Source organism: Chiloscyllium plagiosum, unplaced genomic scaffold (assembly GCF_037043375.1).
Source record: "Chiloscyllium plagiosum isolate Xiang-an unplaced genomic scaffold, Cpla_swu_hap1 HiC_scaffold_25, whole genome shotgun sequence".
In the NCBI taxonomy this organism is placed as follows: domain Eukaryota; kingdom Metazoa; phylum Chordata; class Chondrichthyes; order Orectolobiformes; family Hemiscylliidae; genus Chiloscyllium; species Chiloscyllium plagiosum.
The window spans coordinates 47,215,977-47,288,065 of NW_028270163.1; the positions used below are offsets into that span (position 1 = coordinate 47,215,977).

At 41.8% G+C, this 72,089-nt stretch overlaps 1 protein-coding gene and 1 non-coding gene across 2 annotated transcripts; both read right to left on the reverse strand.

Annotated features, from left to right (window-relative positions):
* Window positions 1-24,263: 24,263 nt before the first annotated feature.
* LOC122562376 (U6 spliceosomal RNA) lies at window positions 24,264-24,370 on the reverse strand. The gene has a single exon (XR_006315293.2). It is a non-coding gene; the product is annotated as a U6 spliceosomal RNA (small nuclear RNA).
* Window positions 24,371-42,532: 18,162 nt separating this feature from the next.
* On the reverse strand, window positions 42,533-70,108 carry gpr142 (G protein-coupled receptor 142). Its single transcript, XM_043714944.2, has 3 exons — window positions 70,005-70,108; window positions 56,745-56,909; window positions 42,533-44,282 (listed from the first exon to the last, which is right to left on the reverse strand). The coding sequence occupies exons 2-3, from the start codon at window positions 56,899-56,901 to the stop codon at window positions 43,498-43,500; spliced, it is 942 nt and encodes a 313-aa protein (XP_043570879.1). The 5' UTR covers window positions 56,902-56,909; window positions 70,005-70,108; the 3' UTR covers window positions 42,533-43,497.
* Window positions 70,109-72,089: the final 1,981 nt, after the last annotated feature.

A 72,089-nucleotide genomic window follows, 5' to 3' on the forward strand; every position in this document is an offset into this window, starting at 1 on the left:
CAGGAAACCCTTAGTGACTGATACAGCCATTATTACCGAAGGTACACTCTGTGTAAACCAACTGAATGCAACACCCAAAATTTTTTTTAAAAATCAACAATGTTGTGAAACTTGAAAGGGTTCAGAAAAGATTTACAAGGATGTTGCCAGGATTGGAGGATTTGAGCTATAGGGAGAGGCTGAACAGGCTGGGGCTGTTTTCCCTGGAGTGTCGGAGGCTGAGGGGTGACCTTATAGAGGTTTACAAAATTATGAGGGGCATGGATAAGATAAATAGACAAAGTATTTTCCCTGGGGTGGGGGAGTCCAGAATTAGAGGGCATAGGTTTTGGGTGAGAGGGGGAAGATATGCAAGAGACCTTTTCATGCAGAGGGTGGCACATGTATGGAATGAGCTGCCAGAGAATGTGGTGGAGCCTAGTACAATTGCAACATTTAAAAGGCATTTGGATGGTATATGAATAGGAAGGGTTTGGAGGGACATGGGCCAGGTGCTGGCAAGTGGGACTAGATTGGGGTTGGGATACCTGGTTGGCATGGACGGGTTGGACCGAAGGGTTTGTTTCCATGCTATACATCTCTATGATTCTATGACTCATGACTTGCTGCGTTGGAGTCCAATAACCCTAAACTCAACCTGGAATGAGAGATTTTGATCCCAGGCAAATTCCCAGTTTGTTATGGACCAGAGAGAACCCCTTCAATATATATTTAGAAGATATCCTAGACCCTAACAGGGTCAACAGGGGTGGTACCAGGGGACTGGAGAGTGGCGAATGTTGTGCCCATGTTCAAAAAAGGGAATAGGGATAACCCCGGGAATTACAGGCCAGTTAGTCTTACTTCGGTGGTAGGCAAAGTAATGGAAAGGGTACTGAGGGATAGGATTTATGAGTATCTGGAAAGACACTGCTTGATTAGGGACAGCCAGCACGGATTTGTGAAGGGTAGGTCTTGCCTTACAAGTCTTATTGAATTCTTTGAGGAGGTGACCAAGCATGTGGATGAGGGTAGAGCAGTGGATGTAGTATACATGGATTTTAGTAAGGCATTTGATAAGGTTCCCCATGGTAGGCTTATACGGAAAGTCAGGAGGCATGGGATAGAGGGAAATTTGGCCAGTTGGATAGAAAACTGGCTAACCGGTCGAAGTCAGAGAGTGGTGGTAGATGGTAAATATTCAACCTGGAGCCCAGTTACAAGTGGAGTTCCGCAGGGATCGGTTCTGGGTCCTCTGCTGTTTGTAATTTTTATTAATGACTTGGAAGAGGGTGTCGAAGGGTGGGTCAGTAAATTTGCAGATGATACGAAGATTGGTGGAGTTGTGGATAGTGATGAGGGCTGTTGTCGGCTGCAAAGGTACTTAGATATGATGCAGAGCTGGGCTGAGGCGTGGCAGATGGAGTTCAACCCTGCCAAGTGTGAGGTTGTCCATTTTGGAAAGACAAATAAGAATGCGGAATACAGGGTTAACGGTAGCATTCTTAGTAAGGTGGAGAAGCAGAAGGATCTTGGGGTCTATGTTCATAGATCTTTGAAAGTTGCCACTCAGGTGGATAGAGCTTGTAAGAAGGCCTATGGTGTATTAGCGTTCATTAGCAGAGGGATTGAATTCAAGAGTCGTGAAGTGGTGTTACAGCTGTACAGGACTTTGGTTAGGCCACATTTGGAGTACTGTGTGCAGTTCTGGTCGCCTCACTTTAGGAAAGATGTGGAAGCTTTGGAGAGGGTGCAGAGAAGATTTACCAGGATGTTGCCTGGAATGGAGAATAGATCGTACGAGGATAGGTTGAGCGTGCTAGGCCTTTTCTCATTGGAACGGAGAAGGATGAGGGGTGACTTGATAGAGGTGTATAAGATGATCAGGGGAATAGATAGAGTAGACAATCAGAAACATTTTCCCCGGGTACAACAGAGTGTTACAAGGGGACATAAATTTAGGGTGAAGGGTGGAAGGTATAGGGGAGATGTCAGGGGTAGGTTCTTTACCCAGAGAGTGGCGGGGGCATGGAATGCGCTGTCTGTGGGAGTGGCAGATTCAGAATCATTGGCGAACTTTAAGTGGCAATTGGATAGGTACATGGATGGGTGCTTAAGCTAGGACAAATGTTCGGCACAACATCGTGGGCCGAAGGGCCTGTTCTGTGCTGTATTGTTCTATGTTCTATGTTCTAACTTTTGGTTATTTTAAAGGCAAATGCCAGGTGTTGCATTCTGGATGGAATTTGATTGGTCGAACGACAGTCTTGAAATAAAACACACTCTATTCATACATTATAGTTAAAAGACAACAAATGAAAGACGAGGTCAGAATAACAACTCTATTAGAAAGCTGAACAGAACAGATTATTCAGGTCCCTCACAGCGCCAGGGAGTGCCAGGCGACTGTCTGTGTGGAGTTTGCACATTCTCCCTGTATCTGTGTGTTTTTCCTCTGGTTTCCTCCCTCGGTCCAAAGATGTTCAGGGTAGGTGAATTGGCCATGTTAAACTTCCCATCGTGTTCAGGGATGTCTAGGCTAGATACATTAGTCATGGGAAATGTAGAGTTATAGGTTGGGGGAATGTGTCTGAGTGGGATACTCTTCGGAAGGTTGGTTGGGCCAAATGGTCTGTTTCCATGCTGTAGGGACTCTGTGTTATGCTGTGGTATTTCTGTACAGGGCAAGCTCAATTAACGGAATGACACAGGCAGGGAGTATTTTGTTTGAATAATCAAATGTTTGGGTAACACAGTTTACCCAAGCATTGGGACCTTGAAATCTTGTTTGGATAATCTGAAATTCAGATAATCCATGTTTGTATAATCGAAGTTGTACCATATATTCATTTCCAGCAGAATCATCAGCAGAGACTTCAATAAACAACAGTATTAAACACCATTCAATTAGCATCTCTCGCCACCCAGTGGCAGTTTCTGGAAATGAGGAAAAAGCTCTGAAAGAGCTGGCTCTATGCCAATTCTAAACAATTACCCTTTCAGTTCCTTCCAAAATTCTAACATCCTCTATCAAAATGCCTCTTAAACTTCTAAATTCCAGGATACACAGACCTTGTTTCTGTAACTTCTCATTATCTAAGTTTTGGAGGTCTTGTCTGTACTGCAGTCCTTTCACTGCCAATATATCTTTTCTAAGATGTGGTGTTCAGGATTATACATAATGGTTCAGTGCTTTGAATAGCTGTAGAAAGTAAACATCCTCACATTCATATTCCAGACCTCAATTTATAAAGGCCAGCATTCCATTAACCTTTCTGACCATTTTAATTATTTGTGTATAAGGACCCATAAATCTTTTTAATTCTCTATTGGTCAGAGCATTTCACCACCGATAAAGTATTTAGATTTATATTGTTTGGTCTAAAGTGTATGAACAGACACTTACCTGCAGGAAAATACATCAGGCACAGTTCAGCTATTCACCTCATCGATCAGCTTCTTGAATATTATTCTTCAGGTTACACCATCTGTTATATCACTGATCTTTATATCATCAGGAAACTTGGATATAGGTTACTGAGCTAAATTCTTTTTTACAAAATCTGCCTGCTGTTCCACTGCAGTTTTAGCAGAAACTAGTTTTGACCAGTTTGCTGTTGTCAGGCACTGTCTCAATCTGTTATGGTTAACTTTACCAAAATCTAGAATTTATAGCATTAATTTAAATTATTCATATAGGACTGGTAATCATATTGTAAAGGTCCTGCTGATCATATGATTTGTGACCTTAAACCTAATCCTAACATTAAACCTAATCCTAATTTAATAAAAATAATTCTTGGATATTTTAGTACTTTCTCTAAACAAGAACATTTTAATGGAACTTTTTAAACAATTGCAATTATCTTTATTGTCCAGCAGGTGACCCCACAGCATACATTTACCTATTGTAGCATCAAAGGCTATTGTAAATTACATTTACAACCAAGCTCCTGATGAGGTTCTCTAATTTGTTCAGGTTCTGCACAGGATACCCCAAACCGTCCAGCTCCTGAATGAGGTGGGATATACTGGCTCTCCTTGGTTATTAACCTACCTGCTGGAGGACTGGAAAAATTTTTGGCTGTAAGAGCTGCTTCTTTTTTTGAGATATTTTAAGTGCTGGAGGTGATTTCCTCGAATTCCAAGAGCAGCAATTCCTGTTTTATATGCTGTTGCATTGTTTTGGAACTTTGGAAAAAAAAGTCAAAACAACAGTAGTTTTAAAAGGGAGAAGAGCAGACAAAGGAAGCACATGGTGAGGACAGTGCAGGAGAGAGAGAGAGAGAGAGAGAACCTGCACAGTTACTGCCTTTGCTGTTTTCGAATTCATGTGTCGCTGGACAACGGAGTGCATCTGGGAAAATTAACTCTATGACTCTATGTTGGGATAGTTACAATAACGTTAATTTAAAAAGGATCCTTTCCTTTGTAAATACCTTCCCCCAGACCTAAATGAACAAAGGAGCCAATTTAACCAGACTTCCTTGAATTAACAGAAAGGGTGAATGAATTAGTTAAGAAATGAAATTTTTTAAAAAACACAACGCCTTTACACACAAATTAGAAATAAGATGTACCTCCAAAAAGAGCAAAGTAATGGAATTATCAGTTACTGAATTGTTCATGAAAAACAGATAAGGTGATGTTGCAGTCCTGATTAATTAGCAACAGTAGTGATGATATTAGCAGTTGAGTAGTTGATTTTGAGATTCTTGGTTTTGCAGGTTGATGAACAATCTGTTGCTCTGAGTTCTTTTGATAGTAATTGAATTCTACCATTCAGAGTGAGAGAGAATCTTTTGTTTTAGAGGTGTTTAAAAATGTGTCCTTAAAGCAGTGGCCCTCATAGCACTCTGACCTCCCACACTTGAATGTCCAGCCAACAACACACACAGACTAGTGACACAGTCGGTTTTTAAGCCTTTTCTTTCATACACTCCCAGAGGGTAAAGCAGCAGATTCTGAGGCAAATGGCTGTCTGCTGAGAGAGGGGATGACCAGCTCCCTTGGTATCACTTCGGATTTAGCCCCTCCCTGTTTGAGGTTTTCCTGTCACTTCATAGAGACTAACTTTCCTTGGAATTCACATAGGACTTTACTGAATACTCACTGAATTTTCATCCACAGTTTTTATTTCTCTACTGTAGTCCTTTTGTTTTTAAAAGAAGCACATTTAGGAATTGAATGTAACTAAATGCCTGTGAATTCTCCACGGTTCTGATCCAACATCATAACAATGCATTGGCTTTTTTTGATTAATCAGCAATCATACTTAGGTTGTTAGTGTAGTGATAACACTTGCAATCTTTGAACTTTAAACATTGCCAATCATTTTCCTACAATCCTTGTTACACAGGAACACACAAAATCAAAAAAAAAAGTATTTTTGATTTTCATGAAATGATGTCATTGGTAAATCCCTAAAATTAAACAAAGAGTGGTGGAAATCTGAAACACACAAAAACAGAAATTGCTGAAGAAACTCAGCAGGTCTGGCTGCATCTGTGGAGAGGAAGCAGAGTCAGCATTTTCAGTGCAGTTCTAAAGGGTTGTTGAACTTGAAATAAGGGCGGCACGGTGGCACAGCAGTTAGCACTGCTGCCTCACAGCGTCAGAGACCCGGGTTCAATTCCCGCCTCAGGCGACTGACTGTGTGGAGTTTGCATGTTCTCCCCGTGTCTGCGTTGGTTTCCTCCGGGTGCTCCGGTTTCCTCCCATAGTCACAAAGATGTGCAGGTTAGGTGAATTGGCCATGCTAAATTGCCCGTAGTGTTAGGTAAGGGGTAAATGTAGGGGTATGGGTGGGTTGCGCTTCGGCGGGTAGGTGTGGACTTGTTGGGCCGAAGGACCTGTTTCCACACTGTAATGTAATGTAATCTAATTAACACTGTTTTCTCTCCTGAAATGCTGCCAGGCATGCTGAATTTCTCCAGCAATCTCTGTTTTTGTGTGTTTTGGAAAATCCCTAAGCATTTTACAGCCAATTAAGTAATTTTGAAGCGTAGCTACTGTTATATCAATGGCAATGTGATAATTACTAGATAAGCTATTTCAGTGATGTTGATTGGGAATGAATATTGGGTGGATACCAAGGTGAACTCCCTTTTCCCTGATAAGAATGCTACGGGATCCAGAGGCACTCATTTACATATCTTGATTAAAAGATGGATTCCATTCAGATTGCACAGCATTGCCTCAGTGCCGTAGTAAAGAACCAGCCCAGATTTTGTGGTCATGTCTTTTCAAAGGGATTCAACCATATGACACAAAATTCTTGTTTAACACCTCTTGAATATTGCTGAGAAAATAACACCAATGTATAATTTGTAGATCCCAAAGAGGATATCCCTTTGCGTGTTTGCAACAGGCAAGACACTAACTATATCAAACCAGCAAAACACAGCGTGCAATATTAGATGTGAGTCTGCAATTTTAACAGCATTTGTTAAATAAACCCGAGTACGTTAAAAATTATGCTGACAGCTAATTTAAGATTGTCAGACTGGCTCGCAGTGTGACCCACTTATATGTATACTTCAGGGTCAATTTAGCTCTGTTGACTAATGCAAAGTGATGATGTCAGCAGCTTGGGTTCAATTCTCACACTGGCTGAGGTGAGCATGGTGCATTCTCCTTCTCAATCTCTCCCCTTGCATGATTGATTTTTCCTCATCAATCATTTCATAATCATCATCTTTTGATTCCATATGTTTATTGAATTCAAATTCCACTATGACAGGATTTAAATTGTGGTGCTCAGAATATCACCTGGGTCTCTGGATTAATAGTCTAACAATAATGCCACTAGGCCATTACCTCCCCTCATGAAGCTGAATGAATGCTTTATGGATTAGATCCTTCATCAAAATACTTTGGTAAATTCTAATGAAATTTTAATGTCAAGTATATTTATCTCACTTGAAGGTACTAATGGAGCACCTCTACTTTTCCACAATGTTCTAATTTTCTTTATCACACTCTAGCATGTAACAGCTGTAGAAAACAGTGTGTTGCCACCAGAACAGGATATAATATATAGCAGCTACCTTTCACTCACCCTTTATTCACAGCTTTGATTTCCATTCAAATTGGTTCAAGTTTCTGTTACTTACAGGAAAAATGCACCAGGCCATACGTACAGATGGGATTTTGTGATAAGTCCTTTGTGTTAGCAGAACGAGTGGAAGATCTTCAATGTGACAAAAGTTTTATCTGAGCACTCAGTTATGTTATTCATTCAGATAAAATAGGAATATTTCGCCAAGGGATTTTATTCTGAAAAACTAAAAGCATTACATTAAGTGTGTCGAAAAGAAGATGTAAGAGAAATGGTTGTCAACCAAAATTGCAAGAGTTGAGAATCTGGGATAATCTAGCATTTTTAGTTCATTCAAAGAATGTGAGCCTCATTGATTGTGCCACCATTTGTTGCCCATCCTAGTGGCCCTTGAGAAGATGGTGGTCAGCTGCCTTCTTGAATCACTGCGGTTTATTCCTTGGAACAACAAAGGCTATTTCCTGCACTTCTGTTCCCCACCTTCTCATTAAATCCTGAGTAACCTCCTTCATCTGAAAATTGTTTGTGAAAAGCGATACAGTACCATTCATTACAGTTACCCAGTGGATAGCTGTGTCCCCACTATCCTTTAACATATGGGATGAACCAAATAAATGGGGTGAATCCTGGCACAAAATGGACTCTCTGATGAACCTGTTTGCTCCACCTAGTGACGGTAGAAAACTCGGTTGTGATTGGTACTATTGGAACGCCTCCATTTACAATCATTTAAACCTCTGTGGTGACGAATAAATAGGACTTCATTGAACTGACAGGAATTTTCTAATATCAGAGACCCTTTCGTCATTTGGAAATACTACTTTATAGATAACAAACACCTCACCACAAACTATGTGTTTTATTTCCATAAATGACCAGACATGATAAATAGTAGCACAGGATTTGATTATTTCTGAAAAAAAAGCACATATTTTGTTGAAGCTTTTTATTTTCCATTCATTGGGACATTTCTAAGAATGCCATTGTAAAGGAGAACTATATTTTCTTACTCTATGAGTAAAGAGTGTTGATTGGTTGGTTGGTAAGTGGCCTCCAATTGGTAGAGGCTTTGTCTTGGTGAATGCACCAGTTGGGTGATGACTGACAGTGGAGAAAGTGAGGTCTGCAGATGCTGGAGATCAAAGTTGAAACTTTATTGCTGGAACAGCACAGCAGGTCAGGCAGCATCCAGGGAACAGGAGATTCGACGTTTCGGGCACAGGCCCTTCTTCAGGAATGAGCAGAGAGTGTTCAGCAGGAGAAGATAAAAGGTAGGGAGGAGGGACTTGGAGGAGGGGCGTTGGAAATGTGATAGGTGGAAAGAGGTCAAGGTGAGGGTGATAGGTCGGAGTAGGATGGAGGCGGAGAGGTCAAGAAGAAGACTGCAGGTCAGGAAGGCGGTGCCGGGCTGGAGGGATCCGGCTGAGACAAGGTGGGGGGAGGGGGGATGAAGAATCTGGTGAAGTCCAAGTTCATCCCCTGCGGTTGGAGGGTTCCCAGTCGGAAGATAAGATGCTCCTCCTCCGACCGTCGGGTTGTTGTGGTTTGGCGGTGGATGAGTCCAATGACCTGCATATCCTCGGTGGAGTGGGAGGGGGAGTTGAAATGCTGTGCTGCAGGTTGGTTGGGTTGGTTCGTCCGGGTGGCCCAGAGGTGCTCTCTGAATCGCTCCGCAAGTAGGCGGCCTGTCTCCCCAATATAGAGGAGGCCATACCGGCTGCAGCGGATGCAGTAGATGATGTGGGTGGAGGTGCAGGTGAATCTGTGGCGGATATGGAAGTTTCCTTTGGGGCCTTGGAGAGAAGTGAGGGGGGAGGTGTGGGCGCAAGTGTTGCACCTCCTGCGGTTGCAAGGGAAGGTGCCGGGAGTGGAGGTTGGGTCGGTGGGGGGTGTGGATCTGACAAGGGAGTCGCGGAGGGAGTGGTCTCTACGGAAAGCTGATAGGGGAGGGGAGGGAAATATATCCTTGGTGCTGGGGTCTGTTTGGAGGTGGCGGAAGTGACGGCGGATGATGCGCTGTACGTGGAGATTGGTGGGGTGGTAGGTGAGGACCAGTGGGGTTCTGTCCTGGTGGCGGTTGGAGGGGCGGGGCTCAAGGGCGGAGGAGCGGGAAGTGGAGGAGATGCGGTGGAGGGCACCGTCGACCACGTCGGGGGGGAAATTGCGGTCCTTGAAGAAGGAGGCCATCTGTGTTGTACGTATTTTGAACTGGTCCTCCTGGGAGCAGATGCGGCGGAGACGAAGGAATTGGGAGAATGGGATGGCGTTTTTACAGGGGGCAGGATGGGAGGAGGTGTAGTCCAGGTAGCTGTGGGAGTCGGTTGGTTTGTAGTAGATGTCCGTGTTGATTCGGTCGCCTGAGATAGAAACAGAAAGGTCTAGGAAGGGGAGGGAGGAGTCCGAGACTGTCCAGGTGAATTTGAGGTTGGCTCCTCAAAAGGAGTAGCCATAGGCACCCGCATGGGCCCCAGCTATGCCTGCCTCTTCGTAGGGTATGTGGAACAATCCATCTTCCGCAACTACACCGGCCCCACCCCCCATCTTTTCCTTCGCTACATTGATGACTGTATCGGCGCTACCTCGTGCTCCCACGAGGAGGTTGAACAGTTCATCCACTACACTAACACCTTCCACCCCAACCTCAAATCCACCTGGACAGTCTCGGACTCCTCCCTCCCCTTCCTAGACCTTTCTGTTTCTATCTCAGGCGACCGAATCAACACGGACATCTACTACAAACCAACCGACTCCCACAGCTACCTGGACTACACCTCCTCCCATCCTGCCCCCTGTAAAAATGCCATCCCATTCTCCCAATTCCTTCGACTCCACCGCATCTGCTCCCAGGAGGACCAGTTCAAAATACGTACAACACAGATGGCCTCCTTCTTCAAGGACCGCAATTTCCCCCCCGACGTGGTCGACGGTGCCCTTCACCGCATCTCCTCCACTTCCCGCTCCTCCGCCCTTGAGCCCCGCCCCTCCAACCGCCACCAGGACAGAACCCCACTGGTCCTCACCTACCACCCCACCAATCTCCACGTACAGCGCATCATCCGCCGTCACTTCCGCCACCTCCAAACAGACCCCAGCACCAAGGATATATTTCCCTCCCCTCCCCTATCAGCTTTCCGTAGAGACCACTCCCTCCGCGACTCCCTTGTCAGATCCACACCCCCCACCGACCCAACCTCCACTCCCGGCACCTTCCCTTGCAACCGCAGGAGGTGCAACACTTGCGCCCACACCTCCCCCCTCACTTCTCTCCAAGGCCCCAAAGGAAACTTCCATATCCGCCACAGATTCACCTGCACCTCCACCCACATCATCTACTGCATCCGCTGCAGCCGGTGTGGCCTCCTCTATATTGGGGAGACAGGCCGCCTACTTGCGGAGCGATTCAGAGAGCACCTCTGGGCCACCCGGACGAACCAACCCAACCAACCTGTAGCACAGCATTTCAACTCCCCCTCCCACTCCACCGAGGATATGCAGGTCATTGGACTCATCCACCGCCAAACCACAACAACCCGACGGTCGGAGGAGGAGCGTCTTATCTTCCGACTGGGAACCCTTCACCAGTTTCTTCATCCCCCCTCCCCCCACCTTGTCTCAGCCGGATCCCTCCAGCCCGGCACCGCCTTCCTGACCTGCAGTCTTCTTCTTGACCTCTCCGCCTCCATCCTACTCCGACCTATCACCCTCACCTTGACCTCTTTCCACCTATCACATTTCCAACGCCCCTCCTCCAAGTCCCTCCTCCCTACCTTTTATCTTCTCCTGCTGAACACTCTCTGCTCATTCCTGAAGAAGGGCCTGTGCCCGAAACGTCGAATCTCCTGTTCCCTGGATGCTGCCTGACCTGCTGTGCTGTTCCAGCAATAAAGTTTCAACTGATGACTGACAATTAATTGGAAAACTTTGTTCAAAATTAAACCAGGAAAGTTAACTTGGATTGGCCAAGGCATTACCTGAGAAATTAACTGGAGAATGGCTGTCACCTATTTTAATAAGTTGAAACAGGCACAGCATTGGTGAATGTTCTTTCTGCCTGCGAAGAGCAGGACCTGTTTATTAATACGTGTAGTTTCCAATAAAGGTATAGAATCCCAAAGTGCAGAAAGAGACCAGTCAGCCTATTAAGTCTTTACCAATCCCTCGAAGAGCATCCCCCCACTCTACCATGATGCATTTCCCAAGCTAATCCATCTATCCTGCACATCCCTGGACAAGATTGGGCAATTAGTATAGCCAATCCACTTAGGCTGCACATTTTTGGATTGTGGGAGGAAATCAGAGCACCCGGAGGAGACCCACGCAGACAAGGGAAGAATGTACAGACTCTACACAGGCTGAGAATTGAATCCAGGTCCCTTAGAGGCAACAGTGTTAGCCACTGAGCCACCATGCTGCTCATGGTTGCCATAGATAAAGTCGCCATAGTCTTACCAGACCATAGGGCTGCTCTCTCATTAGAGAGACATGACTAATGCTGGTTTAACTAGACGGGTTCACTAGTGTCCTTTCAGGATGGAACTGTGGTTGACTCTTAACTGCTTTCTGGGCAATTAGGGATGGGCAATAAATGCTGGCCTGGCTAGTAATACCCACATCCCTTGAATGAATAAAGAAAAGACACTGCTTTATACAGATGCTGACAAACCTGGTATGTATTCCAAGCATTGTGCAATTTTATTTCCTTTAGTACATTATTGTGAGTTCTTGTGAGTATTTTATTAAGATTACAATTTTATACCAATTACTACTGTTATCTTAAAGTGAGCTGTGGAAACTATTGCAGAAATATTTGCGAAACTATTTTGAATAACTTTTGTGCGTACAATTAGAAGTTGTCAGCACAGCTTTGGGGCAACGGTAAAACCAATTTTTCTCACCCTCAGCACTTTCTTGTTCTGTATCAGTTTACTGCCACTTCCTGCTTCGAAGATTGGGTTCTATTTTATTTGTTTGATTTTGTTTTCTTCCTCACCAACTTTCTCCTTTCCTTCCCTCCTCAAGCTGTTGACCTACTGTTCCATCACCCCTTGGGCGGCATGGCGGCACAGTGGTTAGCACTGCTGCCTCACAGCGCCAGAGACCCAGGTTCAATTCCCGCCTCAGGCAACTGTCTGTGTGGAGTTTGCACATTCTCCTCATGTCTGCGTGGGTTTCCTCCGGGTGCTCCGGTTTCCTCCCACAGTCCAAAAATATGCAGGTTAGGTGAATTGGCCATGCTAAGTTGCCCGTAGTGTTAAGTGAAGGGGTAAATATAGGGGAATGGGTCTGGGTGGGTTGCTCTTCGGAGGGTTGGTGTGGACTTGTTGGGCCGAAGGGCCTGTTTCCACACTGTATGTAATCTAGTAATCTAACCCTCCTCCAGAACGCGTCATTTCTCCAGGGACTCTATGACAGGCCGGTCAACCAGAGAAACACGGCAAACTGCTCCAAGACTGCCTTCCCTTGGAACCCAGGTTTGGCCAATGATTGATTTGACAGACTATTCAATGATTCCAGAGATTTGAGCAAATCATCAGTGCAGTACTGAGGGAGTGCTGGACTGCCAGAAATGCCCTCTCCCCTGTCACATAGACCTAAAAAGATCCCATGCCAAAATTTGGAAGAAGAAGACCAGGGTTCAGAAAAGAATTGCAAGGAGGCTGCCGGGAATGGAGGCTTTGAGTTATAAGGAGAGGCTGGCTCGGCTGGGACTGTTTTCACTGGAGCGTAGGAGGCTGAGGGGTGACCTTATAGAGATTTTTAAGATCATGAGGGACACAGATAAGGTGAATGGCAGGTGTCTTTTCCCTGGGTTGAGGGATTTCAAGACTGGGAGGAGGGCATATTTTTAAGGTGAGGGGGGAAAGATTTAAAAAGAATACAAGATGCAACTTTTTTACACAGTGAGTGGTTTGTGTGTGGATTGGACTTCCAGGGGAAGTGGTAGGTGCAGGATCAGTTGCAATGTTTAAAAGTCATTTGGAGAAGTACACGAGTAAGGAATGTTTGAGGGATTTGGGCCAACAGCAGGCAGGTGGGACTTGTTTAGTTTGGGATTATGGTCAGCACGGACTGATTGGACTGAAGGGTTTGTTTCTGTGCTCTACAACTCTAAAACTCATATTTTCCAGTGTCTATTAAATTTATGGGATCTTGCTCTTTGCAAAATGGGCGTCAGCAACATTGACCACATTTGGAAAGCTTTGCTGTTAAGTTTTTTGGGACATTCTGGGATATAGCAAAGTGCCTTACAATTGTGAATCTTTTTTTGATCGGCTTCTCTGTATTGTTAAAATTTCAAAGATGTATTGACCACAGGAACAAGCCTAAACTCAGTGCAGGAATGACAAGATGATGAATGAAGGGAGAAACATAACATGAGGTCTTTTGAAGAAGGTCAGGAACATAAAATCATTAAAAAAGGCTGGAATTGTTCTTCATCAGTGACAGGGTGAATGTGAAAACCAATGTTTGTGCACCTTAGAAAATTAAATAGCAAGAGAATAATAGTATATGAAACGAAGGATTTGAATGTAATGTGAAAGGATGAAATGATGCAAAAATAAATTTGGCAGAACAAGTAATAAGTTATTAACGGGAAACCATTTCTCTTTATTGTCTTGACATATTTTTTATGTTACAGTTTACTCAGATACTATCTCTGTGTGGGAGGTAATGATTATTTCCGGCTACTAAGACTACAGGTGAACTGTAAAATAAATAACATAAGGTTCGATCTAACAAAACAGAGAGCAAACTGGAATTTGCACATTTTCTTGTCGAATGGAAAATTAAATTTTAGTCATCAGTCACATTGGTGTGGGTACCTGCCCTACATTCAGCAACAATCCACATGAAGATGTGCAACAGAGTAGAATCATAGAAATGAATCGCTACAGTGCAGATAGAGGCCATTTGGCCCATCAAGCCTGCACTGACCCAACGAACAGTATGCCACCTAGACATACCCTTGCATGCTATGGGGCAATTTAGCATCTTTGGTCTGTGGGAGGAAACCGGAACACCTAGAGGAAACCCACACAGACACGGGGAGCAAACTCCGCTCCAAGAGTGGAATCAAACCCAGGTACCTGATGTCTCAATGCAGTCATGCTAACCACTGCCTTAGTATTGTGGGATTACCTCTCCACTCCTACTATGCAAAATAAAAATCTAGTTTCAAAAGGTTATCCTTACAGCAGAGGAGGTATAAAGAACTGAAGGGTTGAAGTAGAGTAAATCAAGGAAAAATGTTTCAAATGACTTTAAGTTCCATATCCAGTGTGCAACATTTTCAGGTGATTGGCAAAAGAACTAATGGAGGAAAGAATTTTTTCCATGAGGTGACATTAATGCACTTTCTAATCCGATGATGGATTTTGATTCAACAGTTGTCCAGAAAAGTAAATTGGACAAATTTTTGAAGGAGAAAGATTTGCAGTGAAATAGGAAAGGCATTGCCAAGGAGTTTCACCAAGCTCTTTGAAAGGGCTGACACAGGTTTGATGGGCTGAATGTCTATATTTTGTGAATTTGAATGGTGCTGGTGAAGTGAACGAAGTGGGTAAGAGGACAGAAAAGTCAGCCAGCACATTGAAACCAATGTAGGAAAAACAGTCGTGGCCAATTTCCACAGATTCTTTCAGGTGGGAAATGGATGAATGACAAAAGTAAGATTACAAAGCGAAATGACAAATTGCACACAAGCAAAGATAAAATAGTACAGATGCTGGCGATTTGGAATAAAACCAGCCCACTCTTGTTCCTTGAATGTTCATAAAATCAAAAAGTGCCAGAGAAACTCAGTAGGTCTGGCAGCATTTGTGGTGGAAGAATCAGAGTTAACTTTTGAGTCGGTTATAACTTCTCTTTGGAAATGAACTTTGGAATTGCCTATTGTACCTTACCAGTGGCTGACAGTCATACTGCAGCAACCTCCTGTTACTCATCATTTTGACAGATGCTTCATTTGTTTAAGATCACTGCGCACAAAAAAAAAGTTAAAAATCACACAACACCAGGTTATAATCCGACAGGTTTATTTGGAGACAATAGCTTTCGGAGCGCTGCTCCTTCATCAGGTGATATGTCACAACCACCTGATGAAGGAGCAATGCTCCGAAAGCTAGTGCTTCCAAATAAACTTGTTGGACTATAACCTGGTGTTGGGTGATTTTTAACTTTGTACACCCCAGTCCAACACCGGCGTCTCCAAATCAATACAAAAAGAAATGAAGAGCTAAAGCTCAAACATGGCATTACTTAACCACGACTTCCCAACTCAACATGCACTGACTTTCACGGAATGAAAGGATGAAATATGATTCTAAATTTCTTCTTGCCTCTCGGTTCTCAGACATTCTGAAGTACTTTAGAGTCAATCAGTTAATTTTGAAATGTATTCAGTGTTACATTTTGGGTAATGTGTAAAGTTTGTATACTGAAAGATCCCTTGAACAGCAGTGAAATGAAAGACATTTTAATCTGTTTTTACTTGAGATACAAGTATTGATCAGATTGACAGAACAATTGCCCTTCTCTATTACAATTTATGACATGGAATAATTGAAATGTTGCTGTTTCTTTTCTCCTTTGGTTTGTTATGGTTTTCTCCTGGTGAATTGTGTCTCACTAACTTGATGGAATTTTTTGAAGAGGTGACAAAGACGATTGCTGAAGGCAGAACAGCAGACATTGTCCATATGGACTTCAGCAAAACATTCAACAAAGTTCCGCAGGGTCGACTGGTTAGTGAGGTTAGATCACATGGGATCCAGGGGGAGCTAGCCAATTCGATACAAAACTGAGTTGAAGGTAGCAGACAGAGGATGGTAGTAGAGGGTTGTTAGTTTGGACTAGAAGCATATGACCACCTGTGTAACACAAGAATTGGTGCTGAGTCCATTGTTTTATGTAGTTAATATAAATGATTTGAATGTGAATATAGGAGGCATGGATAGTAGGTTTGCGGATGACACCAAAATCAGTGGTGTAGTAGACAGTGAAGAAGATTATCTCAGAGTATAACAGAACTTTGATCAGATAGGCCAATAGACTGAGGATTGGCACATGGAGTTTAATTTAGATAAATGTGCAGTGTTGCATTTTGGTAAGGCAAATCACGGCAGGACTTATACACTTAAGGGTAAGGTCTTGGGGAATGTTGCCAAGCAAAGAGATTTACGGGTGCAGGTGCCTAGTTCCTTGAAAGCAGAGTCACAGTAGACAGGGTGGTGAAGAAGGCATTTGGCACGCTAGCCTTCATTGGTCAGAACATTGAGTATAGGACTTGTGGCTGTACAGGACATTGGTGAGGCCACTTTTAGAATACTATGTACAATTCTGGTCACTCTTCTATAGAAACGATGCTGTTACACGTGAGAGGGTGCTGAAAAGAATAACAAGAATGTTAGCGGGACTGGAGGGTTTGAGTTAAAGGAAGACGTTGAATAGGCTGGGGCTTTTTTGGCTGGACCTTTGGAGTCTGAAGGGTGACCTTATAGAGATTTAGAAAATCATGAGAGGCATGGATAGGGTAAATAGACAAGGTCTTTTCCCTAGGGTGGCATAGTCCAAAATTAGAGGGCATGGGTTTAAAGTGAAAGGGGAAAGATTTAAAAGAAACCTAAGGGGTAACTTTTTCATGTAGAAGGTAGTGCATGAATGGAATGAGCTGCCAGAGGAACTGGTGGAGGCTGGTACAATTACAGCATTTAAAAGGCATCGGGAAGGGTATATGAATAGGAAGAGTTTAGAAGGAAATGGACCAAATGCTGGCCAATGGGACAAGGTCAGATTAGGATATCTGGTCAGCACAGACAAGTTGGACCAAAGGGTCTGTTTCTGTGCTGTATGACAATATAGCAAGTTTTAATGTTTTAAAAGAATTTTCTTTAAGATTTCTCTGGTTGACATGTGCTTCTTTGAGAGAGAAGATAAATTTACAGCATTTTTACTTTTACATATGTTTTTATCTTTGAATATCTTGACTGACATAATCTTATTTTATTTTTATTTATTTTCTGATCATGATTTTAGATTTCCTTTCCACTTTTCCTGAATCAAAGATATGTTTCCTAGTTACTGAAATTGTATTGAGTAAAAAATGCAGCCATTTTAACTTTACTCTCTATATCAACCCAAGTCCATTGTCTTTGTATTAAGGTTCAGAAACCTATCTCAGCTGGAAGCAGACACCAGGAAAATTGAGTTACCTCAAGTTCCCATCAAATATGAGATCGGATTGCAGTGGGAGTCAATATCAGTAATTTTCAAAATCTCCATTGAGCCATTTTTCAAAAGCTGTGTGAGGACATTTTTGTTGCTATTATCAAATTATGTGTCAATTGGATATTAAAGAATGGTGAAAACAACATTATTTCATATACGTCTCAATTAGGTGATGCATATTTGTTCATATTACAGCATTTATAGTCTTAAAAAGACATTGAAATAAAGTTGCCTCTTTATCTATCAAGAAAGTGAAATATCTTTCTTGCTGAAATGTGAGTAGGTGAGACCAGGTTTGCTATGTGGAATGGCTAGTGACCTACAGTTCAATCCCAAGAAAGATTTCTGATTCACGGCCTACGCCTCTCAGTAAACATGACTTTCTTCAGTGAAATTTAAATCAGTTTTACTGATTTACTTTATTAAATTACTGAGCGTTGTTGAAATGTGTGAAGTTTGAAATTGCACACACACGCACATATAAAGAGTATGAAAGGATTATAATGAAATAATTTATCATTGGGCCACTTTCTATTCATATCCCTATGAAGTTCAAAGGTATAGAGGTGACAGCAGATGATAGATTTTGTGTGCATACCTGCAGAAATGATAGCTGGATATGAAGAATGGTGCAATGTTTAATGTAAAAAAAAGTGATACAGTTGGAGGAATTTTAAGAAATTGGCATTACAATATAATCAATCAATGTACAATTAGGTGGTTTAGAGATGCTGATATTTATTCGAAAGATCCTTTCTATTAATACAAGAAAGTGAAGAACTGTTTGCAATCGCATTGTGTGTTATTATATAAATTATTTGAACTTTTCTGCATGTATCCTTTCGATAGACACTAAAGCTTTGTTTTACTCAAAATGACACTTAAAACATGCATGCACTTTGCTGAGCTGTGTTCATCCATTTTTTAGAATCTGTCTTTGATTCTATCACTGGGTCACTGGTGGTTTCAGTGAGATTGTAAAGATTCTTCAGCAGATTATGGTGAAGGTTATTAATCTATTATTGTTGTATGGGAGTTTGGGTTCTAAACTAGAAAAACAATGTATAGCTTAAAGTTGAAATTATGTCATTATTTTGTGTGTTACGCAGGGGTGACTGTTTTTAGAAAGAAAAAGAGAAATTGCTGGAAAATCTCAACATGGTCTGACAATATCTGTGGAGAGAAATCAGAGTTAACATCCAGTGACCTTTATTCAGAACTGTTTGTAGTTTCATTTTAGATTTGTTCTGTAAGTGACACAGGGTGTCTGGAGAAGTGTTCACTTGTATTTAAATGAGGTCTTTAAATGCTTGAGGTTAATAATTCAGTGTTTTAGGAAAGAAAGAGTCATGGAGTGGTTAAAATAAAACTGCTATTGCAAAACAATAAGAGTTCAGTTCCACAGAGTGTCAGTACAACCCAGAAGAAGTCAGGCAGTGTAATGGTCATTCAGAGAGAAGTCTCTAACAGAAGAAGTATTCACCGTCTCGATACAGTCTGGACAGAGAGATGTCCCGGCTAACTGAGAAATCATTAAGGCAAAAGCACTAGAAACAGAAGAAGGGGGCATCCTTCAATCTCTTAAGGGCATGAGTTTAAGGAACACATGTTAAGCAGTAAGTTGAGTTGAGTTTCCATCTTGTTTATGGGTCTCAGGAAGATATACCAACCAAAATGAAAACCAATTCCAGTTGTGCCAACTGAGCAGAGGGCTTTAGTGTGGAGACAGAAGTAACACTTCACTGGGGGTGAGGTGTCCATAAAGTCCTTATGATAGTCATAAGTGTTAAATTTTCCTTTCTGATATATGTATTAAGACCATTTCAAATAGTTCTTATTTGGTGCAACTAATATTCCGTCTAATTTTTTTGGTGACTGTGCAGAACCCTCAGTAATCTGGGTGGAGCAGAAGTGAAATGACAATTTTTTCACCATGTTAATTAACCATTAAGCATACATATTTATATTGTTTTGCAGTTGCAGGCATTCCATCTGCTAAAGTAAACATATTTGGTGGTGGGGCTCAGAGGTCTGAAGACCTGTTTTGTGGTGATGCTAGGTACACCATATATTATACACAATCGAAAGATGATGCTAGCAATTTCTTCATTCTTTTATTGTCACCTTCTTGTACCTGTCTTTGTTTGCTCTCTATTGGTTATATACTGCATCCAGGTTGATATCTTGTCTAATGGCTAGATATTGCTTCCAGGTTGATATCTTGTCTAATGGCTAGATATTGCTTCCAGGTTGATATCTTGTCCAGATGAAATGTATGAGTTAATTCCAAGTGATCCATCTCTAACTGCTTTCTAGATTTAGAGTTTATCGAGTTCATGAGGCCAAATGCTCACAGTCAAACCTTCATGCCTGAAATATTGCACAAATGTTCAGAAAAATGGATATTGCAAGAAACTGGTCGCTTTGTGGGCCAATCTTCAACCAGATCACTCAATGTCTGAATGGGAACAGACTTGACTTTTCCCACAACCATAACTTTGAAATCACAATATACTTCACACATCTTTGAGGCCACACTCTCATCACCATTTAATACACGAGTGGAATATTTCAATATCTATCGCAAAACACTGTCTTTTCCAAATATATATATACTGATACTATCCATGCTACTTTCATAATTTCTCTTCTGGAGATCTGCTGTCCAGGTGGTCACATAATAGTTGTGATGTGATGATAGCAATGTCAGCATCACAGTGTGGAGCAACCCAAATCTTCTTAACTTTCACACTCCAATAAACACGCTCACTCAGGTACTGAGGCTTAAATTTATTAACCTTGGACTTTGCAAATCGCAAAACTTCTTTTGTTGTCAAACAACTCCTCCAAAAGAAGATTCCAGTGTGACTCCAGTTCACCCAGAACCTTGTTCAGAACTGTCGATGCGATGTGATATTGTGGCTTTGTGAGAAATGTCAGGCAACATTCGTTTATTGGATCATTTTATTCATTCCTTTGTGTTTGCACATCAGCTGTAAAGTGCTTTGACAGCCAGCTCACTTCATTGAGAGGTTGAAATGCCATTACATCACATTCCGTGACTTTGACAAATTCTTCAAACTGTCCTTTCTTCCCAGATGGTCTGCTGAGCATTGTACACAGTGTTCCTAGAATAACTTCAATATTTTGCATTATTGAGACCTGCTTCCAAGCGTCAACTATTTCCAGACTTTTTTTTGTCAGAAACGCAATGCTGTTCCAATAAATGTTTGAGTTCACATTATTCGGAGGTGCCGGTGTTGGACTTGGGTGTACAAAGTTAAAAATCACACAACACCAGGTTATAGTCCAACAGGTTTAATTGGAAGCACACTAGCTTTCGGAGCGACGCTCCTTCATCAGGTGATTGTTCACATTGTAACACTGTGATACTTCATTTTTCTTTCTCAGAATCTCCATCTGATGTGAACATCACCATCTTCCATTACCACAAAACTGCTGGATCAAAAATGGATACCCTGTCACAATCAGTCAGGATTAAAATTCCTGCAGATGGTCTTGTAAACAAGTTCAGATTCTGGTCAAAACAAAGTCAACATTTCTTGCACCAAAATGTTTGCACTTTCATCCTCTAGCAATGTATGAAATCTTTCCAGCTATTGTGCCTATCTGATGAAGCTGATAACACTCTACAAATTCTAAAGTGCAATTTTGGCTGTATTATTGTCAGTAATCGCTGTGTACTTCACCCCACAATTATCAATCACTTGCACAGAAAGTATCACATCACATTCATCTTTACTGCAAGTATGATATAATCAATGTGACCTTAAACCCGAAACAAAAACAGAAATTGCTGGAAAAGCTCAGCAGGGTCTGTGAAGAGAAATCAGAGTTAGCATTTTGGGCACAACGACCCTTCCTCAGAACTCACCAGATTTGGAATAATCTTTCTGTGCTCTGCGCCCAGCTCATAATCTCCTGGTGTTTAGATTAGATTAGATTAGATTCCCTACAGTGTGGAAACAGGCCCTTCGGTCCAACAAGTCCACACTGACCCTCCGAAAAGTAACCCACCCAGACCCCTTTCCCTCTGACTAATGCACCTAACACTGTAGGGTAATTTAGCATGGACAATTCACAGGACCTGCACATCTTTGGACTGTGGAAGGAACCCGGAGGAAACCCACGCAGTCACGGGGAGAATATGCAAACTCCACACAGACAGTCACCTGAGGCTGGAATCGAACCTGGGTCCCTGGTGCTGTGAGGCAGCAGTGCTAACCACTGAGTCTCCATTCCACCCAAAGTGGAGATGCTGGGGATTGAACCCGAGGCCTTCTGGCAAGCATTTATAAAATTCCACTTTTCGTTTGGCTTTGTAAACTAAAAATGGCTCCCATGTGCATTTTTTGCCCCAAATGCCATTTTAGGTAGCCCAGTTTCCAAACCTACCATTTTTACCCTGAGATGAACTCAGCTCCAGCATTTGCTTTAGAGCAAAATAGCACATAGGACATCATTTGTTTCATGATAAGTGAGCATTTCACCCATGTGTATTGTCTATTTCTGTGTTGAAGATGGCATTTTGGTTTGGATGGTCTCAGAAAAGCCATTCTTTTTTTGAAATGTGCATGGAATTCCTTTCTTTTAAAAAGCTCAAGACTCATTTACTTTTCTTTCAGACACATTTCATCAACAAAGCACCTTATCAAGAAAGTAAAGTTTAGAAATACAAAGGAAACAGTAACCTTGATACTGGTGTTACATGTTACATCCTTCTGGACAGTCATTGATTTCCTAGACCACATCCTTCCTGGTCCTGCTGGTTACTGTCTGTAAACTCTCTAGGCATGGAGTCCCATTCCTACAACTTTCAATTGGAGCTGACATGGCCTAGCCTCTTCCTGAACCGACCTCCAACAAACCCGAGACCACTACCACCTCAAGTACAAAGGACTGTGGAAGCACCAGCATTTACAAGTTCCCCTACAGGCCACGTATTATCCCAATTTAGGTATATATTGCCATTTCTTCAATGTTGTTGAGTCAAAATCCTGGACCTCCCTTTCTCACAACAGTGCGGGGTGTCCTTACACCTGAAGGACTTCAGAGGTACAAGAAAACCACCTTCTGCGGAGTAGTTAGGGATGAACAATAAATGCTGGCCTGGTCATTGATGCCCACATCCCATGACCAAATAATTTTTAAAACATTATGGAAAAATCCCAAAATCATATTCTAGAAACCCTTAAGACTTACAAGGATCAGCATCAAGCCTCAAAGATTGAGAAGTGGCATTTTGGTTGGATATTAGTGATATCCCATCCAGCAAGTTACAAGTGGGGAAATAATGACATTGAATCAGCACGGCAATTGGAGGATTAAAAAGTCTGTGAAAGAAAGAATATAACATAGTTATGTTTTTCTCATGTGTGTAATAAAGCTTTGTGGTCTTAAAAGTGCATTTAGTTAAAAGTATCGTCTTAAAATCATAGAGACATACAGCAAGTAAACATAACCTAATCTAGTCCCACCTGCCAGCACTTGGCCCATATCCCTCCAAACCCTTCCTATTCATGCACCCATCCAGCTGCCTTTTAAATGCTGTAATTGTACCAGCCTCCACCACTTCCTCTGGCAGCTCATTCCATACACGCTCCACCCTCTGTGTGAAAGAGTTGCCCCTTAGGTCTCTTTAATATCTTTGCTCAATGACTGACCTCCATGATAAAGACACAGACCATTCTTGGTTTTTAAGTGCGATTTCACTCCGGGATCTGACTTGTCCTGTATTACTAACAGTTGGATTTATAACAGGATTGAGAAAGCATGGTGATTTTAAACAAACGTTGGGAAGATGAGAACAGTGCAATTTACTGTTGAAAAGATTGAGGCAGCTGCCAGGCACTTTTACATACTTAAATTGATAGTAGCAACAAGGTGTTAATTATGCTTTAAAATACATTCATATTTTGTAATTGATGTTTACCAGTTAGTGGCCATTACCCTTTGGTATCTGCCCTCCCCTTCCTGTATTGCTTCTGGGAATAGACAATATTAACGTATGAGCATAGTGTCATTGTGTTTTTCACTGAAATGTCAGTTAGCAGGAAATATGCACTCATTATCTAACTTGTTTGTATGAAGTGTTGGTAATCTCACAATTTAAACCACTATTTAAAGTATCAGAAGGCATTGATGGAGCCCAAGAAGTGTGTAAATAAGGAAAACTGTTCCTATTCACGAAAGGATTAAGAATGAATATACACAGATAAAAGGTGGTTTGCATAACAAGTGAATGTAATGTGAGAAAAACTTGTTGCCATTCAGCCAGTAGTTAAGGTATGGAATGCACTGCCTCAAAATGTGCTGGAGGCAGATTACATTGAGGATTTAAGAGGGTGTTGTATCGTTGTTTAAATATAAACTATTCAGGTTTTGTGGGGAAACAGTAGCAGAATGGAATCATAGAATCTCTACAGTGTGGAAACAGGCCCTTCAGCCCAAAGGTCCACACCAACCCTCTGAAGAGTAACCCACCCAGACCCATTCCCCTATTACTCTACATTTATCCCTGACTCATGCACCTAACCTAGTTAAAAATCACACAAAACCAGGTTATAATCCAACAGGTTTAATTGGAAGCACTAGCTTTTGGAGCGCTGCTCCTTCATCAGGTGGTTGAAAGAGTGGTGCTGCAAAAGCTAGTGTGCTTCCAATTAAACCTGTGGGACTATAACCTGGTGTTGTGTGATTTTTAACTTTGTGCACCCCAGTCCAACACCAGCATCTCCAAATCGCACCTGACCTACACATCATTGAACACTATGGGGCAATTTAGCATGGCCAATTCACCTAACCTGCGCATTTTTGGACTGTGGGAGGAAACCAGAGCACCCGGAGGAAACCCATGCAGTTATGGGGAGAATGAGCAAACTCCACATAGACAGTCACCCAAGGCTGGAATTGAACCTGGGTCCCTAGCACTGTGAAGCAGCAGTGCTAGCCATTGAGCCACTGTGCCACCCCATAAAACAATATGGAACGCTTCACAAATTTGCTTGTCATCCTTGCGCAGGGGCCATGCTAATCTTCTCTGTATAGTTCCAATTTTAGTATATGTGCTGCCGAAGCGAGCCTTAACTCATAACACTCATTCAGAGAGCCAGTGCAGACACAATAGAGTGAATGGTTTTTTCTTCATTATAACAATTCTGTAACTCTGTAATGTAGCAGGAAATAGCTGGGTCCTCTTTCTGCTGTATATGTTAGGACACATCTTGTTATTCTCTCAGACTACTTCAGGACCTTATTGTTGTATTGGACTCTGGGTACCAAGTACTGGCAGCTGCTGGCTGGGGGTGGTTTACTGTCACCAATCATTCTTTTTACCTTTTTAATACAAAAGGAACATCAGGTTAAACAGCCCGCTATCCTCCTTTCGATGTTGCATCTAACTAACAGTGGAAGAGGATAGTTCAGTAAAGAGTGTTAAGAAGAGGTACTTGTCCTACAAATCAAGATCTTTTTTATTTTATAATAGCATAGATACAGTTAATATCAACTATTTAGGTGTATTTACAAACATCAGCTATCTGTTGTGTCAAGTCCTCATGCAAGATTAACAGTTCCTTCACCCAAAGACTGTGTGACATCAATGGAGCAAATGCAACTCCAATGTTAACTCTTTAAGAACCATTACTTTATACAACATCCCTCATAATTAACAATCTAATATTCATGTGTATAATTCTTTTCACATTTGCAACTATAAAAATCGCATATATAGGTAATCGGGAAGTGCATAATTCTTTCAGGATGCATTCCCTTATGACTTGAAAGATTGGTAAGTCTTCAGTTTGAGCACTGTTGACTTTGGTTCTGATTCTCTGCAAATCACTTCTCTGCCAAAGGATTTTCGATTTTCTGGATGTCCTTCCCGGAGACTGTTATTCCTGCTGAACCTGGCTTTCACCCATTACCTTCTCTGGAGGATCCTTAATCTCCTGAATTTCCTGCACAGATGAACTCTTCACTGCTCACTCAGGTTATTGTTCCATGATATCAATTGTGGATCTTTAATTAATGTTCATCAGAGAGTACTGTCCCTCTATTGAAACAATTCTTTCTTCCCTGTAGTTGCCTAATTTCTCAATCAGGCAAGGTTTTTTGATTTGAAGGGGTTTGTTTTATAATATCTTGAATATTCAGGCCAGACAAATTCTTCTTCTTGACCTGTTCTGAATCAATAAGTGTTAGTCTAGCTTCAATGGATTCATGTGCAGCTCCCCTCCATTTTATTCAATGAAATCATGTCCTTCTGTCTGCTGATATGTCTTAGTGAAGTCTACAAGCTCTTTGCTTCACATTGTTGATGAGTTTGAATCTTTTCAGTGGATGTCTTTCTGATGAACTAGAAATTTCCCATCTTTAGTCACTGCTATCATTTTCCCTGGCACTGAGCATTCTCCTCTGAGTGACAATGGATTACAGTGTTCATCAGTAAAGATAGGAATGGAAAACATCTCCACCAATCTTGTAAAATTGGTGATTTCCTTCTTGTTGACAGTGGGAAACAGTTCTCCCAATGTTGGTGAGCTCACTAGATGCTATATTCTCTTTTGGGCGCTGGATCACTCTAGGAAGTCCAGTAAAAATCTTCTCCTAATTGTTCCTTGACTGGTTAGTTGCCAATGGTTTATTTCTGAGCCAGTGATTCTTGGTGAACTGGAATAAATCCTTCTGCTATTACCTAGATGTTGAGGCCATGACCTGTGTGCAAACTGAAAAGTGAGGAGCTCTGATTTTGAGCCAAATGCACATTTCCAATTCTTGTACTCTTGTACTGTTTGAGTTGCTGTGCTACTTGTTGCATACCTAAAATATTAAAAGTAATTGTACTTGGATCATGTTGTTTTTTCTTTGTAAGTTGTAACTTCTGTTTCTTTACCATGGTGTCTGACCAGGCAAGATGGTGGTATGTGAAATAACTCCACAGAGGCTGGTATCCCATCACCAAGACAGCCTTTATTTAGCTCTTATTGGGGAGAGTCATCAATACTGCTCCATTCCTTCAGAGCCAACTCACAGAATGAACAGAACCTCTGACACTCTTGCTCTTAACTGTCAGTTGGGGATCCCTGATTGGAGCAGATTAATAGCCCCAGTCAGGGAACTCATATTCTATGAGCTCCATGTAGCTGACCTTGTTATAATCACTACAGTTCTTATTCCTATAACAAGTTTAAAATTCACAAGATATCCATTGACTTTAATAAACCTTCACTTGGTTGAATCAGTGAATTATTTTGATAGAAAGTGAGGTCTGCAGATGCTGGAGATCAGAGCTAAAAATGTGTTGCTGGAAAAGCGCAGCAGGTAAGGCAGCATCCAAGGAACAGGAGAATCAACGTTTCGGGCATAGAAGGCTTATGCCCAAAATGTCGATTCTCCTGTTCCTTGGATGCTGCCTGACCTGCTGCACTTTTCCAGCAACACATTTTCAGAATTATTTTGATACCCTACTCTCCCCAAGGTATACCTCCAATGTCTCCTTTCATAATCTTCTACATAAGGTAACCTTCTAATCAGATTTGCTCTACTATATTCATTTTCTTGTGTGGCGAGTCACTGGCAAATTTGTGAATCTATAACCGTGTCCTACATCTATACATCTTCTGAAAGTGACCCTTAGTTTTACAAAGGGAGCATTCTTTTGTCAAGGTTGGACATTTCCCATGAAGCTTTGTTGTTCCATGACACTGACCTGACTCTCAGTATCTGCTATTTGCAGTACTCTCTGTGTAGACATGTCACGTGCCTGTTTCAAGTGTCCATGTATTGAAAGGAATTTTTGCTCTCCCGAGCTAGGATCCTGTCAGAATCTGTCTGTGAGCCTTTCCGCTTTCTGCTTCCAGCATGATTTGAAAAGCTTTCTTCAAAGTTAAATCTTTCTTAGGCTGTGAGAGATCTGAAACACTCATCAATAATTTCAACAACAATTCTGTCTCTTATGAAATCCACAGTCACTGTTTCCTACAAATCTGGAATAGTTTTTTTTAGATTACATTACAGTGTAGAAACAGGCCCTTCGGCCCAACAAGTCCACACCGACCCGCCGAAGCGAAACCCACCCATACCCCTACATTTACCCCTTACCTAACACTACGGGCAATTTAGCATGGCCAATTCACCTGACCCTGCACATCTTTTTTGGACTGTGGGAGGAAACCGGAGCACCCGGAGGAAACCCACGCAGACACGGGGAGAACGTGCAAACTCCACACAGTCAGTCGCCTGAGGCGGGAATTGAACCCGGGTCTCTGGCGCTGTGAGGCAGCAGTGCTAACCACTGTGCCACCGTGCCGCCCACTAAGTCATTAAGTAAATTACAACAGATTTTTTAGTAGCTGAACTCTTCTGTTAAATTTTGCTTGTTTAGGATTTTGTTTTTTTTTCAGATTAAAATAATTATCAAAAGATTTTAAAACATGTACCTTTTTCAATATTTTCATAATTTATGATTAAAATGAGATTTATATATGCATTAATATGAGTTTAAGAGCTTGGATTTCAAAATAGTGGCATATAGGTATTGGCTATTTTCATGTAGGTGTTTGAAAAAAAGAACTAGGTCAGACAGTCCTTCCGGAACAGTGACCAAAACCAGAATGTGTCAGAGAGCAGGTGACTGTGAAATCCTGGTGTCTTAATGGAATAAATTGTTTACACTGTAGGGTTATGACAGGTAAGGTAAACATTGAAGGCTATTAGTTTGTTTTCAGTCCATAATAATCAAGGATTCATTTCAGCTTAGACAGGAAATAAATGTTGACAGGTCAGGGAAAACATAATTACCTCAGTAGGAAAGTTTATTTTCTGAAACTTCCATGCCAGAATGTTTGGTTGCATATCTCCATGTGACTAAAAGCTTGAAAGAATTTAAGTTCCCAATTTTATGAATATTTGTGTAAGAAATCAAAGCTTACAGAAACTGAGGAGAATCAGTACAAGTAGCATTTGGTAATGAGGTAGTAATATTTTTGGATTTGAGTCTCTGTAACAAATAGTGTTGGGAAGCACTTTGAAACTTTGTTTTGCGGTGTGTTTTAAGACCTTTCTAATGGTGGTGTATATACTTAGGTAGTTTGCTTTTAATTTTTTCTTTTGTGTAATAACCTACTGTTCTGTTGTTCAAGAAACGCTGTAGCCTAGTGTGAACATGTTTGAGTGACTTACCATCACATTAATTAAACTAAAGGAAACATAATGCTCTAAATCGTTAGACTCCATTCTGAGATCCAACTTATTCAGTAGCACTGTCAGCTGAAATCATAACAATTTTTTGATGGAATCTGTCAATATGTTTCAACTTGTTCAACTACAGACCTAGTATTTAATTTTGAAGCAATTCTGTATCTTAATTATTGTTTCCTTAAAATGTACAATCCTCAGTTATGTTTGGCCTATTAATGACATGAAGTACTTTTGGAAGTATTATTTCTGTTAATTTCTTCTGAATGTGTGTATTTATTCTTATTCTTTTAGAGCTGTTTTAAATCTGTAGCATCTCAACATTAATCTGCTGGTTTTAAACTTGTATCCTTGCAGTACATCAGTGCTGTTTTAAATTTCATTGCCTTTATTCAAACTTTTAAACTCTGTGTTCAGAGTTTTAAACTTTGTTATTGAGGAATATCATTTGATGTTCTTACAGAAAATCTTTAAATTCTGTTAACTAGCTTCTTTTAAAGTTTTAAGTCTGTTAAATATCAATAATGTATCTCTATGCTGCTTGCTGGTATTTTACCCGCCTTTATATGATCAAAATGGTAGTGGCCACCTTCTGGGATATTTTCCCACCTTCTGAAGCTAAGATGGAGGTTTTTCCAGGTAAAACCAATTCTAACCCCTTATTGAAGACCTAAATGTAAAGTGAGTCTCAATGTACAATTCTGTAGATATGTTTCTATGACCTCTGCCCTCATAACTTTACACAACAAAATCATGCTTTAAATACTGAGTGCCCCAATATTCTGAAAGATTTACTTTTCTACTCATTTTTCCTTCTACTAGATTCTTGCCTCAAATTGTTTACATTTGGGGAGGCTGTAGCACACTGAACATCCTAGAAACACAGGTTAATGTTCTGTGCAGGACCATTAGCTTATATATCACTTAAGCATGTTGTCGAGGATCTGCTCGCTCACTGATAACAAAACCAGTGAAAAAAATCAAGAAACTGACTTCAATAGATCTGTTCATTTCTATGAAGATGCTGAGTAACAATAATTTACATTATTATTATATACTTAACATAGTAACTTCCAGAACTCCCAGCCTCCAACTATGGCAACGTCCGACCTTACAGCCTCTGACCCTCCCAGCCTCCGACCTTAAGACTTCCCAACCCTCGTGGTGTCTGACCTTACAGCCTCTGAACTCCTAGCTTCCGACCCCACAGCCACAGAACTCCTGGCCCCCACTCAGACCTAAAGAAGTGTCCTCTCAGCCTAGCATAGCGGCCTGGCATGGAGGCCCATTGTGGCGGTCACTCAGTCTGGGGTGGATGTCCAATCTCAAGGTGATTCCAGAACGATCTCCCAGCCTCGAGAACCCTGAGGTGAAGCCTACAGTGAAGGGTTGGTTCAGAAGGGAGGCCTAGTCCCAGCATGGACTGTGTTGGAAGACCATTGCACTGAGAATTGTTTTTCTACATTTAATAATAAATTCCTAAAATCTGCAATGCTGGAATTTTTACTTCTCTATTTTTCTAAGAACTGTAGCTGAAGGAGCTGTACCTGGGGACCTTGTACCGAAGATGGTGCCATTAAGTGGTGACTTGTCTACTTTTGCCTGTACATAGATCATTGTGAGATGCTGCATTTTGGAATGACAAGTCAGGGCAGAACTTAACGGTAGATCCTGGGGAGTGTTGCTGAACAGAGACCTTGGAGTGTATGTTCGTAGTTCCTTGAAAGTGGAGTGGCAGGTAGATAGGATAGTGAAGAAGGTGTTTGGTATGCTTTCCTTTATTGGTCAGAGCACTGAGTAAAGGAGTTGGGAGGTCATTTTGCGACTGTACTCGACATTGGTTAGGCCACTTTTGGAATATTGTGTGCAATTCTCGTCTCCCTCCTTTTGGAAGGATGTTGTGAAACTTGAAAAGGTTCAGAAAAGATTTACAAGGATGTTTCCAGGGTTGGAGGATTTGAGCTACAGGGAGAGGCTGAATAGGCTGGGGCTGTTTTCCCTGGAGCGTCGGAGACTGAGGGGTGACCTTAATAGAGGTTTATAAAATCATGAAGGGCATGGATAGGAACAATAGACAAGGTCCTTTCCCAAGTGGACGAGTGGGGTTGGGGAGTCCAGAACTAGAGGGCATACATTTAGGGTGAGGAGGCAAGATTTAAAATGGACCTAAGGGACAACCTTTTCATACAGTGGGTGGTGCATGTGTGGAATGAGCTGCCAGAGGAAGTGGTGGAGGCTGGTATAATTACAGCATTTAAAAGGCATCTGGATGGGTATATGAATAGGAGGGTTTGGAGGGATATAGAGTCATAAAGTCATAGAGATGTACAGCATGGAAACATACCCTTCGGTCCAAATCGTCCATGCCGACCAGATATCCCAACCCAATCTAGTCCCACCTGCCAGCACCCGGCTCATATCCCTCCAAACCATTCATAGACCCATCCAAATGCCTCTTAAATGTTGCGTGAAAAAGTTACCCTGTAAGTCTCTTTTATATCTTTCCCCTCTCAGCCTAAACCTATGCCCTCTAGTTCCAGACTCCCTGACCCAGGGAAAAGACTTTGTCTATTTATCTTATCCATGCCCCACATAATTTTGTAAACCTCTATAAGGTCACCCTTTATCCTCCGATACTCCAAGGAAAACAGCCCTAGCCTGTTCAGCCTCTCCCTATAGCTCAAATCCTCCAACCCTAGCAACATCCTTGTAAATCTTTTCTGAACCTTTCAAGTTTCACAACATCTTTAGGAAGGAGACCAGAATTGCACACAATATTCCAACAGTGGCCTAACCAATGTCCTGTACAGCCGCAACATGACCTCTCAACTCCTGTACTCAATACTCTGACCAATAAAGGAAAGCATACCAAACGCCTTCTTCATTATCCTATCTACTTGCGACTCCACTTTCAAGGAGCTATGAACCTGCACCCCAAGGTCTCTTTGTTCAGCAACACTCCTTAGGACCTTACCATTAAGTGTATAAGTCCTGCTACAATTTGCTTTCTCAAAATGCAGCACCTCTCATTTATCTGAATTAAACTCCATCTGCCACTTCTCAGCCCATTGGCCCATCTGGTCTAGATCCTGTTGTAATCTGAGGTAACCCTCTTCGCTGTCCACTACACCTCCAATTTTGGTGTCATCTGCAAACTTACTAACTGTCCCTCTTCTGCTTGCATCCAAATCATTTATGTAAATGACAAAGAGTAGAGGACCCAGCAACGATTCTTCTGTCACTCCACTGATCACAGGCCTCCAGTCTGAAAAAAAACCCTCCACCAGCACCCTCTGTCTTCTACTTTTGAGCCAGTTCTGTATCCAAATGGCTAGTTCTCCCTATATTCCATGAGATCTAACCTTGCTAATCAGTCTCCCACGGGGAACCTTGTCAAACGCCTTACTGAAGTCCATATAGATCACACCTCCCACTCTGCCCTCATCAATCCTCTTTGTTACTTCGTCAAAAAACTCAGTCAAGTTTGTGAGACATGATTTCCCACGCACAAAGCCATGTTGATGATCCCTAATCAGTCCTTGCCTTTCCAAATATATGTACATCTTGTCCCTCAGGATTCCCTCCAACAACTTGTCCACCACCGAGGTCAGGCTCACTGGTCTATAGTTCCCTGGCTTGTCCTTACCACCCTTCTTAAACAGTGGCACCATGTTAGCCAACCTCCAGTCTTCTGGCACTTCTGTGACTATCGATGATACAAAGGTTTCAGTAAAAGACCCAGTAATCACTTCTCTAGATTCCCACAGAGTTCTAGGGTACACCTGATCAGGTCCTGGGGATTTATCCACTTTCATGCATTTCAAGACATCCAGCACTTCCTCCTCTATAATTTTGTAAGATGTCACCATCTATTTTCCTATAGTCTATATCTTCCATATCCTTTTCCATAGTAAATACTGATGCAAAATGCTCATTTAGTATCTCCCCCATTTTCTGTGGCTTCACGCAAAGGCCGCCTTGCTGATATTTGAGGGGTTGTATTCTCTCCCTAGTGATCCTTTTGACCTTAATGCATTTGTAAAAACTCTTTCGATTCTCTTTAATTCCATTTGCCAAAGCTATCTCATGTCCCTTTTTGCCCTCCTCATTTCCCTCTTAAGTATACTCCTATTTCCTTTATACTCTTCTAAGGATTCACTCGATCTATCCTGTCTGTGCTTCCTTCTTTTTCTTCACCAAACCCTCAATTTCTTTAGTCATCCAGCATTCCTATACCTACCAGCCTTTCCTTTCACCCTGACAGGAATATACTTTCTCTGGATTCTTGTTATCTCATTTCTGAAGGCTTCCCATTTTCCAGTCGTGCCTTTACCTGCAAACATCTGCCCCCAATCAGCTTTTGAATGTTCTTCCCTAATACCGTCAAAAGTGGTCTTTCTCCAATTTAGAACTTCAACTTTTAGATCTGGTCTATCCTTTTCCATCATTATTTTAAATCTAATAGAATTATGGTCGCTGGCTCCAAAGTGCTCCCCCACTGACACCTCAGTCACCTGCCCTGCCTTATTTCCCAAGAGTAGGTCAAGTTTTGCATCTTCTTTAGTAGGTACTACCACATACTGAATCAGAAAATTGTCTTGTACACAGTGAACAAATTCCTCTCCATCTAAACCCTTAACACGATGGCAGTCCCACTCTATGTTTGGAAAGTTAAAATCCCCTACCATAACCACTATGTTTCTTATAGATAGCTGAGAGCTCCTTACAAGTTTGTTTCTCAATTTCCCTCTGACTATTAGGGGGTGTATAGTACAATCCCAATCATCCCTTTCTTATTTTTCAGTTCCACCCAAGTAACTTCCCTGAATGTATTTCCAGGAATATCCTCCCTCAGCACAGCTGTAAAGCTATCCCTTATCAAAAATGCCACTCCCCCTCCTCTCTTGCCTCCCCTTCTATCTTTGCTGTAGCATTTGTATCTGGAACATTAAGCTTCCAGTCCTGCCCATTCCCTGAGCCATGTTTCTGTAATTGCTATGATATCCCAGTCCCATGTTCCTAACCATGCCCTGAGTTCATCTGCCTTCCCTGTTAGGCCCCTTGCATTGAAATAAATGCAGTTTAATTTATTAGTCCTACCTTGTCCCTGCCTGCCCTGACTGTTTGACTCACTTCTGTTCTCAATCGTACCAGTCTCAGATTGATCTCTTTCCTCAATATCTCCCTGGGTCTCACCACTCCCCACCCCCCCACCCCCCCCCCCCCCCCCCTAACTTTACTAGTTTAAATCCTCCTGAGCAACTCTAGCAAATCTCCCTGACAGTATATTTGTCCCCTTCCAATTTAGGTGCAATCCGTCCTTCTTGTACAGATCACTTCTACCCCAAAAGAGATTCCAATGATCCAAAACTGTGACTCCTTCTCCCATACACCAGCTCCGCAGCCATGTATGCATATGTTCTATCCCCCTATTCCTGCCCTCACTAGCTCATAGCACTGGGAGTAATCCAGATATTTCTACTCTTGAGGACCTCCTTTTTAAATTTCTGCCTTACTCTCTGTAATATCCCTTCAGAGTCTCAACCTTTCCCCTTCCAATGTCATTGGTTCCAATGTGGACAATAACCTCCTGCTGGCCCCTCTTCCCCATGAGAACATTCTGCACCCTCTCTGAGATATCCTTGATCCTGGCAGCAGGGAAGCAACACACCATTCTGCTTTTTCGCTGCTGGCCACAGAAACGTCTATCTGTACCTCTGACTACAGAATCCCCTAACACAATTGATCTCTTGGAAACCGATGTACCCCTCGTTGCATTAGAGCCTGTCTCAATACCAGAAACTTGGTTGTTCGTGCTATGTTCCCCAGAGAATCCATCACCCCCTATATTTTCCAAAACAGACTCCTGCCCTAGGTGCCGACCTCTCTTACTCTTCCTGGAGTTAACCCATCTATGTGACTGTATCTAAGACTTTCCACCCTTCCTTTAACTGCCATCCATCACATACTGTTGCTGTTGCAAATTCCTCATTGCTGCTAACTGTCTCTCCAACCGATCCATTCGATCTTATAAAATTCGCAGCCAAAAGCATTTATGGCAGATATAATCCGCAGTAACCCTTAAACTCTCTTTAAACTCGCACATTTGACAAGAAGTACATATCACTGCAAAGGCCATTTTTGCGCCTTCACAATCTACAGACCCAGAAAATAATACCGTCTTATTCCTCTACAAACACTGCCCCAGGTTAAATTAATAGTTACGACTTATATTTTAAGTTTAAACAAGAGACATATCTCAAAAAACATATAATCAACAAAGAACCCACCCTACTCACTACTGCAGATTCTCTGTAGGCCTCACGTAAAACAACAATTAACTTATCTGATTCTGTGCTGTGAACTTTGCCCAACAGTTCCTCCAAGATTAGTTGTGAATTTAACTGTTTGATAATTTTCCCAAATGCACTCCGATGTCCAGCGATACACGATTCAAACTACAAAGGCAGTAACTGTGCAGGTTCTCTCTCTCTCTCTCTCTCTCTCCTGCAATGACCTCAGCATGTCCAAGTGCTGGCAAATGGGACTAGATTAGATTGGGATATCTGGTTGGCGTGGACTGGTTGGAGCGAAAGGTCTGTTTCCACGCTGTACATCTATATGACTGTGTGACTATGACTCATTTGAATACATATAACTTTAATTCTAATTCTAATTTAAAACATCCCAAGGTACGTTATCCAAATGTGATCAAAGGGACATTGTAAATGAGCTAAAGGAGATATTAGAAGGCGTGTCTAAAAGCTTGGTCAATGAAGCAGACTTTAAGAATGCGGTTATTGGTGGAGTAAAGGATTGAGAAGTGATGTGATTATGGACCTGAATGATAGCCAATTGTGGGACCAAAGAAACGTGTGCGGAACAATAGAAGAAAACAGAATTATTTCATATGAGGACCAAAGTTAAGCCAAATTCATTCTCCTGAGATGTATTTCTTTATCAGTGAGAAATTTGTCAAAATGGATTATCTTTAATCACATTTTATTTAAAACAGGTGGGTGGGTCTCATACTGAATGGCTGACGTCTAAACCATAAATATTGTTACAAAGTGTGCATGAATCTTACTTGTATCTTATTGAAATTCCACCATTTTCCAATATCCACACACAGGTTAGCCGATCAGCTTTCTATGTCACAAGAGAATTGACAGACAGTACATTCTGAAAGCTGAGAAGTCCATCAGTTGATGGCATTCACAAACACACAAGATGATGGTATATCTTGTGGTATATCTGTAACTCTTGTTGGATTACCTGAGAAGTCACATCTTTCTCTGGTTACATTCCTTTTCTTGAAAGAAGCAGTCATTAGACTCCTCAACAAGTGTGGGTTGCAGATTTTTATGCTTTACATTCATTTTAAAATATGTTTGCACATTGCAGTTGGAAATTTGAGTAATACCTGATTTAAATGGGATGCCCTATCAGGAGAGTACAACCAGTGACCAATAGTCACAAGGAAATTGACACATGATATTAAATCTGATGGTTTCGGGGAGTGTACACCGATGATAAACTCATCAGAATATTATACTATTACTTTCTCCTTCATGCACTCATCTAGCTTTTCCTTCAATGCATTTTTGCTATTAACCTCAAGTATTCCCGGACAATCCTGGAGGATTGGATTGCAGTTGGAAAGTTACTGATTTTGGAGGCCCTACTGTTCACTGTAACAACTCTCCATCGGCGATTGATGCCTACTGTTGCATCATTACCTCAAAGGTCTAGGTAGAAACACTGCCCAGTTTAGATTCTCAGGTACACAAAGCAGACTTGCATTAGGAACTTTTAATTAAGAGCGATGTCAGAAGCTATAATTCATTTTAAATTGAAATAAACCCCATTTTGGGTACTATTGGTGTACTTCTACTTACACCCTAAGTTGATGAAGAGTTTGTTTGTCAATGAAGGGATCCTGGGACTTCTTTCCTCACAGCAATATGGGTTTGCCCCCACCCCATCAACTGTACTAATTTCAGAAAGCTGCTTATCACCATCTTCTTAAGAGTATTTAGAGATGGGCAATAAATTCTGTCCACACCACATAAGTAATACAAAAATGTTCTTTGTAATATTTCAATTGAAGTCTGATTCCTTTATTCTCCAATATTCACACATTCAGTCTGCATTACCTATTCAAATTGAACTACTTAATGCTAAAATGGGCTCCCGTGTTAATGGGGTGACTGGCCATTTGATTTCTTGATTCACATCTTGTTGACTTGTGCACAAGAGCGTGCAAATCAGTGAGCAGTTCACACCTGTACATTCAACATTTTAGAGAACATTAAAGAACATGACATCATTACAATCCATTTACAAAAGAGATATAATGCTGTCAGGCAAATCATTCTATTGCATTAAGATATACACAGATTGAGTCAAATGTACTTTAAATCAATCCATTCAACTTTAAACAACTGGAAGAACATCATGTCCAATGTCAAGTAGATAACAGTGGTTATAACATTGCAGTTTTCAGAATGAAACAAATCAAATCATGACAGCCCCCAAGATATAATAACATTAATTTGATAGTGTCCTTAGCTCCAGTTTGCATGAGAGAACTGTTGGTTGATGCCTGACTTCCAATCTATTACAATGCTCCTGTAAAGGCTTTGAATTTACTACAATCACTGATCAAGTATTCAGGGCAGCTCACTCTTCATTTAATATAATTATATTTGAAGTACAGCCAATGATGTTTTGTAGCACAGACTACTGTATTCTTTAATAGTTAAGATGAAAGTCATACTCTTGAAGTGATAATAAGAGTTCTGTACTGTAAAAAATTAACAATAATGCAAAGTTCAAAGAAGGGTTCAGGTCATAGTCATGTTGCTGAAGTGAATCAGAACTCAATGTTAGGGACCAGAAATGATCCAGTTTGTAACATTTTTATTCCCTTAAATTAATCAAAGGTATTCAGATGAAGTAAGAGTGACAGCTGTTGTAATCAAGGCTACATTCAACACAACACCTGGGGCTGTGGTCCAAAAGGTTTATTTGAAATCACAAGTTTTCGGAGTGCTGCTTCTTTGTCAAGTGATGTGATTTTCGACCGAGTGTGGCATCAAGGAGCCCCATCAAAACTGGAATCAATGAGTATCAGTGGGCAAACTCTCAGCTGGTTGGAGTCATACCTGGCACATAGAAAGCTGGTTGTGGTTGTTAGAGGTCAGTCATCTCAGCTCTAGGACAACTCTGCAGGAGCTCCTCAGGGAAGGGTCCTAGACCCAACCATCTTCAGCTGCTTCATCAATGACTATCCCTCCATCATACGATCAGGAGAGTGGGGAAGTTCACCAATGATTGCACAATGTTCAGCACCATTCACAAATCCTCAGATACTGAAGCAGTCCAGCTTCAAGTGGACAAATGGCTAGAAACATTTGCACCAAAAAAATGCCACGCAATGGCCATCTCCAATAAGAGATAATCTAACCACTGCCTCTTGACATTCAGTGGTGTTACCATCACTGAACCCCCCCACTATCAACATCCTTGAGGTTACCGTTGATCAGAAACTCAACTGACTTGCCACATAAACACAATGGCTACAAGAGCAGGTTGGAGGTAAGGAATATGCAAAGATGTCCAGGTTAGGTGAATTGGTCATGCTAAGTTGTCCCATAGTGCCCAGGCATGTACAGAGTAGGTGGGTGAGCCATGGGAAATGCAGAGTTACAAGGATAGGGTAGGGGAATGGGTCTGGGTGGGATGCTGTTTGGAGGATTGGTGTGGACTTGATAGACTGAATGGCCTGTTTCCACATTGTAGGGAGTCTATAAAGAATACTGCAGTGAGTAACTCAGCTCCTGACTCCCCAAAGCCATTCCATCATCAACAACACACAAGCCAGGAGTGTGATGGAATACTCCCCACTTGTCTGAATGTGTGCAGCTCAATCAACACTCAAAAAGTTTCAACTAATCCAAGACAAAGCAGCCCGCTTGATTGAGAACTGCATGCACAAGCTTCCATTCCCTCCACCATCGACGGTGAATAGCAGCAGTGTGTGCTGTCTACAAGAGACACGCAGAAATTCACCAAAGGTCCTTAGACAACACCTTCCATTCTCGTGACTACTGCCATCTAGAAGGACAAGGGGTAGCAAATTCATGGGAGCACTACCACCTGCAAGTTCCCCTCTAAGCCAACCACCATCTTGACTTGGAAATACATTGCCTTTCCTTCACTGTTGCTGGGTCAAAATTGCCTGAAATTCTCTCCCTAAGGGCATTGTGGGTGAACCCAGAACAAGTGGTCTGCAGCGGTTCAAGAAGGCAGCTCATGACCACATTCTCCAGGGCAACTAGGGACAACCAATAAATACTGGCCAGCCAGCAATACCACATCTCATGAATGAATGAATCAAAAAAAAAGTTAGTGTTAAAAATGTTGGGAACAGATGCAAATGTTTTAATTTCAGTTTTGCAGAAGCTGCAGCATTTTGCTTTTGAATGGTCTTTTATTATTTTTTACCACAATGAAGGAAAATAAATTATTGGAGTAGAAAAGCCTGTTTTAAATGTGTATTTGGTGTTGCTGATTGTCACAGCACAGCAAGGATGAATGGGAAATAAGAGAGAAGCTCCTTAGTGCATGGGACTTGCAAGAAGATCTATTTGCCACTGATAACATTTAGTCTCCATATTGATTGAAAAACTGAAATTAAATAGTATGTGAAAAAATGCTGATTAACTTTCCTAATTTATAAACAATCATCAAATCTTCAGAAGTTATTAAGTTACTGTGAGGAATGGGACAGAGAAAAGATTTTAATAATTGAGGAGGCACATACAACTTTTGAACACATTTGGATCAAGATGGAGAACTGAAAGAATTTAGGGTTAATTGTGCCATTTAAATCCACTTTTAAATAACTTTGTTCAACCAAAGTGTTCTCCAGGCAATGTAAGTTCGTTCAGTGTAAATATATATTGAACAAACAAAAAATAAAAGCTCGTGAGAGAGACATGGAACTAATGGCCAAGGATTGCTTTTTTAATGCAGAAATAGTGTCTGAAAAGCAAAATATCTCTAATGAAGCAATCTTTCACTCAGAGAGGAACCCACGAGATAAAGAGACTTAACAAGTGAAATTACAATTCTGCATGAGTTCAAGCATAGGGAAAGTCATATTACCAGTAAGTTAAAATATCAAACATTACTAAAATAAAACATTTTAATCAAATTTTAATCACGTTAAGGTGTCAAAGAATATAGTATAGCATGTAAGCTTGATGAGTCTTATCATCTGATCCCATGGCTTAACTCGATATTTGTGCTATACAGCCTGAATGAAAGGAGATGTGTTCTTGGTTGTTAGCTCAGTTGGCTGGACAGCTGGTTTGTCAATGCAGAGTGAAGCCAACAGTGTGGGTTTAATTCCTGCTACTGGCTGAGGTTAGTATGAGGATTCCCCTTCTTAACCTCACCCCTCACCTGAAGTGTGGTCACCCTCAAGTTAAAGCACTACCAGTCAGCTCTCTCTGATGGGAGAGCACCCCTATAGTCTGGTAAGACTGTGATGATTTTGCCTTACCTTTACATCATGCAGTCCTCAGCAAATGTTTGGTCTTAGACGCCAAGCAGCCTGAAGGCTGGTTAGTAATTGAATGGAAGACCACCTGAAAATACCAGGTGCAGTAAGCTCTCGGATTATGTGGTGCAGTGGTAACTCTGTGTTACCAAATTTATGTACAAGTCCCATGGTCTTGAATCTGTGTCGCCATAAGTTCAGACAGGTTGATTAAAAATAATTATTAATAGGTATTTGAGGATATATTGATTTTTTTCATCAACATTAATGGAAGAAAAGCATGGACACCAGATTTGAAAGCAAGTCTTGCAATTGAGAGTTTAGTGTGACTTTGCATTAAGCTATCTCAAATTTCTCAGGCATCTGACTAGTCCAGAAATATAGCAGTAGTCAGCTTTTGAGAGTTAGCTAAACATGTAGTTGTGTGCATGTGTACTCTGCATGCACTAATGACATTAAAATGTAAAAGCTAGTGAAGGTGCAGATTGAGTGCCTAATGATACATTAGCACAGATACAGGGGATGGAGGAGCCTCTGAGCAGTGAACAAACTAGACAGCCAACAGCCAGTAAGTAAGAACTGTCCATGAAGCCATGCACGAGCTGTCATTCTTTCAGTCCATTTAATTAATGGGTCCACTAATTGACTGATTAGTCAATGGAATGATAAGATAGGCAACTTCAGTAAAACACCGTGATGTTTGTGACAGCTACATTTCATTGTTCTAAAGTATACTGTATGTCTTAGCTATGGTTCAGTGCTTGAGACTGAGATGTGTTATATAGTTAATCAAACAGGCCATAACTGATCAGATAACTGAGTTTGCTAGTAAAATCTATTCACAACCATTCTTGCAAGGCCACTAACAACCTTTTAAGGATATTGCTCCATGTGAAGCCCCTCCATCTGTAAGGTCCCTTTTCTTGTTACTTCTCCTGATAGTGGCTGAATCACGTTTCAGTGTTTCCGCAAGAGCAGCAAGCCTCCAGTCTGTCATCCATGTGGCTAGTGTTCACACATACGCCATCAGAGTGAGTGCTGGAGGGTTCATTGCTTGCAGAGCTGGGGTCCCGACCTCCTCACTCTGCACCTAACCAATGCGATCCACACAGATGGTAATCCAGTGTAGCTTGGGGGTGGCACAATGACTCAGTGGTTAGCACTGCCGCCTCATGCACCAGGGACCTGGGTTTGATTCCAGCCGGGATGACTGTCTGTGTGGAGTTTGCATATTCTCCCTGCGTCTGTGTGGGTTTCCTCTGGGTGCTCTGATTTTCTTCCGTCGTCCAATAATGTGCAGGTTAGGTGGATTGGCCATGCTAAATTGCTCTGTAGCGTTCAGTGATTAGATTTTTTTTTTTAGATTTAGATTAGATTACAGTGTGGAAACAGGCCCTTCGGCCCAACAAGTCCACACCGACCCGCCGAAGCGTAACCCACCCATACCCCTACATTTACCCCTTACCTAACACTACGGGCAATTTAGCATGGCCAATTCACCTGACCTGCACATCTTTGGACTGTGGGAGGAAACCGGAGCACCCGGAGGAAACCCACGCAGACACGGGGAGAACGTGCAAACTCCACACAGTCAGTCGCCTGAGGCGGGAATTGAACCCGGGTCTCTGGCGCTGCGAGGCAGCAGTGCTAACCACTGTGCCACCGTGCTGCCCACTGTGCCACCGTGCCGCCCACAGGTTAGGTGGATTATACATGATAAATGTGGGGTTACAGGGATTGGGATGGTGTGTAGGTCTGGGTGGGATGCTCTTTGGTGGGTTGGTGCAGACTTGATGAGCGTAACAGTCTTTTTCCACACTGTAGGGATTCTATGATTCTCTGAATGCTAACCCTGATGTGTTATCTCTTCCCAAGCCCTTAATTCAACTACCTCAGAGAAAGAATCAGACTTGGGTGGTGAGAAATTAGAATGGTATGCACCAATTTGTTTTGTCATGTTAAAGCTCCAGAAGGGTGATTTTGACACACACTTGTATAGAACACCATACTGCATGCCACCTTCATGAGGATGTTAGCAGGTAATAAGTTGATGCAGAGCAGATCATGATGCTAATTAATGTGCAACCATGTCTTGAGAACAGTATGTCAGCTGACAGCCCACTGCTCTATTTGACTCCCTCCCACAACATCCTGGCGTAAATCCAGGATCAGACCTCCTGGCCAATCAAATTGGCTAGTTGATCTCCGAGGCTGGAATTTCCTGTCCAGCGAGGAGCGGGAATCTTATCTCCAAAGACTGTGAGGCAAGTGGCACTGTTGGGACTGCATTCCCAAATGTGTGCAGGTGTACTGCAGATCCGAGTTGTACAGTGCGATGTTCACACAGACATTCAGACCATTAATCGCAATGGTAATGCCGAGCTGTCTTAAAAGGCTAGCAGATCATGTCAGTGCTTTGAACGATAAAGAGTTACTCACCAAGGAAAAGACATTCAGTTTTTAGAACTTTTGTCTTTTATTCATCTTTGTTGACCAGGAGGACTCTCGAAGAGATGTTGCATAAACTACAACAAATGTACAGAACAGAAATCGGACATTCAGGTTAAATGGTCTATGTCAGTGCTTATGCTTCACACAAAGCTCCTCCCATTCTCCTTCAACTAACCCTATGAACATAACTTCCTCCAGCTTTCTCTCTTCCGGGCTGATCTTGCTTCCTTGGAAACACACCAAAAAACTTTGCAGCCAATCTGTTTGCTAAATGTAATTCAGTTCAGTTTTCGTCCTACTTTACCAAGAAGCTATGACACTGCCAACTGTGTGATTGTTAATTAAGTGCCTCGGGAGATGGTTTGACATGCAAAGACTCATGCAAGCTTCTTTTGAAGAACTGGGATTTCTCAACTTTCAGTTTTATTAGCAATGGCACTTCAATAAAGTGGGGAAAACCATTAAAATTCTGATTAGATTGATGTAAATTATTCCATAAGTTAAAAATCTGCCAAAATATATTGGTTGCATGCAAGCTGACAGTCAGTTACAAAATGGGATGTGGGAAAATTCAATTCCTAATGAAGGGCTTATGCCCAAAACATTGATTCTCCTGCTCCTCAGATGCTGCCTGACCTTCTTTGCTTTCCCAGCACCACACTCTTGACTCTGATCTCCAGCATCTGCGGTGCTCACTTTCTCCCTGTGCGAAAATTCACTCAGCTTCCCCTCCTCCTTTGTTAGGGAGGTTGCTAAAATTCAGAGTTGCAAATGCATTCTGTTTCAATCTCACTGTACTAACTCCTAGAAGGCATATAGCATTGGAGAAGTTTTAAAATGTAACAGTGATTTTTGTTTTGACTAACATGCAACCATCCACTTGTTACAATATTTTATCTTAAAGCATTGTTTTGTAAAGTCTTCAATTTCAAGGTAAGTCATCTTCCCAAATTTGCTCATGGATTACAATTGTGACAGAAGGGTTGTGTGCCCCTCACTGTTTACAGAGGGACTGGATGACCTCTTTCACTGTGGTGCGAAATCGTTTGCTCACAAAGCAGTACAGAAAAAAGTTGACTGCAGTGCTCATCAGTGCCAACATGTTGGCCAAATCCAGCATCAGATGGACCTTCCAGTTCTTATTGACAGATGCAACATACAGATGGTAAATAATGACAATGGTCCGAGGTGCCCATAGGATTACAAAGACGGTAGTAACTGCGAGAAGAATGGCTGTGGTTTTACCTGAACGGCTTGTCAGTGCTCTCTTCTTTTTCAGTTTGTAGATGATCAGTGAATTGACAATCAGAAATACTGTGCATGGAATAAAGTATATAATGAAACAATGCATCCATATTAGTACTTGATCGAGAACGGTGGGTGGGTTACTCACTCGCCAAAGATCAGACCACCAGTAAAATGGCACACCTGTGATTAAGGACAGGACAAAGACAGTTGCTATTATTTTTTGAGTGCGTTCAGGGTATGACACCATGCGATATTTCAGTGGGTGGCACAGAGCAAAATAACGGTCAATTGTCATCGGCACTGTGATCCAGATGGAGGCATGGTTGGCGGCAAACTCCAGGATGCTGACGGTATGCACCATTGTAGCTGGGATCTCTCGGTGAAGAATGGCTGTCTCCAAAATGAAGCCGACAAATATGATGAAAAACTGAGTGAGGATGTCTGAAGCTGAGAGGGCCAGGAGGTAGCAATAAGAGGATTTCTGTGTCTTGTTGGCCAGTCGTGAGAGGACGATTACATTCAGGATGTTTACTGAAAGCAAAAACAACACGTTAAGCAAATGATTCTGCACTTTGTGTAATAGGGCAGATGATGCCATTGGTATGTAATAAGCTGGCATCATATCACCTTGGAATAGACATTAAAGGGTCATGGGCAATCACCCAGTATACTCCAGGCATTACCAAACTGCAAGGGCAACAGATTTTAAGTAAGGGATTTTAAACTTCAGTATTGTCACTTATTCAGTTCCATTCAACTCCAATTGCGTATTCACCAACTGCAAACTGCTCTCAGTACCAACCAATTGCCATTTTCATTCAAAATTTATGAGCTTTCATCCTTTTCAGAATGGGCTTTCCAGCCTCATCACTTCTAATGTACGTTTTTCTTCCCTTGCAGTCACTTTCTGCCCTTTCTGATGTTCATCCTCCATAATTTACAACCTGCACCAATACCATCTAAGTCATCTATTACATCTGCCGTGCTGAGGTGTGCAATTAATTCAGTCAGTGACTGTCACTAGGCATCTGATAAATGTCTCCACTGTGGAAGTGCTCCTGCAGCCCATTATCAATGCCTGGCTGAAGATTAATTCTACCCCTCTAAGCAGAGCTGCTTGAGTGAGTTACTAGCTTCAGAATAATTACCTTGTAGTCAATGTCTTGGTATTACAGCTTGAAATGCAAGAATTTTTGTGATTGCAAAACAAACCCAAAGTAGCTGTTGGAAGAAAGGAGGTGACTTTATTCCATTCAAAATGTGACTTGGTTCTTAGATAAGTTAAGATGCACATCTATTCTGTGAATCTGAATTGACAAAATATTTTCTACTACTAACTGGAAATATACAACAGTATTTATTTCAAATAAAAAATAAGAGTGCACTCAATAAGCATTTTATTCCATTAATTCTGCTCTTTCCCCAATCTACGCTTTGTGTACACTGCCAGTGGCTTTATTCCATTCCTTTTATCTTCAAAGGGAAAGTTGCTTACAAATAATTCCTGCACCATTTCTCTTTACAGGCAATGGATGCTCCCTCCATGCCTAGTTTGGATAAACTTAGTTTTAAAAAAAATTCATTCATGGAATGAAGATGGTCACTAGCTGGGCCAGCATTCATTGCCTATCCCCATTTGCCCAGGTGGCCGTTAAGAGTCAACGACATTACTGTGGGTTTGGAGTTACATGAAGAAAGTGAGGACTGCAGATGCTAGAGATCAGAGTCGAGAGAGTGGTGCTGGAAAAGCACAGCAGATCAGGCAGCATCCAGGGAGCAGGAGAATCGACGTTTTAAGCATAAGCTCTTCGTCAGGAATAAGGCTTGTGGGCAAAGGGGGCCCAGAGATAAATGGGAGGGGGGTGCAGCTGGGAGTGCGATAGGTAGATGAAGATGGAGGTGAAAGTGATAGGTCGATGAGGAGGGTGGAGTGGGTAGGTCTAGTAAGGATGGCAGTTTCCTTCCCCAAAGGACATTAGTGAATTTTTTTCCCCCCCAAGAATCAACACATGGTCATCATTAGACTCTTAATTCCAGATATTTATTGAATTCATATTTGACCATCTGCTGTGGTAGGATTTGAACTTGGGTCCCCAGATTATTACCTGGATTAACAGTCCAGGAGTAATATCACTAGTCTATTGCCTCCCTGTAGTAGCACCATTCTAAACATTAAGACTGATGACTTTATGATAAGAAATAAACAAAATGATTATTCACGTGTTGGGCTTAAAGTCAATCCTCATGTAACTATCCATTTGGAAAGAAAAATATGCTGGATTATTATGTACATGAGCAAGTGGTTAAGACTAAATAGCTATTTCAGGAGCTAGCACAATTATAATGGTCCAAGTGGCCTCCTTTTATATAATTCAAATTCCTCTACAGTCATGAAAATCAGGATTTAGTGGATTGTACCAAACAAATAGCTTGCAGCTACTTAAAAAGTATTAAAATGTCATTGTGTTTAGGTGCATGGTGATTAATTGATTGTTTCCATTTAGTTAACTGTAGCAAATTTCACTTAAAAATGTCCAGTTTTCACATTTTTTTGTCAAAAGAAGCAAATGATAAGCTGGAAAGATTAGCATTTCAGAGTGTGTGATGGAGAGAACCAAACCCTTAAAAAAATATATTTTACTATTGCATTGCAGACTTGGCAGATCTGCGCTCCAGTGGATTTGGGGGAATGAATGGACAAGAAAAAGGTCAACACAGGAACAAGGAGCACAGGGCAGTTCCAACAGAAGCTTCAGGTGCTGCAGGTGGCACCATGCCATACTATCACCTGTAAGCCACACAGGGGCTGAAATTGCGCTACACCAACCATGTGAAACGGGCTTGAAGCGAATTGTCAGTCAATACTTTTCACTGTGCTGACCTTCTTCTCATTGGAGTTTGCAAAAACAATATTTTCAAGTCTTTTTGGAGATCTGTTTCCTCATCTCACATTTATGTGGGTCGCAGTTAAAAATCTTGACAATACCTTCCATGTGAACGGAAAACAGAAAAGACCATGTGAAAGATTGGCTATTTTGCCAGTTTAACCCCCTTGATCTGTCTTAATGTAGAAATCAATGGCACTTTTCATCCAGTTCTCGCCTCTTTCACACTCCCAATTGCCATTTTGGCTCCAGTGCCATCTCGACCCCAAACCAGGAATCCCTAAAGTAGGGGGATGGGGGAGATGGTGGATGTGGCCCCGAGTGCACTCACAAGCTGAAATTTAGGGGTCGTGGGTTCTGAGGACACAATAGCTTCAATCAGAGCCGTGAATGAATTAGAACAGCTACTCTCCCCAAACAGGCCCCCACTCTCACAGCCCCCTCACCACATCCCCAACTGGGCTCATAAATCTCACTGATAAATTCCAAGGCTTGAAATGGGGTGACAGTATGATAAGATTTGGGAAGTACTGCCCTAAACTCTGGAATTCTCTCCCTTAATGGTAGTGCCTTTTACTCCTCCTAGATATTCTTTAAAGCTTCTGACCAAACCTTTGGTCAGGTGTTTTTATTTCCTTCTGTGTGATTCGATGTCAAGATTTGTCTGACAATTTTGTCTGAAGCTCTTTGGAAGGTTTGCTATGTTGAAGATATCATGTAAATGGAAATAATTGTTCTTGATATTAATGTCAGACAGCATTTTGTTTGAAATTTAGGTCTGCTGGAATTTCCATAGCCGTGTACATCTATACAGATTTAAAAATCTAGTCATTCCCCTGTCACACTGACATCTCACTTCAAGCTGTCAAACGTGGTACAATTACAGTAAGATAGTTGGACATGTCTGCTGACTGACCCAATGGTATTGATCTGGCATCTCTTCAAAATCTGGAACCTAAGATCACATATGTTTAGTGAATCTCAGAAAGTACCCAGTGTAGACCCCATTGTGCAAGTAGAGGTGAAGTTAAGACCTGTTGAGTTTCTCCAGCACTTTTTTATTCAATTTCAGCATCTACAGTATTTTTCATGGAACCCCTACAGTGTAGAAACAGGCCATTAGGCCTAACAAGTCCACACCAACCCTCCCCAGAGCCATTGTCCTCCCCTATTCCTCTACATTTACCCTTAATGCACCTAACCAACATATCCCTCAACACTATGGGCAATTTAGCATGGCCAGTTCACCTAGCCTGCACATCTTTGGATTGTGAGAGGAAACCAGAGCACCCGGAGGAAATCCATGCGGACACGGGGAGGATGTGCAAACTCCACACAGACAGTTGTCCAAGCTGGAATCGAACCCAGGTCCCTGGTGCTGTGAGGCAGCAGTGCTAACCAGTGTGCCACCTTTCTTTAATTTCAGTCCAACATAGTATTTTCTTTTAACTCACTTACAACTTAAGTTTCCTTTTTTTTCCAATTCTTAAAGAGCAGCGACTTAAAAAACGTCTTATGTAAAATTAGAGAGTAATACAGCAGACAAAGGTTCTTTGGCCCATTGAGTCTGCACTGACCTATCCATACTAACCCCACTTTCCAGCACTTGACCCTTGGCTTTGACATTTTAAGTGCTCATCCATATCTTATGACTGTGTGGTTTCCTGCCTCCCAGGAAGTGCATTCCTCATTCCACCACCCTCTTGGTCACCCTGGTATAGAAAGGATGTTGCTAAACTTGAAAGAGTGTTTTCCTCTAAACGTCCTGGTCCTCATTATTGACCCTTTCAATTATGGGGATAAGCTGCTTCCTATCCACCTTGTGTGTGCCCTTTGGAAGCTTTGTAGACCTCAGTCAGGCTCCCCCTTCAGCCTTCTCTGCGTTAAAGAAAACAATGCGAGCCTATCTAGACTCTCTTCGTAGCTAATGTGCTCCAAACCCAGGCAACATCCTGGTAAATCTTCTCTGAGCCCACTCCACCAAAGGTCTGGCCTTAAGTTTGTGCAAACTAAGCTACAGTTGCAACTTTCACTCTTGAACACAAGCCCATCCCCACCTGACTATCACAAGCATGTGGTTCCCAAACCAGACAGCAGATAGATCAGGGACACTGAGGCCAGTTGTACTGCCACAGCCCTTCACCATATCAGCTACTACACAGAGGGTGGAATTAGCTTGTACTTTCCTGGAACGAAAACAAAAATCACTGGAGAGACTCAGCAGGTCTGCAGAGAGAAAAACTATGAACATTTCAACACTAGTGACGTCTTTGAGCCTTTCTGGCTTGAGTGTCTTGGTGGAGCATTGTAAACAGCAGGAATTCAACAAGTCATTGAGACAGCTTAAAAAACTAAGGTGGTAAGAACATAAAACTAAACATTGTCATCTGTGAAAGAGGGCAAGTGGAGAAATATTCCTTCCTCAGAATAAAACTCCTTTCACCATATATAGCCTGAAGATATTGCAGCAGAAGCTAAATGTGTGGAAATTGCCATGTGATTTCTGACTATTTCCTTGGTTTTATGGCTCTCTCACTGATGTTGCAACAGCACAAAACATTGGTGAGGCCAATACTGCATAGAAAACTGCATACAATTCTGGTTGCCCTGGTATAGAAAGGATGTTGCTAAACTAGAAAGGTTACAAAAAAGAAATTACTAGGATGCATCCAGGACTGGAAGTTTGAGTTATAAGGAGAGGCTGGATAGGCTGGGACTGTTTTACCTGGAGTGTTGGAGGCTGAGGGGTGACCTTATAGAGATTTATGATATCATGAGGGGCATGGAAAGGATGAATAGCCAAGGTCTTTTTTTCAAGAATAGGGAGTCCAAAACTACAGGGTACAGGTTTGAGGTAAGAGTGGGAAGATTTAAAAGGGACCTGAGGGGCAACATTTCCATATAGAGGGTGGTGCATGTATGGAACAAGCTGCCAAAGGAAGTGGTACAGGCGGGTACGATTACAGCATTTAAAAGGCATTTGGGCAGGTACATAAATAGGAAAGGTTTAGAGGGATATGGATGTAATGCAGGCAAATGGAATTAGTTTCATTTAGGAAACCTGGTCAGCATGGACCGAAAAGTTTGTTTTTGTGCTGTAAGACTATGGCTCTATGTGGACTCAACAGCAAAGAATGAAGATCAGTCTCATGCAGACACAAGCCAACAAGACCAAACTTGACACTCTGATGCACTAATGTGACCACTATTGATGTTGAATTCTGTAAGAACATAACTCAGATGCCTTTAGTTCCTCATCGGAAATGCAATTTTCGGCTAACAGTGGAACTTAAAATCAGCAGCGTGGCTTCACCATTTCGTAAATATGCCTAATATACTCATGTAATGTCCTATCTCATCAAGAACCGACTCCTGACCTTTGGTCCTAGATTCTGTAGCTTTGCATACAAAAATTATTGTGTATAAAAATTGATTTCACTCCTTTTTTACTCCAAATCCTTCACTTTCCATGTATGTTGTATGGTGAATATGATTCTTCATCACAATTGCTCATTACTTTTTAACCTACAGAAATAATGGAAGAAAGACTGGAACAGCCATTCCCTGTTGAATTCAAAACCACGGCCAGTAATCAATGTCAGTGTCATTATTGGTGGTTCAGCAGTTCCAAAGACTCAACATGGGCTTCAGTGCCTATGCCAATATTATTTGGATGTAAAGGTTGACCTCCCCTACTTTATGGTTAAAAGTTTGGTTCAAAAATTCAATTTGTGCAAAAGTTTACACGGTAGAACCAAAGAAATAGAAGTTACTTAGAAAATAATTTCCCTGAGTATTAGCTGATGCTTTATACACTGTTCCTAATCATTTCTACAAATGCTGGCCACTTTGTTGAGATGACTTTCCTCTGCATTTTGGTTTGTAATCTGTGAACTCATAAAGGACACTCTTTGGAAATATTATTGCCCTTTTAAATGGGTCATGTTAGTAGCACCTTATTCTGTACTGCCTGAAATTTAACATTAACCAATGAAATATATGTCATCCTGCAAAGGTCATTTAGAAGTCTTCTGTTTGTTTGAGTCAGAAGTTCCATTGGTCCAGATTGCAATTTGAACAAACAACAACTGATTTGTTTAAACATACAAGAGATAGATCTAAATTTAGTTGAGCAATATCGAGGCTAGTACATCTTGAGGAATAGTAGTTTCATCCAATATCATTAAGCATCTGTAATTCTACTGGGGACTCGCTGTCAAACTGTAATGTAACCTTTTTTGTACCTTAAAGAGACAGGGCAGAACCATACATTTTTTACAGAAATCACTCTTTGGTGTCAACATTATCTCCATTTCAATGCTCTTAAGCATAATAGAGAGAGAGAGAGAGAGAAAGGAGAATGCTTGTTTGTCTTTGTATACTTGTGTTTTAGCTATATCCCCAGGACTGAATATAAATGAAGGAAAACACGACAAATTGACCATCATCTGGAAAATGAATGAGGCAATTGCTTAAACTCTTTCAAAAGAAAATGAGCACAGCAGTATATACAATAGAACCAAAGAGATAGGAGTTGCTCACTTCCACAATGCAAAGATGTGCAGTTAGGGTGAATTGGCCATGCTAAATTGCCAACAGGGTTCAGGGATATGTGGGTTAGGTGCATTAGTCAGGGATAAATTAGAGTGATTGGGATTTGGGTAGGATACTCTTCAGAGGGTCTGTGTAGACTTGTTGGGCCAAATGGCCTGTTTTCACACTGTCGGGATTCTAGGAGTATCTGTGAAAAAGGACAGGGAACAGAACAATATCACCAAAAGACTGGGATAAAGTTGATGTAATGAGCAGGGATTACATTGAGTACAAACTCGTTTGGCTGACTGTTTCTGGAGTATATATAATTTTAAAGCTGATTGTTCACTAACCAAGCTGCTGCCTTATTCTGCAGTTTACAGAAATGGGGAGTCTCTTCACTGTTTCTGAGTTAACAGTAAGTCTGATCAGTGTCTTCTGCCAAAAGATTCTATCAACTCAGATGGACTCCAGGCCTGGCAGAGGATGTGCCACAATGTACTCATCAATGTCTTGCTATCTGTGTCTTAATTTTTTATTGTCACCTCTTGGGTCCTTGCCAATAAGCTTTGACTGGTTGATGATTGATTTGTTACTGTATAGATCCCAGACCAGGTAGGCAGTGTATCTTTAAGACAGTTACATGACATCCCGACATGTGATATTTTGGTATAAAGGTAACCGTCCTCACCCTCAGTCACTGTTCCAAAGCATTGGGGTCAGTGCAATGTGTTCGTTCAGTTAATTGTGTGTATGTTATGTACAACACTATCAGTAAGCACAGAACCTGGACAATGTGCAATTCTGTGATATTATTGCAATATGCATTATTAATGTTGTTAAAATGAACTCCAAGACATTTATCTAATCAAGAACCTAGTCTTGGTGGTAAATCTTACATGGGCTAACAGATAGGACTGCATTCACTCCATTTCAAACTGTCAGGGATGTTTAATCCAGGACAGCATGTCATGATCACAGCCAGAGGACATTAAAAGCTCATGATCACAGCTAGATCATTACAGCCAGTGGGTACTTAAAGGCTGAAAAAGTGACAGTTGTTTCTCATCACTGACCTGATTTTGGAGTTGAAGTGAACAACAAAGACCAAAGTGTTATAATCTGGAGAAGAAACATTTGTGAGCACTCACTCTCTTGTTGAAAAAAAAAGAGGTCACAGCTGTGTTAGAATCAATCTTTAAGAGATTATGGCTTAGAAAATCTCACAGTAGTTGGAAAGAGTTATTAACATGGTTTCTTCAAAGGGAAATCATGTTTAACCAATTTGTTGGAATTCTTTGATGGATTGATATGCACTGTGAGTAGAATATCAATAATAGAATAGAATAGCAATTTATTGTCATGTGTAGTTTTGCAAAAATACAGTGAAAAGTTTTATATGTCACCACACCATGGTCCCTGAATTGATGACAGAAGTCAGAAGTAAGAAGGAAAAAAAAGTAAAAGCTCATCGCAGTTTAATTAACAGCTCCTACGGTCAGGGTACACTGGTAAACAGGGCCTGGCCGCACCGAGACCACCATGCCGGGCTGGGCCGGACTGAGACAACCACGCTGAGCCGACCTGGGCCAAGACCATCATATCGAGCTGAGCTGGGCTAAAACCACCATGCTGGGCCTTGCCGAGACCATCACACTGGGACGGGCCAGTGTGGGCTGAGACCACCACGCCTGGCTGGACCAGGCTGAGACCACCTCACCAGGCTGGACCAGGCTGAGACCACCACACCTGGCTGGACCAGGCTGCGACCACCACGCCTGGATGAACTGAGACTACCCTGCCACACTGAGGTGAGACCTCCATGCTGGGACTAGAACATTACACTGCGACAACACCAGCACATCAGGACAACACCAACCCTCCTGGATAACGCCGCCACACCGGGAGACTGCTACACTGAGACACAGCTACACCAAGAGACTGACACACTGGGAGACCACCACACCGAGAGACTGACACACTGAGAGACGACCACACCGAGAGACCACCACACCAGGTACCAAGCTTATACTGCCATTCTGGGCCATTGGAAGCCACTTTATTGCTGAGCCTGGGTCAGGAGAAGACACCTTCCACTGAAGTTGTTAAAAGAAGGTAAGGTACCATAATAAATGGAAACATTAAGAAAAAGCATAGAAAGAAAACAAAGTAAAATGGGCAGAGTAGATGAGCTCCAAGCTCCTGGGCTAAAGAACCTGGACATTGTGCTTTAACTCAGCTGCCATCTTGATAAAGGATAAAGAGAAACCTGTAGACCTCCTATACTTGGATTTCCTGAAGACCATTTGATAAGATAGAACACTGTTGTGGAAAATACAAGTGTATGATGTAAATGGAACTCTTGGGCATGGGTAGAAGATTGGCTCGCTGGCTTTGGGTTTTTGCCTGATATGGCAGCGGGTAATAAGTAGCATCCCACAGCTGTCTGTGTTGAGGCATAACTTTTTACAATTTACGTCAGTGGCCGGGAGGAGGGGAGTGAAAGCATGGCAGCTAAATATACAGAAAACACCAAGGTGGGGAGGAAAGTAAAAGTTCTGAAGAAGTACCATTGGACTCGAAACATTAACTCTGTTTCTCTTGCCACAGATGCTGCCAGAACTGCTGAGTTTCTCCAGCAGTTTTTATTAGAGGTAGGAAGATCTGTTGAGAAGAAGGCACAAGGAGTTTGCAGATGGAGATAGATAGGTTGAGTTAGTGGGCAGTTGAGATATAATGAGGGAAAGTGTGAAATTTACTTTGGCAGGAAGAACAGAAAAAAGCAAAGTATTACTTTAATGAAGAACGACTTCTGAGTGGGATTTAGATATTCTGGTTCATGAGTCACCATGAGTTAGTATGCAGGTGCAGCATGTAATCAAGGGATCTGGGAGTGCTAGTCGAGGATTCTCTAAAGGTAAACATGCAGGTTGAGTCCTTGATTAAGAAAGCGAATGCAATGTTGTCATTTATCTCAAGAGGGTTGGAATATAAAAGCACCGTTGTGCTACTGAGACTTTATAAAGCTCCGGTTAGGCCCCATTTGGAGTACTGTGTCCAGTTTTGGTCCCCACACCTCAGGAAGGACATACTGGCACTGGAGCGTGTCCAGCGGAGATTCACACGGATGATCCCTGGAATGGTAGGTCTAACATACGAGGAACGGCTGAGGATCCTGGGATTGTATTCATTGGAGTTTAAAAGATTAAGGGGAGATCTAATAGAAACTTACAAGATAATACATGGCTTGGAGAGGGTGGACGCTAGGAAATTGTTTCCGTTTGGCGAGGAGACTAGGACCCGTGGACACAGCCTTAGAATTAGAGGGGGTAAATTCATAACAGAAATGCGGAGACATTTCTTCAGCCAGAGAGTGGTGGGCCTGTGGAATTCATTGCCGTGGAGGTCAGGACACTAAATGTCTTCAAGGCAGAGATTGATAAATTCATGATGTCACAAGGAATTAAGGGCTACGGGGAGAATGCGGGTAAGTGGAGTTGAAATGCCCATCAGCCATGATTGAATGGCAGAGTGGACTCGATGGGCCTAGTGGCCTTACTTCCACTCCTATGTCTTATGGTCTTATGGTCTAATGGTATTCTATTCTTTAGTATGAGAGGGATTGAACATGAAAGTAGTATAAAAGCAAAGTATTACAGCTGCTACAAATATGAAATAAAAATAGAAATTAGTGTAGAAACTCAGCATCTGTGGAGAGAGAAACAGAGTTAGTATTTGGAGTCCAATTTGATTCTTCTTCAGAACCAAAAATGATGGCTTTCATGCTGTTGACCGAGGGGGAGGAGGAGTGAGTGAAAGAGACTGTGCGGGTATCCGAACAAAAGAGAAAGTAGTTGCTAATTATGGTGAGAGAGAGATGGGAATGTGAAATGGGCCAGTTGCTCCACTTCTCCCTCTGTCAATAAAAGATTAAGGATGTAATGTTACAAGGGAATCACAAATGCATGGGGGAAGGTGCAAGCTAAGAGAAAGCTTGAGGGTTAGGGCTCCAGAAACCTAGACTGTGTCAGCAAGTCAGGATGGGCTTTCACTCCATGGTTTAAAGAAAAATCTCAAAAAGTCCCATTGGACATTTTGGATTAAAGAAGACAATCAGAAAATAATTTAACAACCAAAGTCGACCCCAAGAATGAACTGAAAAACGATTGAAAAAAAGGGCTCATATTGCTTCAGCCAGAGGGAAGTTAGCTATTTCAGCAAGAAAGGATTAAATTGGAACTGAATTGATCAGTTAAATAGTTGTACATACATTATCTTATTGTATAGTCTATATTATAGTCTTGAATTGCAACACAATTGATGTTTTGCTCCGGCTGTAGATTGGAATCTATTATAATACAGTGAATCATTAAATGGAGCTCATTCTTCATTAATCTTGGTCAGGTCTGAGGTCTTACACCAGTGAGCTGCTAATATAAATTCAATTATAGATTTAGGAAAGGAAATTAACAATGTATCTGTCCGAATCTGGAACATAATGTGATTCTTGGATCCATTATACATGTTCCGTGCTTTGGGACACCTTAGCATTTATCCACCAAGTCAAAGTCAGTAAAGTCTCAAATCTAATTTCATGAACGTTAGGACTGGTTGTTCCAACAAGATGTTTGTTGATAAGTATGCCTCAACAATTATGGCTTTTAACAGCCTGAAGAAAAAATAAAGTTTTAGAAAGAATTGTAGTGTTCATTGTTTTATCCATTTGTCTGAAGGCTGAGATTGCTGCCTTGATTTATTTTATTGCTTCACATCATCTGTGACCTATTTCAAATGGCTGATACTTGGCAAGCTATCGATTTGGCTTCACCGCATGTGCTGCCATTGGCTCAGTGGAGCACTTGCAATAAATTGGATTTACAGACAAATTTAATATTCCAGCACACGTGAGTCCAGTACTTAAATGATGCATTAACGTCCATCAGTTTAAAAAGTCATCAGCAAACAAATGCTACCATGCCTTAGAGGAACACAGAACATCATTGCCTCACTGTTGATGCACTGATGTGATATTTTTAATAAGAATGCTGCAGATTCATTGGACAGAATAAGGCACAAATCTTATAATTATATACCCCTTCCCAGCAAAAATTCCACATGCTGAGAAGCAATTCTTTTCTAAATCTCCCTTTTAATGCTGATGTGATGATTTGAATTTATGTTTTTCTCTTACTGTTCAGTAGAAGCAATTTTATACTTCAGATACAAGGAAGCATCTTCCTTTATAAGTTTAAAAATATCCAACATCATCTCATGTCCAACTCCCCAGCTTGTTCCTTGTAACCCTTGACTCTCTTGCCAGTCAAACAATCTGATTAATTTGCCCCCGAATGTCTTTTGACTCTTTCTTCTAATTTTACTTCATTAAAGAATCTTGGAAGATGTCTCTACATTCAGAGGCTACATAAATGCAAGTCTTTGTTGCTGAACAGCCTATCCTCTCTTTAACGGAACCAGTGACACTGCTAAATTGCAGTTGCAAATGTTCATTTGAACGAGAATGAATTCTCAATACTGCAGGAATGATTGATGTGAAAGAGATGATGTTTTCACTCACCAGGTAACCCCAGACAGAGCAGGACACTATAGTAAATGACTGGGACAACTCCCAGAACACATGGTGATCTCTCAGCACTCGCTTCACCCAATTCCTGCCAAGGATCTGAGAATGTTCTATTGTGCTCTTCAATCATGTTCTTTGTCAGGAAGCGCATCAGAAGATCTGCAAAGTAAAGAATATTCGGTATTGCCTTTCCATTCTAAACTTGTGCAGATGGGAGAGTCTGCTGGTGCATTTAATGACTGTTGCAATTTGTAAACATGAAACCATCCAGGTCTCTGTAGCCCCTCTGCTAAGTTGCACCAAGTCCCATTCACCCATCCCTCCTATGCTTGTTGACCTGCAATGACACTTTTTAAAGAAATGCCGCCATTTTAAAATTCAGATTCCTTCACGTTCTCATCTTTCCCTATCACTTCTTCCTGTCTCTCTCTCTTGAATCACCTTGTGCTCCTTTGAGGTATCTACTTTTCTCATGTTCTTTTCTCTTGATGTAATATTCCCAGTGTGCATTCCCAGATGTCAATTGCTTCATCACTGACAGCCAAGGTCTGATGCTCTGGAACTTGGAGTACTGGGAGCAGATCTGAGCATCACACTTCAGGAAGGATATATTGACCTAGGAGGGTGCACAACGTAGTTTTACGAAAATGATTATTGGACTTCAGGAGTAAAGTGATAAGGAGAGATCATACAAATTATGCCTGTCTACCCTCAAATTTAGAAGGTTAAGGGATGATCTGATCAAAGTCTTCTAGATATTAACAGGAAAAGGGTAACAGGGTAGATAAACTAGATCTACTGGTTGGGAACAAGGGCAGAGCCTAAACATTAGGGCCAGATAGTTAAAGAGACATGTTTGGAAGTATTTCTACACACAGAGGATGGTAGATGTTTGGAACTCTCTTCCACAAATGACAGTTGATGCTCAATTTGCTGTGGATTTTAAATCTGAGATGGATAAGTTTTTGTTACTAAAGGCATTAAGGGATATGGCCAGGGCAGGTAGATGGAGTTAGGTGACATATCAGCCATGATTTGAATGGTGGGGGCTGAATGACCTAGTCTTGTTAATATACTTCTATGTTCCTATAAAATCCTCTACCTCTCCTACCTTTCCCCTCTTATGAAAAACTCCCTAGAACCTACACCTTCAATTCATTTTAGTCATTTACTGTTGGACCTCCTTATATAGCTGGCTGTCACACTTTGCTCTATAACTGACCTGTGAAGTGTCTTGTAATGTTGCATCACGTTAAAGAGGCTAAATAAATGTAAGGTGTTATTGTAATCAGATGACATTAATTAATAAAATTCTCCACAAGGTTTTACTACTGAAGTTAGTCCACTCAATATTGCAGGAGCTATTCTTAAAATGCATTAAGTCAGAATAATAATTTCAAAGCTCACTCAGTGAAGACTGCACATTAGGAAATGAGGAAATGCCCTATTTTTCCTGCATCATTACACGATGTGTATTAAATGGCTGCATCTCCAGAATCTCTCACTGGTAATCTATTTAAACAGGTATTCGCTCAATCAAATTCCACATGTATTTAGAGCAATGATGTGCTTTGAGCAGAATCTTTTTCATACTAATCACTTAATATTATGAATTGCCAAGCTCAGTCACAAAAGTAAGGCTCATTATTTTTTATATAAGTAAGGAATCCATATATTGGAATGATATTAATTCTCAGGCATTCAGCAGAACAGCAACAGAGACAGTTTTCTCAGCAATTGTAAATGTTGGTATGAATCCAAGTCACTGGGAATTAGGCAACTCCTCATTATTGTCACCAATGGGGCAATTAGCTCCTAGATTTCAATGTTTGTCACAATTGCACTAAATTTGCGGTAGAAATGTTGATGCCTTACAACAGTAGGAAGTGAAAGCTGCAAATCCCTGTTGTAAGCTTTGGTGACAGTAATACAGTAAAATGTCTACAAAAGATAAAGTCATCTTATCGACAATGGAATGGATCCCCATTTAAGGAGCAAGAGATGACAGTCAGAATTTGAAAGTCAAAATTTCAGCAAAATGACTAAGTAACAAAATATCTAGAATGATTAAGATAATACAAAAGAGGAATTCTGAGGAATAGTTAATGCTGAAAATGATCAAAATTTCCCCAGACGGTGAGGGTCAGATATCATTTTCTAGATTATTCTAATGCAGGCTGTTACCATTGAGTCACATTCAATTTTACAACTTAGTTGTCCAGGCACACTGATTTTTGTTTATAGTGCATGGTATAAAGGGAGATGGCACCGTGATAATGTCCCTGGACTAGTACGTGAAAGGTCCAGCTCTAATGGTTAGAGGAAATGGGTGCAAGTCCTTACACAGCAGCTGTTATATTACAATTCCATCAATAAATCTGGAATATTAAACTAACCTCAGTGACGGTGACCATGACAACTATCATTGATTGTTGTAAAAGCCCATTTTGACATCTGGTCCATGAATGTCCTTCCGGATGCAAATCTCCCATCCCTACTTGATCTACATGTGACTCCAGACCAATAGCAATGTGGTTGACTCTTAGCTGCCATCTGAAATGGCTTCGTAAGCCACTCTATTTTGTCAAACTGCTACAGAGTCTAAACCAGGCCAAACCAACCTGACATTGACCTAGTTTCCTGGCATGATAATGGCAAACACCACCTTGTTGATCCTGCAAAGTTCTCCTTACTAATATAGAGTCATAGAGTCATAGAGATGTATAGCATGGAAACAGACCCTTCAGTCCAACCCGTCCATGCTGACCAGATATCCCAACCCAATCTAGTTCCACCTGCCAGTGCCCGGTCCATATCCCTCCAACCCTTCCTATTCATATGCCCATCCAAATATCTCTTAAATGTTGCAATTGTACCAGCCTCCACCACATCCTCTGGCAGCTCATTCCATACACGTACCACCCTCTGCATGGAAAAGTTGCCCCTTAGGTCTCTTTTATATCTTTCCCCTCTCACCCTAAACCTATGCCCTCTAGTTCTGGACTCCCCGACCCCAGGGAAAAGACTTGGTCTATTTATTCTATCCATGCCCCTCATAATTATGTAAACCTCTATAAGATCACCCCTCAGCCTCCGACGCTCCAGGGAAAACAGCCCCAGCCTGTTCAGCCTCTCCCTGTAGCTCAGATCCTCCAACCCTGGCAACATCCTTGTAAATCTTTTCTGAACCCTTTCAAGTTTCACAACATCTTTTCGATAGTAAGGAGACCAAAATTGCATGCAATATTCCAACAGTGGCCTAACCAATGTCCTGTATAGCCGCAACATGACATCCCAACTCCTGTACTCAATATTCTGACCAATAAAGGAAAGCATATCAAATACCTTCTTCACTATCCTATCTACCTGCGACTCCACTTTCAAGGAGCTATGAACTTGCACCCCAAGGTCTCTTTGTTCAGCAACACTCCCTAGGACCTTACCATTAAGTGTATAAGTCCTGCTAAGATTTGCTTTCCCAAAATGCAGCACCTTGCAATTATCTGAATTAAACTCCATCTGCCACTTCTCAGCCCATTGGCCCATCTGGTCAAGATCCTGTTGTAATCTGAGGTAATCCTTTTCGCTGTCCACTACACCTCCAATTTTGGTGTCATCTGCAAACTTACTAACTGTCCCTCTTATGCTCGCATCCAAATAATTTATGTAAATGACAAAAAATAGAGGGCCCAGCACCGATCCTTGTGGCACTCCACTGGTCACAGGCCTCCAGTCTGAAAAACAACCCTCCACCACCACCCTCTGTCTTCTACCTTTGAGCCAGTTCTGTATCCAAATGGCTAGTTCTCCCTGTATTCCGTAAGATCTAACTTTGCTAATCTAATGGGGAATCTTGTCGAACGCCTTACTGAAGTCCATATAGATCACATCTACTGATCTGCCCTCATCAATCTTCTTTGTTACTTCTTCAAAAAACTCAATCAAGTTTGTGAGACATGATTTCCCACGCACAAAACCCATGTTGACTATCCCGAATCAGTCCTTGCCCTTCCAAATACATGTACATCTTGTCCCTCAGGATTCCCTCCAACAACGTGCCCACCACCGACATCAGGCTCACCGGTCTATAGTTCCCTGCCTTGTCTTTACCGCCCTTCTTAAACAGTGGCACCACATTTGCCAACCTCCAGTCTTCTGGCACCTCACCTGTGACTATCAATGATACAAATATCTCAGCAAGAGGTCCAGCAATCACTTCTCTAGCTTCCCACAGAGTTCTCGGGTATACCTTAACATTGACTCTGGGCCAATGAATTCTCATGGCATCAGGTCAAACAAGGGCATGGAGACCTCCTACTGAATCCCACATACAACTCTCCCTTGACTGATGAACCCGTGCTTCCCTATGTTGAACAGCACTTGGATGAGGCACTGAAGGTAGCAAGAGCGCAGAATGCAGTCTGAGTGGGGGACTTAAATGTTCACAAACCAGAGTGGCTCAGCAGCACCACTACGGACTGAGTTGTTCAAATTTTAAAGGACGTAGGTGCTGGACTAGTCTGCGGCAAGTGGGCAAGTGGGCAACCAACAAAAAGGAAAAACCAATTTGTCTTTATGCTCACCAGTCTGCCCGTTGCAGATGTATCCATCCATTGCGGTATTGGTAAGAGTGATCACCACACAATTCACACTGGGGATAACCTCCATTATGTTGTATGGCACTATGCCAATGGCTCAGACCTTGAACAGATCTTGCAAGTCAAGGCTGGGCGTCCATGAGGCACTGTGAGCTATCAACAGCAGCAGAATTGTACTCCCAACACAATCTGCAACCTCATGACCCAATAAATATCCCCTGTACCATCAAGTCAGGGGATCAACTTTGGTTCAGGATTGAGTGCAGGGGGGTATGCCAGGAGCAGAACCAGGTGTAGTGAAAATTGAGGTGTCAACCTGATGAAGGTACAATGCTGCACAACTTACAAGTCAAATAGACAGGGCTATTGCACAGCAAAAGAGAAGGTACAGATACCAGACTTCAGCCAATTTGATTCACTCCAAGTGATATGAAGAAATGGCTGAAGGCACTCAATTCCAGTCTGAAAAAGGCTATGGATGCTGACAACATTCGAGGGATAGTACTGAAGACTGGTGCTCCAGAATTTGCTGCTCCCCTGGCTAAGCTCTCCCAAGTACAGTTACAACACTGGCATCTCCCCGACAATGTGAGGAATTGCCTAGGTATGTCCTGAACACAAAAAACAGGACAAACTTAATCCAGCCAATTACCACTCCATCAATCTACTTTAGATCATCAGCAGAGAAGGAAGGTGTCATTAACCGTGCTACCAAGCAACTCCAGCTCAGAAATAACCTGCTCAGTGACACCCAGTTGGAGACCACCAAGGCCAGATTTTGGTCTCATTACAGCCTTGATCCAAACATGGAGAAAGGATCTGAATTGCATGAGAAGACATGAGGTGAGAGGGACCGCTCTCGACATCAAGACAGTGTTTATCAAAGTAATATATAGCATCAATGACCCTTAGCAAAACTGGAATGAATGGGAAGGAGGGGAAAAACTCTCTGATAGTTGGAGTCATACCTGACACATAGGAAGATGGTTGTGGTTGTTGGAGATCAGTCATCTCAGCTCCAGGACATCCCTGCAGAAGTCCTTCATGGTAGTGTCCTAGGCCTAACCACCTTCAGCTGTTTCATCAATGACCTTCCCTCTGTCATAAAGTAGGGATGTCTGCCGATGATTTACACAATGTTCAGCAGCATTCATGATTCTTCAGATACTGAAGCAGTCGATGTCCAAGTGCAGCAAGACATTAACAATATCTAAATTTGAGCTGGTAAATAATGAGTAATAATCATGTCATCTAAATGTACAAATTAGGATTTGGGTAGCACTCTGTCCACTTCTCTGGATGAGTGTTGCTCCAACAACTTTCACGAAACTCAACTCCATCTGGACAAAGCAGCTCAATTGATTGGCACATTCTCCATCACCTTCCACCTTACTCCCTTCACAGTCATACACAGTGGCAGCATGGGTACTTTCTACAAGATGCATTGAAGCAACTCACTAAGGTTCCTTTGACACCTCTACCACCTCAAAGGACAGGTTCAGCAGATACAGGGGTACAACACTAACTATATATTCCCTTCCAAGCCATCCATTCTGGCTTAGAACCACATAACAGCCCCTTCACAGTCGCTGAGTCAAAGTCTAGGAACTCCCTTTCTAACAGCTGTGTGGGTGCCCCTATACCCAAGGACTGCCAAGGACTGCAGCAGTTCCAGAAATCACCACAATGCCACCTTCTCTGGGCCAATTAGGAATGGACAATAAATGCTGGTCCAGCCAGCAGTGCACACATCCCATTTGCAAAGTAAAGAATGATGTATTCTGAATAAAATTAGATGTAAATAGATGTTGTTCATGCAAACTAAACCAAAATGTTTATTAAACCTTTCATTGTTCTCAGCCACCATCAGGCCTAATTCCAACTCTCTCAAGACCTTGTCACATTTACGTAGTTAGCTCAGTTGGCTGGATAGCTGGTTTACTATGCACAGTGATATCAAAAACATGGGTTCAATTATTGCACTGGCTGAGGTAACTATGAAGCTTTGCTTTTCTCAACCTCTCCCCTCACCTGAGGTGTGGTGACCCTCAGGTTAAAGCACAGCTATCTGTGTCTCTATAATGAGACAGCAGGACTATGGTAACATTACTTTTATACACAGTTAGAATCAGGTCCCATGGTTTTCCTATGAATGTTTCTCAACCCACAATTTATCACAAATACTGGTTACTCAGCTCAAGTATATACATTCACTAACGCCTTCCTACTTACCAAGCATTAATAGTTTTGGATCCACTGGAAAGAGCATGTTAATAAAACTCAACACCCTCTGCTCCCCTCAGTGCTCTATGTTGTCAATTTAGAAGATTATGATGCCAAATTGTAGGGGTGAGTGTTGTTACAGAAACAGGGGTCCCCATCAACAGCATGTAAAAGCAGCTCTCTGGTCAGGATGGAATATTGAGGGAATATGGTAAAAGTACTCATGAAGAAATAGAGCAAAATGAGATACAGGAGAGAGAAAAAGTTAACAATGAAGAGGAAAGGTAAGGAGATGGAGATGGGGAATGATGTCTTGGAGGGTGGGGTGAGTGCTGTTTCATTTCGTGAGATACTGATGCTTTACTTATGCTGCTGCACCTCATCTTCATAAGCGAGTGACAAAGACCAAGATTCTGTGAAGTGCATGATTTAGAAACTGGTCTTGCCTCACACATCTGTGATCAATTAACAATGGGAAAGCTCTCTTGATAAGCATTGGGCTGAAACTTAATACTTCCACAAAGTGTCATTTTTGTCAGTATCATGGAGAACTTCTCTCTGCAAGGTCTGGCAAGTTTTGTCTCACTAAGGTTCCAAACGCGCCTCATTAACAACCCAGCACATCCTATGGTGTCCCTCTTGACCAGTGCTAGCCCAGATCTACCATCCGCCATGGCTGTTATATCCGGGATAACCCAGATTGGACCTTCATTTTTCCTGACAGTGAGCATGTCTGACATTGGGAAGCTCAAGTTCCCTTTGAGTTGTGATATGGAGGAGCCAGTGTTGGACTGGGGTGGACAAAGTTAAAAATCACACAACACGAGGTTATAGTCCAACAGGTTTATTTGTAAGCACTAGCTTTCAGAGCGCTGTTCCTTTGTCAGGTAGCAGTGATATGAAAGCTTGTACTTCCAAATAAACCAGTTGGACTATAACTTGGTGTTGTGTGATTTTTAACTTGGTCTACCTTTGAGCTGTCAGACCTGAATTGCAAACTTCCATCCTGATTTCAGGATTCTGATATTGTCCTCCCGCACAATTAAGATCCCCTACTCATTTTTTTCTGACAACTGGGAAGAGCACAAGATTTCACCTGCGATCTCCAATGCTAACATCAGCATTTTATTGCATTTCTTTTGGATTCCCTGTAGAATTTGAACTCACATCTCATGCATAGCTTAGGATTGTCCGACCCATAACAACTGTAATGATACCTGTAACAGGTTTACCTCATTATAAATAGGTTACTATTTTTGACCATTTTAACCCATTATCAAATTTGCACCAGTAAAACTGCAAAGGGTTTGGGTCCAAACTGATGGTGCATCACAAAGTAGTTAAACTAAATTCTTCCACAAACATTCGAAAGCTGACATAACGAAGAATACCAGTGAAGAATTCCTCTCCGGGCAGCAATGTTGAAACCTTGCTCTTGATAATCGTTTGCACGTGAGACATTTTCCTCGTGTAGTGTAAATAACACGAGGATCCAAGTTTATAATTTGAAGTGTCCACAGATTGCAGACTGCCTCCATTGGCACTAGTAGTTTGTCCTGCACTTTGTGTTATGAAATAACACAAAGTGCAGGACAAACTACTAGTGCCAATGGAGGCAGTCTGCAATCTGTGGACACTTCAAATTATAAACTTGGATCCGCAAAAAGAACAGTGCGAGTTATTGCAATGCAGAAATGCCCAGAAGCAACTGTTCATGAACACTGAAACTATGTAAGTAGCCCATTTCAGTGTGGACTACGAAATGCTCTTGCTGTCTTTCAGCAGGAAGCTAACCTATTTCTATGGAAATGAGTTCCCTCGCCGGCTACAGGAATGGGACACATCAACAGATGTAGGTTAAAACGAGCAGAATATAATTGCACTGATGTGCCGTTTTTCCGAATCATTTGGCATGAACATTAGTCCACTCCCCCCCTCACCACCTGCACCATTTCCACTGGGAGAGAGGCATTCAGCAACATTCCCATCCCATCATCAATACTAATAATTCAGGATGTAGTAATGTAGAGACATGAAGAATAGGCCATTCAGCCCCTCTGCCCTGTTCTGCTATTTTATTAGAAACATACCCAGTTCCATTACACTGACCAATATCACTAGTGCCAAGATGGTAATTTAACCTGCTGATTTGAGTGAGCCACATGATGGATTTTCAGTATGGATCTCCCAATATTTGGAATATTTTCTTATCATTCAAATTTTACTAATTGAAAGCTCAAAATTTGTTTTACATTTTGTTTTGTTCATTCACATTTATTGGCTCACCAGGCAGTTAAGAGTCAATCACATTGCTCTGGGTCTGGAGTCCCATGTAGGGCAGGTAAAGATGGCAGTTTTCTTTCCTAAAGGATGTTAATGAACTACAAACTAGCTCACCTGATTCCTAATTTCAGATGTTCATTGAATTCAAGTTACACCATATGCTGTGGTAGGATTGTGGACACCATTCCTCAGAATATGATCTGGGTCTCCGGATTAACAGGCTAGTGATAATACCACTAGGCCATCTCCTCTCCTTACACAGCCTGAATCAAGAATTCGTGCTCTTAACTTTTTCATTAACCAGATAGAGATCCTCCTGAAATCGATTGTGTCATGTGAAGTGAAGACATATTGCTGCAGCCCACAATAGTTATGCTCACTTCAACAACATTTACATGGCACCTTTGATACACCAAAATTTACAGGAGCACTTTTCAGAAAAATTGCGACTCTGAACCGCGTTAAACATCAGGTCAAATTTTCACTCCCTGAGTCAGGAGGGCTGAGTTGTGCAAATTCCCAACACAGGATGAGTGCCCTAAGTGATAGCGGCTGGAGGGTGTGGACAGGAGTCCAGCTCACCGACATGGGAATGAATTGAAGGCAGCCACCTGCACCATTCCCAATGGGAGAGAGGCATTCAGCATCATTCCCATCCCATCATTAATACTAATAATTCAGCATGTAGTAATGTAGAGACATGAAGAATAAGCCATTCAGCCCCTCTGCCCTGTTCTGCTATTTTGTTAGAAACATACCCAGTTCCATTACGCTGACCAGTGCCGAGATGGTAATTTAACCTGCTGATCCTTAATCACAGACTCTGTAACCCAAACCCAAATGTTGGTGTAAGCTTCCATGGAGCAGCAGTGGAGGCCTGAACTCCTGCCCAGACCCTTCTCCCATCCCAGTGGATTTTATCCTGCCCATTTGTGTTGGTGTCATTTCCACTTCTTCAGCTTATGTTAGTGACATTGTGTCATCCCTCAAGCATCACATGCCAAGTAGAGGTGAGGTGATTTGCTCCCCATTTTGACTCTCCACACAACCTCAGGTCCCATCCTGATTGGAAATCAAGACTCCTGAAACTCTCCAATACTAAGTTTCTTATGTTCATTTAGAATATTACTTGCTAATAGAACTGCTTGAAGAAACTTGTAGTTATTGCTTTTGGAAAGGACTAACAAGGCAAGGGAGTATAGGCTGAGAGGCCAGACACTGGGGACAGAGGGGCCTTGGTGTGTATATCCATAGATCCTTGAAGGGAGTAGGGTTGGTAGATATGGTGCTTAAGAAGGCATATATGATGTTTGCTTTTATTAGTCAAAGCATCGAATACAAGAGCAGGGAGGTTGTGGTGGAGCTGTATACGATCTGGATATAGATTTGCTTGATGAACTGAGAGGTTCATTTTCAGACGTTTCATCACCATACTAGGTAACATCACCGAGGAGAAAGTGAGGTCTGCAGATGCTGGAGATCAGAGATGGAAATGTGTTGCTGGAAAAGCGCAGCAGGTCAGGCAGCATCCAGGGAACAGGAGAATCGATGTTTCGGGCATTAGCCCTTCTTCAGGAATGAGGGCTCATTCCTGAAGAAGGGCTAATGCCCGAAACGTCGATTCTCCTGTTCCCTAGATGCTGCCTGACCTGCTGCGCTTTTCCAGCAACACATTTCCATCTCTAGGTAACATCACCAGTGAGCCTCCAGATGAAGCACTGATGGCATGGCACACTTTCTATTTATGTGTTTATGTTTCCTTGGGTTGCTGATGTTATTTCATGTAGTGATGTCATTTCTTGTGGTGACATCATTTCCTGTTTTTTTTTCCCATGGAGTGGTAAATGGGATCCAAATCAACCCAAGGAAATCTAAACGCATAAATAGAAATCAGGCCATGCCACCAGCACTTCATCTGGAAGCTCACGATGATGTTACCCAGTATGGTGATGAAATGTCTGAAAACAAACCTTCCAGCTCAGCGAGCAGACCTACATTCAGAAACTCAACCTGAGCTACAAATCTTCTCAAAACTCGCTAGCTGTGCACAATGTTAGTTAGGCCACATTTGACACACTGAGTACAATTCTGGTCACCTCACTCTAGGAAGAATATAATTGCACTGAAGGGCATGTAGAGGGGATTCACCAGGATGTTGCCTGGACTGGAGTAACTCACCTATGATAAGTGACTACATAGGCTAAGGTTTTCCTTACAACAGAGAAGGATGAGGGAACATCTGATTGAAATGTATAAAGTTCTGAGGGACATGGAAAAGATAGATAGGGATTCTATGTCGAGTGGTCAGTAACGCGGAGGCACAGTTTTAAGGGAAGGAGTTGTACAGCAAGGAAACAGACCCTTCGGTCCAACCCGTCCTCACCAACCAGATATCCTAACCTAATCTAGTCCCATTTGCCAGCACTTGGCCTATATCCCTCTGAATCCTTCCTATTCATATACCCATCTAGATGCCTTTTAAATGTTGTAATTGTACCAGCCTCCACCATTTCCTTTGGAAACTCATTCCATACGTGCACCACCCTCTGCATGAAAAAGTTGCCCCTAAGATCACTTTTAAATCTTTTCCCTATCACCTTAAACCAATGTCCTCTAGTTTTGTCGTCCCTTACCCTGGGGAAAAGACCTTGGCTATTTGCCCTATCCATGCTCCTCATGATTTCAAATGCCTCTATAGGGTTATCCCTCAGTGTCTGATGCTCCAGGGAAAACAGCTCCAGCTTATCCAGCCTCTCTCTAAAGCTCAAAGCCTCCAACCCTGGCAACATCCTTGTGAATCTTTTCTGCACCACCTCAAGTTTACTGAAACATCAACCCTCCTGCTCCTCGGATGCTGCCTGACCTGCTGTGTTTTTCCATGTGCCACACTTTTTGACTCTGATCTCCAGCATCTGCAGTCCTCACTTTCTCCTTCCAGGTGATGCAAAGGGTATTTGAGGAAACACTTTTTCACCCAGAGGGTAGTGGGTATCTGGGATCCACTACCTAAAAGGGTAGTGGGGGTGGGAACCCTCAAGACATTTAAGAAGTATTTCTTTATAATTGTTAATAATTGACTATAGGGCAAATTCTGGAAAATGGGATTAGAATAGATAGATGCTTGATGCCTAGCATGAATACAATGGGCCAAAGGGCCTTTTTCCTGGCTGTAAAAAAAATCTATGACTCTGTGAGGTGAGTGAAATCTTCACTCAAATCAAACCAAGAAACCTTCATGTGGAAATGAGTATTACACAGGGAGGATAAAATTCCCTCTGTTTTCAGTGTCTTATTACTTTATGGAAAGACACAGTAATACATACAAACTGCTAAAGTGAGATACAAGAGTAGAGCTAACATGACACAACCTGATGGGAAGGGAAGTGTAAACATGTTATGATGAGAAAGAAATCCGGATCAATACTGCCCTGGTGAGTGGGAACTTGAAAAATAACAAAGTGCAAAGGAAATACAGACACAGTGTGTTAAAAGGGACAACAGGCTCAGTAGATTTTGAGAGAAATGCAGATATCATGTTGAGACGAAAAGTGGACATAGCAAAATAAGAGTAAATGGTAAACCTAACTAGCTGCGAAGGCAGAGTGCACACAACAGCTCTCAACTGTATTCTGTGCTTTGAAAAATAATTATTAAACTGCCTTCAGAGACCTGAAAATGATATCATCTCACTTTGCCTGATGTTCAATTGCCACAAGTTATTTTGTTAAATTGCAATAAAATCTGCTGGAAATTGGTAAATTTACCTGTTGCTCTGGATGTGCACCATGTTTGTACACCAACTTCTCTCCACAAGCTAATCAGAACCAAGCCACTAATTTGAAATTCTGATTATAGCCTGTAGGTGAATTTCTAAGAAATGCACCATTTCACACTTAATAGCTGAAAAAAAGAGACTCAAAGAGACAGGTTTGATGTTTCTCATGCATACTTCTACATCACAACAGTGAAAATCCATATTTGAGAGGGCTATAACATTTCATAATTAACCAGAGTTGAAGACATGGTACACAGACCCACTATTTCCCAAGTGGTCTCCCTTTCTTCTTTCAACAGTGTCTGTAGAAAAGGCACGCTCTCAATAAAAGACAGAGGTAAAAGACGATCTTTTAAAGACGTGAAAGCCACCTACCTCTGCTGCTCGCCAGTGGTAATCTTTTGTTAAGTTTCTGTGGCTCATAGTTTTTCTCGTTAACTAACAGCTTCGCTGCAGCAATCTTTTCAAGAAGCAGTGCATCTCAGCTTTAACGTCTGAGATGGAAGGGAAAGTTGAAAGCTCCGTGGGTTTTGAAAGGTTTCCGTTGTGGGGCAATCAATTGCTGCTGCAATTGTAGCTGGCAGCTGAGGTATGGATGGTTGGGTGCTGTACAAAATTAGTGTGGGAGACACTGAGCTAAATCAGCACAGCAACTCTCTCTCTCTCTCTCTCTGCTGTCTTCGTCACTAGCCTGTAATGATGATAAGCGAAAGGAGGGTGCAAAGATGCAGGCAATTAAACGTTAAAAAGGTGAGAGTCCACACAGTACCATAAATGAGGCTGAATGCAATTTGCAGCATGAATACATGCTGTCACCAAGGGACAGGTCAATCAAGCAGAGGGTTCATGTTAGTTTAGCCCCTGAGCATGGATCAGCAAATGTGAAACAAGCTGAAATTTCATAAATCAGAAAAGGCTGTCATCATTGGCCATTAAGGGACAATTAAAACTTGACACTGTATGCCACAAAATAAAACAAATTTTAAAAAGTGAGAGTCTATTTCCCATATTTAAAGTGTCTGTAAATTTGCAATTTAAATTATGTATAATTTGATTGTGCTTTCATCCACATGGCATTATTGATATTTAAATTGAGTTTTGTGATTTATAATTGTTTTTACACACTTATGGAGTCGTGCTTTACAGAACTGAGAAAAATTGTTTTGTTTCTTAGTGGCAAGTGTCATTTACAGTCATAGAGTTATCAGCACAGAAGAAGTCTTCAGTCCATCACACGCCACAAATCCATTCCATTATTTTGATCTGTTCTTTTCATTCTTTAGATCTGTGCTTTTTATTCTTTTCCATCTTCAAGTATTGTCTAATTTGCTCTCATGATAGAATCCCGACAGTGTGGAAACAGGCCATTTGGCCCAACAAGTCAACATCAAACCTCCAAAGAGTAAGCCACCCAGACCCATTCCCCATTACTCTGCATTTACCCCTAACTAATGCATCTAACCTAGACATCCCTGGACACTATAGGCCGTTGACCATGGCCAATCCATCTGACCTGCACACCTTTGGACTGTGGGAGGAAACCCACACAGACACAGGAAGAATGTGCAAACTCCACGCAGACAGTCATCTGAGGCTGGAGTCGAACTCGGGTCCTTGGCACTGCGAGGTAGCCGGGCTAACAACTCAGCCACTGTGCCACAGATTATATAGCCTCTGAGTGGGACAGGATACTGAGTTGGTTGATCAGCTTTGATCATAGTGAATGGCAGAGCAGGCCTGATGGGCTGAATAGCCTCATCCATCACCTATTTTACATGTTGCTATCTTTAGACAGCAGTTCACCCAAAGGTCTTCATTGTATCAAGAAAAGCATGGAAACCAGTTATTATCTATTCTTTAAAAGTTGCACACATTCCTTAACCCATTTAATAATTTAAGCAACTTTCCTCTCCAATTCTTCTTCCAGTTGGAGGTCAATTGATTTGTGACACAACTCATGAATGGAAATCACATTGCCCAAAGGACTTCTAAAATTGTATCTTGAAACAATGTGTCAATTTATTTTGCTGCACAAACCAAGAAATTCTAATCAGAAACATACATTATCAGCCATTGCTCAGTTTGCAGCACTCTTGTCCCTGAGCCGTTGTCAGTTCAAGATCTAGTCCTGGGCTTAAACCCAACAATCCAACTGGACCCTCCAGTGCAGTACTGAGGGAGTGCTGCACTGTCAGAGATCCCATCCTCTGAATGCAATGTTAAACCGAGGCTTCATTTGACCTTGCAGATACACATGAAAGAATTCGAGAGTTAACTAGAACGCTCTGGCCAATATTTAACCAATAACACAGAAACACATAACCTGGCAATTATAACATTGCTTTTATGGGTGCTCACTGTGTGTCACCTCGTTGCCACATTGCAACAGTGACTACACTTTAGAAGTGCCTCATTGGCCAGAAAGTGTTTTGGGAATTAGGATGTGAAAGGCACTACATT

Coding starts and splice junctions, on each gene's coding strand:
- gpr142 (XM_043714944.2), bottom strand. CDS start 56,901: ATGCGCTTCCTGACAAAGAACATGATTGAAGAGCACAATAGAACATTC. Junction 44,283..56,744: donor GCTCTGTCTGGGGTTACCTG/GTGAGTGAAAAC, acceptor TTTTGCTTTCAG/TAAACATCCTGAATGTAATC.